At 32.5% G+C, this 72,089-nt stretch overlaps 5 protein-coding genes and 1 long non-coding RNA gene across 13 annotated transcripts in view; 3 read left to right on the top strand and 3 right to left on the bottom strand.

Annotated features, from left to right (window-relative positions):
• LOC126867404 (uncharacterized) overlaps window positions 1-10,436 on the top strand; it is a 122,796-nt gene extending 112,360 nt beyond the window's left edge. Inside the window, exons 2-8 of one of the 6 annotated variants that reach the window (XR_007690280.1) lie at window positions 1-97; window positions 383-481; window positions 747-1,448; window positions 2,095-2,250; window positions 2,540-2,661; window positions 3,073-3,159; window positions 4,787-4,837. The exon at window positions 1-97 is cut by the window's left edge and continues 1,310 nt beyond it. Coding sequence is in view for 2 of the 6 variants with exons in the window: in XM_050621828.1 (XP_050477785.1) it covers window positions 1-97; window positions 383-481; window positions 747-1,448; window positions 2,095-2,250; window positions 4,787-5,101 (1,369 nt within the window). In the remaining 4 variants the exon portion in view is untranslated. Of the gene's footprint in view, window positions 98-382; window positions 482-746; window positions 1,449-2,094; window positions 2,251-2,539; window positions 2,662-3,072; window positions 3,160-4,786 lie in introns of all 6 variants that reach the window. The other 5 variants (XR_007690279.1, XR_007690281.1, XR_007690282.1 and 2 more) reach the window with 5 other exon arrangements.
• Window positions 10,437-16,441: 6,005 nt separating this feature from the next.
• Window positions 16,442-27,148, bottom strand: LOC126868073 (uncharacterized). Its single transcript, XR_007690523.1, has 3 exons — window positions 26,516-27,148; window positions 26,096-26,207; window positions 16,442-19,303 (listed from the first exon to the last, which is right to left on the bottom strand). It is a non-coding gene; the product is annotated as an uncharacterized LOC126868073 (long non-coding RNA).
• Window positions 27,149-34,223: 7,075 nt separating this feature from the next.
• LOC126868060 (proton-coupled amino acid transporter-like protein pathetic) lies at window positions 34,224-50,205 on the top strand. 3 transcript variants are annotated; one of them, XR_007690522.1, is made up of 9 exons: window positions 34,230-35,393; window positions 40,799-40,864; window positions 41,559-41,651; window positions 41,985-42,342; window positions 44,709-44,984; window positions 45,450-45,628; window positions 46,097-46,266; window positions 47,461-47,773; window positions 47,818-50,205. XR_007690522.1 is itself a non-coding variant. In XM_050623221.1 (8 exons), the coding sequence occupies exons 1-8, from the start codon at window positions 35,320-35,322 to the stop codon at window positions 47,251-47,253; spliced, it is 1,245 nt and encodes a 414-aa protein (XP_050479178.1). In that variant the 5' UTR covers window positions 34,224-35,319; the 3' UTR covers window positions 47,254-47,400. The 3 variants fall into 3 exon arrangements, 2 of the variants coding, with proteins under 2 accessions (XP_050479178.1, XP_050479177.1); XM_050623221.1 differs by lacking the exons at window positions 47,461-47,773; window positions 47,818-50,205 and adding an exon at window positions 47,225-47,400 and having other exon boundaries at window positions 34,224-35,393; XM_050623220.1 differs by having other exon boundaries at window positions 34,229-35,393; window positions 47,461-50,205.
• LOC126867225 (sensory neuron membrane protein 2-like) lies at window positions 48,951-53,292 on the bottom strand. The gene is made up of 7 exons (XM_050621465.1): window positions 53,275-53,292; window positions 53,002-53,156; window positions 52,456-52,618; window positions 51,932-52,180; window positions 51,444-51,651; window positions 51,003-51,211; window positions 48,951-50,943 (listed from the first exon to the last, which is right to left on the bottom strand). Exons 1-7 carry the CDS (start codon window positions 53,290-53,292, stop codon window positions 50,473-50,475), a joined length of 1,473 nt encoding a protein of 490 aa, XP_050477422.1. The 3' UTR covers window positions 48,951-50,472.
• Window positions 53,293-54,323: 1,031 nt separating this feature from the next.
• On the top strand, window positions 54,324-63,640 carry LOC126868065 (endothelial zinc finger protein induced by tumor necrosis factor alpha-like). The gene is made up of 6 exons (XM_050623236.1): window positions 54,324-54,728; window positions 55,608-55,763; window positions 61,714-61,955; window positions 62,107-62,396; window positions 62,484-62,775; window positions 63,187-63,640. Exons 1-6 carry the CDS (start codon window positions 54,588-54,590, stop codon window positions 63,464-63,466), a joined length of 1,401 nt encoding a protein of 466 aa, XP_050479193.1. The 5' UTR covers window positions 54,324-54,587; the 3' UTR covers window positions 63,467-63,640.
• Window positions 63,641-64,981: 1,341 nt separating this feature from the next.
• On the bottom strand, window positions 64,982-71,814 carry LOC126868064 (procyclic form-specific polypeptide B1-alpha-like). The gene is made up of 3 exons (XM_050623235.1): window positions 71,595-71,814; window positions 70,791-71,054; window positions 64,982-70,158 (listed from the first exon to the last, which is right to left on the bottom strand). The coding sequence occupies exons 1-3, from the start codon at window positions 71,607-71,609 to the stop codon at window positions 69,727-69,729; spliced, it is 711 nt and encodes a 236-aa protein (XP_050479192.1). The 5' UTR covers window positions 71,610-71,814; the 3' UTR covers window positions 64,982-69,726.
• Window positions 71,815-72,089: the final 275 nt, after the last annotated feature.

Below are 72,089 nucleotides of genomic sequence, written 5' to 3'. Positions count from 1 at the left end.
TAAGGATGTCGACTCGAAGAAGATAGCTGCCATTCTACGAGAAAACTCACCTCTTGAGCTGCAGCGGCATTTAATTACTACTACCGTCCATAATCAGGTAAATAGCTAAGATTTATAAAATTTCTTCCTTCAAAATTTAATATTCTAGGATTTTAATATAATTTGTAAAGTAGATGCATCATGATCGATTTTGAGGTTAACTTAACCAGTGGTTGGTTATTTCCATCAAGAATTAACAACATATAAAAAATTCATTAACTTTGTGTTTGAGTGATAGGCTATGAAATATCAGATATCGTTGTATTGGGAGTAGTTCTTCAAGTATGACAAATCTTACACATATTTAAATGAAAATGTTACAAGGTAAATCGATATCTTGCAGGTCCTACAAAAAAGGTTAGATGAAGTACAAAAAAGTACAGAAACTCTTTCCGAACGATTAGACAAGGCACGGGAGGAAAACGACGACTTACGTTTCCAGGTAATTTATATAATTACATAATTTTAATTACGTTTATACGATAAATGATTAATTATGAAAATACGTAAATATTCATACGTATAGACATTAGATAAACGAATACTAAGTACATAATATATGTTCAATATAACACATTAATATATTACATAATAGTATAACACTTTAATTATACATAATCAAATATATTTTCCGAAATTCTAGATCACTCGTTTAACTATCTCTACTTGTACCCATCGAAATTTTGACATTTTAATATATATTGCAGCTGGAGGAGAGAAACATCGAATTGGAAGGTACACGAGCGCGCGTTCGCGTACTAGAAAGACTTCAGCAGCGACCACCAACGGAAATAGATCCGGAGGCGGACGGTGATCAGCCAAGGTGTGAGCAGAATGGTCTCGAGCCAGGAAGTAGCACAGAGTCGGCTCGCGATCATCATCAAGCCGTCGAGGTGAAACCGTCGCCCCGGCGACGTCCTAGCCGTATACCTTTACCCGGTGCTACGACGAAGGCAGCAGCACCCAGACCACCTAGCCACGGAAGGAACGACAGCAAGGAATCGTTGAAATCGTTAACAAGGCCGCCGCGCGATTCTAGTCGCGACAGTCATGGTGGCAAGTCTTTGTCGAAGGCTCGTGACTCAAATCGAGATTCCCTCGGGAACAAAAGCCTGACCAAGAATAGTAACAACAACAACAGCACCGGCGGTGGAAATAATAACGGAACTGGAAACAGCAAGGAGACAAACAGGGAGTCCCTGAACAGGTCCCTGCCGCGTAACAATTCCAGCCGAGACTCCTTAAACAAATCCTCCTCGCTGTCCCGCGCCCGAGACTCGCTGGAGTCTAACAACCTCGGCACGTCCTCATCCCCTGGGACGACTCCTCCTCGAAGACCGCCCGCCCCTGCACGCCGTTCCTACAGCCTGGCACGCGCGTCAACATCTGTTGATACCGAGAACGGCAAGGTACGATCCGTAAAGCAATTTTTTTGGAGCAACTGGCTGAAGTCATCGTTGTCCAACGGCCCGATGTAGTAGAGAGTCCACCAGTATCCTCTTCTCCAGGACGGCCAGTAGTCACTGTTAGGGATATCTGCTGCTTCTAATTGCGGCCCCCTTCGAACCGAGTCCGTCTCCTACGCCTCTCGGACCTTCTAATTTTCTCCCGTCTCGACACGCTGACTTGTGCTCACCATAAAACAACAAAAAGACAGCCCGGTTAACCAACGACCAAGGGTCATTCACTGTAGCTACTTATAGTCGATTGAATTTATTTGTTTCATCGGTTATACAGCTGACTCGCTAATCTTTACTATTCTCTATTCACTTCTTGCGCCATCCGTGTACCAATGTATAATCAATCTTTCTCAGTCAAACGCTGGTTCTACTACTAATCATTGCGTCACACTCACAAAACGTTCTTTAATTTCACTATCGGTCCTATCTTTCGTCGTTCTCTTCGCCGCGGTCCATGCTTTCCTCCGCGACAGCACCCGTCCTTAACGTACGTTAACTCTTATCTATCGAAATGTGGAATCGTTTCCGATCTAATCATCCTCTATGATACACTCGATCATTCCTGAAAACGTTATTGAAACTCTGACGTATACAGAGACTCTCGACCGACATTTGTCTTAATTACGACGAATCGCCCGACGATCCACAACCAAAATGTCTGATCTGGAGCGCAGGCGAGCGTGCGTTCGAGCCCGTCCCCGGCGGTCCAATACAGAAAATGGCCCCTTCTCGCGTGCCGCCGGTTTTTCTCGTAAGTTATGCTTCTTTTATTATCATTTGCTTCGATGCTTCTTCCTGGATGTGGTGAGCTATGAGCCTGTTTTTATCCTCATCTTCCTGTTTTCTCGTCTCGTCAAGTAGTACACACATTTGTAGTTGTCCTCTTTTTTTTTATTTTTCATTTGTTTATTATTTTCACTTTAGTTTTTGGCATGCGCACGCACCCGTAGTAAGCCTCCCTTCAATCTCCATCTAAATTAGTTGAATTGGTTCTCACGGTATCGGCCATATATTATATTACTTTCCTTGTTTTATTTCAGTGAAGAAAAAGTAGCAGCACTTGCGACGCGCGACCTTAACATACGTTCATACTTAAAAGACATTAGTTGCATTTCTACGTATGGGAGGATTTGAGTAATCGAATGTTATGAGATTGCATAAGGTATTATAACTTGATGATAACTCAGATTGGGAATACCCATATAATTAAACTTTAATCTGTAATCTTAGCTCTTATGTCACTTGACGTCTCAGTTTCTCACACATTTCATTTGGGGATTTATCTGATTTTCTATATTTTTAATATACTGACTCATTGAATACTTAAATACCACCCCATAGAACACATCTTCCTGCATAAAATATTGATTATGACCTGATTTCCTTTTTCTTATTGACCCCATAGTAGTATTAGTTATGTTTTGCAACAAAAAGATGCATGCAAATTGATATAACGTACTTTGTCGAATTTTGTGACTCGAATAATTGAAAACAAATTAAGGTGAAACGATTAATGTTTAATGTAAATAAAATCTACAATATCCTTATAGTAATAAATCATAAAATTCGATAGATAATTTTATCGGAAAGCGAATGTCGGGGATAATTTGGCTCTTCGATCATCCTGACGTCGATATCTCCGTCTCTCCACCACTTTGTCGTAAGATTACATTTATTGCAGTTATGAATTCAAAAAGAAACGGGCAATTTATTTCAGCACGCACGTCGAACACGATATTACCGTAAATTTTCACGCCGCGCTAGCGAAGATTCCCTCGTTTTGAATGTCCATTAATCTTTCAGTTTGTTTGCTCTTTCATTTGCTCAAGTTTGATCTTATTTGCTAGCGTTGCTTGTATGCGGATATAGCCTCGAGAGCCATGACGTGGCTCGCAGATTCGTACTTATAATGATTGATGTAAAGGAAAATGAATCGACCACACGCTTACCTGCTTGGCCTTGCGGTTCATTGTCCACCTCACGTCCAGTGCTACGTGATACTACGAATTAAATACTAATTTACAATCTCGTCGTTTTTCATTGCACTCTTTAAAGTGCGAGCGGTCTTCTCGATATTTGCAGTGACGATCGGATGTTCGATTCAATTATGCATTGGTAAGTTACTCATGCAGACAAAATTAATTCAAGAACAGTTTAGATTAGAGTAAAATATTTTTAATTCTAATACGTATTGCCTTTTCTTTTTATCAGGAGATTTTGAAAAGAAATTTTAGGAGAAAAATATTGATAAGATATAATTGCTAATAAAGATAAAAGGAATAAGATTTGTCGATAAATAATGTTTGCAGTAACAAATAAGAAATATAATGATCTATAATTATTTGATGCAACAATTCAATATTATAAGAGAAAGTAAGAATTTTCAGAGTATTCTATGCTTTATGTATTTTTCATGTTTTTTTATTTTTATACTGTTTTATGCTTTTTACACTTCCTTCAAATTGAATTTCTGCACATCGAATTTATATTTACCTTATTATGCTTTATACAGTGAGATTTTTCTATTCTATTTTTCTATTTCTTCTCCTTTTTATATTTAACGAGACAAAGTAACTGGCTTGTATTTCCTTGTTATTAGAAATTGAACAGAGCTAATCTCATAAAAAATTCAAATTTCATTTGCGCTATAATCGCGAATTAGGCATAAACTTAATTATTAAAACAGTTTCTTTAATTATTCTAATTAAATCATGTGAAATTACATATAGTCATATAGAATTTCTCAAGACTCTTTCTCAATAATAATTAGAAAGTGGTTAATCTGAAACCACTCATTATTAGTTTATGTTAAAATTACTAATAACGTATTGTAATTATTAGTTACATTTTATAGAAGCATATGGTTATACAAACTATATCAAATCTTTTCATCGAACTTTCTCAAACGTTTAATCTAACAAATATGTAGTATACCTCTGAGAGATACCTTCCGAACTTTCGATCGTCACTGCAGATATCTGTATCGGACTTCAGACATTCAGAAACATTCAAAAGTGGTTCAGAAAACTTCCGTTTATCTCGTACGCACACCGCATTCTCATATATTAGAGACACTTTCGATAGTCATCATATTAGTATGTATCATGTAAAATACCAGAGACGGTATAAGAGCACTGATCATTGTGGGATTTTGTTATGTATTTTGCCTCAGAGGAATTGAAACGCAGTGAAATACAAGCTACGTGCAAATCTTGAAAAATCGAGTTCTCGTTCGCAGGTAGAAGCAAGTGGAACAAAAATCAATAATAGGTATTGATGTTTTTCAGAGTTGCACCGAACCACCGAGTTCTTGGTGCTCAACGAACGGCAGCTTCCGGCACAGCGATTCCTCTTTGTATCCGGATTCCTTGAATCAAGAGACTTCGTCGGTGACCGGTACGACCAAAGTGGAATTTATCATTGGTTCGCCTATCAGACGTTTTCGGCAAAGTTCTGTCTGGCCCCATCGTTATTTCGATAGCATAGATTCAGCAGCTATGTTGCCAGAAAGCCTGTTATCGGACGAGTTTTCTCTTCGTCGTGGCGAAGGACTTGCTGAATGCGATTCCCTCGAGTGTTGTCTGATTTCAAATGACAGCTAAATCGGGAAGTTCGTAGTTTGTCAACTTGTCAATGAAAATACTTAAAGAATCTTGATGGTTTGGCTCATTTAATTGATAAGAAGGAAGACATTTGAAGATAAAGAAAGATATATTCTGCGCTTGAATAAGAAGCTCAATAGTTACGAGTTTAAATTAATCTGAGTATTATGTAGTTTAACGATTAAGAAAGTTCGCATTAGGCTTCAAGTGCTGAAGATTATTTCCATTATTACGAATCTGTAACATTGATTTTATCTGACATATTTCTATTTTCTATGTCTGCTATGACTAGCGATGTTTCTGAAGTATTGTTTAATTTGAATATAGAATTTTATATAATTTCTTCTCAAAGTTGCAGTTTATTATGTTTTATTACCTTTGTTTTAAGCGAAAGACAAATCTGACAAGAAAACAAATTTTTTTGCCAAGGAAATGATGTTGTAGATCATGAACTGCGAGCTTAAAGCATCAAGATTCTTTAATATACAATGAGATTGACGACCATAGACTATTTTTATAGAAGCTGATTGCTCCACTTATCATCTCATTCTATTCATTGTTCCACTTTCACTTCACATTTTCGGTACGTTTTTGTGATTTTCATATGCAGTTTATGAATCAGACTTTATTTCAGACACTATGGAATTCTATTAATAACTGACATGAAATTGATTGATTTCTAATTCGAGCATGAAAATTATATACGTTTACACAAACAGATTGAGAATCACGTATGGCATATACATCGATGTGTGTTCATTTGCAGTGTCGAATGGAAGATATATTGATATATCAAATTTTCGGTCCAAATTTTCTTATTTGTTGAAAGTGCAACATTCTAAATATGTATGTATTTTTTAATAGTCCGATGAAAAGAATCATGGCGACAGACGATAATGATTGCGAAAATTATCGTCAATTTAATTTCTTATTTTATACATGCGAGCAACTTTATGAAATCAATTTAAACAGTTGAATAGACTAATCGGAGAATGTGAGCCAAAATAATTTTATCAATCGATAATCGATCGCATAATATGAAACAATATAATTTAAAAAAATGACATTTTTTCTATGAACTTTGGTCAAATTAAACCAAAGTTACCTTTTTCACACTTTAAAGATTAATACATACATTTATACATTTTCATTGTTTATCAACTTTGAATTACATGTAACATATTATAACGAGTTGCTAATATATATAAATTAATGCGAAATGTACGACACGTTGAACGGAGGATATGGTTATTCTTGAGTACCTTTAGACAATGAGTGAAAATCTTGAAATATATTATAAATGGATTTTCACTGTATCCATGATATATTTAAAAGATATCTTCAGTTTCAAATACTGCAACATCGTTAATTATGACGCAAAAAAGAAAGAACAATTTTTATTATTGCGTTTGTTAATTGTCCAATAAGTATTCAGTTAATTCTGACATTTTTTTATTGATAGAAGGTTTGAAGTATTTTGAGAAATATAATTTGTATTTTAATAGGGTCCACTTCAAAAGATTTTTATAAATCGGTGAATTGCATTTTTTCGTATCATATACTGCACCAAGCAGTTGTGCATACTTAGGCAACCAACTTCAAGAATAAGTTTGTTCGACAAACTTTTAATTACTTGATAAACCAGTCCAGTAGAGAACAAGTTTTTTGTTATTTTCATGTAATCATTGATGGACTTTTTGAAATGTATACATCAGTGCATTTTAGATTTGTATCTTTATATCTTAAGACTGTATCCTTATCTGCTGCTACAAAATTGCTTTTGTTATTGTCGAATCATCTTTTGTATAGAATTATAAATGACGTGATGGAAATGTTTTCGATATTTATATGCTTTCTATTTACACCGAATTGATTCTATTAGTCTTTTCATGCGAGACGTTAGTTTCCTTTTTTATCAAAATTATCCTTGTAAAGTTATCAAAAAATATTCTACTTTTTCAGAATAACAGTTATAATATTTTTACTTGCTGTATTACAATTTTTGCAATATAATATGTTTAAACTTTTGATAGAGAAAATAAATAAGAACAAAGTATTCGTAAAATGAACAGTAATAGAACAATGAATCGAAGTATTTGTCGTTCGCCATTTTACTAAAAATTTTGTTTTAAATAATTTTCTCCATCATGAGTCTAAAATTACAAATTCGTTTATAAATATTCAATTCTTTTTATTGATATTGATGAAAATTTTGTATCATTTTATGAAACGTATTATATTAATTATAAAATAGAGGTAAAAATATCACTCTGTTATCTTATCGTTTCAAAGTCAAATTTGCTGATAAAATATTGTTTACTTCAATATTTGACATAATAGAAAATTATAAATTAACTATTTCTCTCGTTGTATGTAAGTAGGCATGAAAAGATTAATAATAGCCGAACACAAATGATATTACGATCACTAACACATTCCATGCTGCAAATTCGACAGTTTCATATTCCATATAGCATTTGTACCTTTCATTTAAACTTGCGTTGTGATTAATGTAATTTATTTATTGTATGCGTGTGAAATGTACAATCGCGCAGATTTTCATATACATAGAGAAGAGAATATCTTCATATGTAAAGAAGAAAATTCATAAGGAGACACCCTTTCGAAAACCGCGATGTTGATTCTTGAGTCTCTAGAAATTCTTCCTTGGAAATTCTGGAAGGGAAAAAATGAAGAAGCAGAGAAAAAAGCCTGGTCGAGTGTACGAATTGATTGTATAAAAGCTTTTCGTAGGAACACACATATCGGATGAGATAGTGTGAAAATGTATCTTTGACAATATCCTTGATCACCGCAATATAGATATTCATAAATTTTAGATCTTAACTAACTGTCAAACTTTTGCTCTAATCGAGTCGTGTAGAAATTTCTCAATGATTGTTACGATTAAGTGTTTGTTTGGGGCATTTTTCAATATTCGAAGAATTCTTATCCTTTGTTCAAATGACTTTTTTTTATTCAAAATTACTATAATTATTCAAGTTTAACAATATTTAAAAATATTCTCATATTATTTTTATTTATCTAAAGTTCTACAGAAATGGACATGTTATTTTTTTCCTAGACCGAACTGTTAATTATATTGAATATTTAAATTATATATAAGTATTAAAAATATAATTATAAAAGCAAATTAAATTATATCTAAAATTATCCAAACTATATTCAATGTTGCTATCGTATTTAGTTTTTCTCAAATTATACTAGTAATTAGATTTACTTCATACCCTTCGAACTCAAGATGAGGCGTTGCATTTATTCTGTATGTGTGTGTGTGTGTGTATGTGTGTGTGTTGAGTGTGTACTTTAGTTTCAAGAGTATTCTTGAATTGTCTTTTCTTTGAATTGTCCTTCCTTGATTCTCCGTTTTTCCAACAGTAAACGCATTCATTCCGCTCCTTTTTTCTCTCCCTGTTTTAGTATTTCTTTTACTGTTCCTTTAACTGTGTTACTTTCACCTTTTTACATTCATGCAGCATATGTTTCAGTGACTTCTTCCTTCTTCACTACATACATATTTCCTCTTTCTTCGTTTGCACATCTGAACCTGGCAGTAAGCTTTGATCTCTGCCTTCGTAGTGCTCATTTAAATATTTCATTCTTTAGTTATCTCTAATTTCCTTATAATGCGTGTTATATCTGCTTTCTACTATTCCACTATATTATCATTGTGACTGCTCTGTCCTGTTCATTTGCGCTGGGGCTTCAGCAAGGTCTTTCTCCCTTCTTTTTTCCATTTGCACTTCTTTAATACCTGTCATTTTCTGTCTGTGGTATGTGTCTGTAATTTCTTCCCAGTTCGACTTCTTATCTTCTTCCTTCGTATCTATTTCCCTTCAAGATTCTTGTATTATTTTATACTTATTTAACCGTTTGGTTTTCTCCTCGCATCTTGTTGCTCTTTTCCCTGCCTCTATCCTTACTTTATTCTATCCATTCGTTTTGGTTTCCTCGAGGACTAAACATTAGAAACTATGGAATGAAACCCAGAGCCATTATCCACCTAATATATTTCTCTCATATATTTTGTATTCATGCTTTGCTTCCTTCCTGCCTCATATTTCTGCAGCGTACATCAAAATACTTTTAATCATACTCCTAAAAATTCTCATTCTCCTTTCAATTTCCTGAAAATATGATTACATCAAAAAGAGAATTCTTTTTCTTCGAAATTTTTCGAATCTTCAAATGTCCCAGATATTCTCACTTAAAAATATACACGTGTAATAAAAACAAGAAAAGAAGAAATAAACGAATAACTGCGTGTTGAAAAAGCGAGAAAAGAGAACGTCAAAGAGAAGCATATCGTTTTTACTATAAAAAGAGGAAGCATATTCGCTGTCGTGAGGTAGACTGATAGGTCAACGGACCTAGAATTAGTCGGATCGTATGATTTGAATGTAACGACTCGGTAAGAAACACTACGTACCACACAGTTCCTTGCTTCAACCAATTTCGTTATTTATAAAAAGTAAGGGAAAAAGGGTTAGCGACCGTCAAGACATCGAGCATTCGTGCGTTTAATTACAGTGATCCTAGTTATTACAATGTACGTTAACTGTACGAAGAAAGAGAGAGAGAGAGAGAGAGAGAGAAGAAAAAATGATTAAAAGAAGAAACATGTGATTAACTTTTAGCTGAACTCACATAGGACTGACGGATTTTACTTATATTATTGTTTTAGTGCCTAACTATTTTTACGCGAATAGTAAAGGAGAGATTGTGCGAATGTGCGAGCGTGTAACAAAGAGTAAGAGAGAGAATGAAAGGGAGAATGAAAAACCAAAACCGAAGCCGTGTGACTTGCGAATGAGTTTCCGTTTTTTAGCCGCTACCTTTGTGTCGCGAAACGAAAACGCATAAATACGAATAAAGAAAGAGAAACGAAGGACGATAAATGCTCAGATATGAATTCTGCACATTCGTATATGTACAGTTGGCGGACTAATTTAGTGTGCTGACTGGAGGCTATTATTTTTATACCTTAATTGATGACTGTGAGAACGAGAGCGATTAGAGTGTCGAGCGGACTGCGCCGACCTTAGCAACTTCCTTTTTTCTCGATGATAGTACCTTCATCGTCGTTGTATTATAATTGATTATTAGACTTATTATCGGGTTCGTGCCACCGTGCTTCGGCTCACTGACTAAACGGTGGTTTTATTATCGATACCACACCCGACACAATTTATATATGTATATACGTATTACGGCATCGTGATTTATTTAAAAAAAGTTAGTTTAAATGTACAGATGAATCTGTGTAACGATATCTGCGATAATGTGATCCGATTAATAAATACGATATTACGTAGCGAATGTAGTTTTTCGTTACCTGCTCTAAAAAAGATATATCTCGCGTTATGTATATCCATTGATTTGTTTCTGATAATTTTACTTCGCGATGGTATTTTTTAACGACTTAAATAACATTGTCGTTATTTGTTTCCAAGCCCTTCGAGTAATAATCAACGCTGACAAAACACTCCTAATTTTTCAAATTTTATTTTCTTCAAAGAAATTAAATTTATAAGTGTATATTTATTTATTATCATAAACTCGAACAATGAATTTTTTATTCTCACATTAGGTAGTATTTTTAGTCCTCTATAAAGTTTCCGACAGTCGCAGAAGTTTCAACTTTGTTCGAATAGCCATCGATGTTTGCTTACAGCAAAGTAATGTTAACTATATTCAGGTTGTCAACGCATAATAATCATATCCCGTCACTCCATGTATAATTATTACATATGAATATTTATTGAGGACGCTTTAATTATTATCCTTCAAGTAATTAGGTAAGTTGTTCTAAAAATTGAACAAAATGAAAATTTCCATAATGTGTATAACGTTTCATACGCGCGTTTACATATTTTGTCTCACTTAATAATATAATTTCAATTTTATTCAGACCTACGATCTGTGATAGGTTAAAAAACATTTACCCTTAGCCAATTGTATTTTCTGCGAAGAAAACGAGCAACAATAATTTAAAAAGAAATATGTTACCTCGTTAGTCATAATTTTATTTCTAACAGTACGCAATTAACATTACTTTCGAAACGATAAAAGTATCTAACTATCTCACGTATGCCCCCTGTCCTCCTCTAAGACGTTTTGTCTTATCTAAATCCTTTGTACAGTGTACAAATTTACAAAAATAAAAGAGGATAAATTTGCTTCACACGGAAATCTAGTTAACAGTACACAGGAATTTCTCGTAAGGAAATTTTTTCCGTCTTACATCTGGTGAACGAAGGACGCGACAATTACTGTACTGTGAACGTTTTATGCATTTATAGGCAATTTAAAGCTATTGTGCGAGAAGATACAGACAGTAATTAGAAATGTTGATATTCCACGGTTAGCAAGGAAACAGACAGTAGATAATGAACTTCAGCTTTCACGTTCAAGAAGAACTATTGCGCAATATATGCTACATTATACATTTTCATATTGCGATAAAGAAGCTAGTTAGAAGATCGTGATGGGTCAAGAAACAGAAGTCAGTTATTGTCTGGCAGTGTACGAGGTCGTCGATTGAAATTCAACTGCCTTCGCGTATCATCGTTGGAAGTCCAGCAACGAAACTTCCGGATATTTCAACGAAGAAAAAAGAAGGGGAAGGACCTTGCAGAGTTCTACGGAACTCGTGATATGGCCGACAAGTGAGGTTAACCCAGACCCGCTTTGAAATGTTCTTTATTTGTCCTCCTCGTTGCTTGTCGATGACACAGGTTTGCAGAAGCGAAACGCGTGGACAATGCGAATCAGGACGAACACCAGGAAGAAGATTACGATCCTTTCGCGCATCGTCCGCCGGGACCGCTGACTTCGTAGGAATTGTTACTTCATTTACTTCTTTATTCCTTTTCTTTAAAAATTTAAAGTTCCAAATTTAATTCTGATGTTATCATTAATGGCAATATTCGCGATTTATAAGAAAAAATGGAATAAAAATATATATATATATGGTGTAGATTAGTATTTTTGATCTTTATTAGGTTTATCAGAAGTTTCTTCCATTTTGTATTGTCGCGATTGTCTTTTATTTTTTTTTAAACAAAAGTGATGTTTCATAGAATTTTTATTGAATTTGTAGATTCCTAGTAATCCAGTGGATCATAGAATCTTTCGGTTTTCAATTATTTAAATGCAGCGTAGAAGCTATAATATGCACTTCGTCTTCTTACTTGATCATTAATCTTTCACGATAGTCGTAATTTTTAATTATGCGAAACGAAACATGAGGTCAAAGACCTTTTTTCTGGTTTAAAAATTGAACTGTCAAGACATTTTAGACAAATATAAACTAATAATTGGGATTTAGTGGATCTTCTATATTATAATTGAACGTAGTATTTAAAAATATATTAATGATCGATAATATATATCATCCTATCGAATCTTTCCCAGTAAAAAGTTCAAGTTCTTTTTATTACATAACTTATCTTCAAGTATTATACAGTAGAGTAGATATTTTAACTTACTTAAAGAATAATTCTAATAAGAGAGGAAAAATTGAAGTTAGTGCTGTAGTTGAGTTTGCACAAACGAAATGGAATTATAGTCCGAGCAGAGATTGGCAAGAAAAAGTCTATTTCTTTTCCTACTAATTCCTTGCCGTTCCAAGAACGAGCTGCATATTGTAAAATGAAAAATGCGTTCACGTAATAAACAAAAACATGCATAACGGATAAATGAATTAAATCGGTGAATTGCAGAACATTACAAATCCAAAAACTGTATCCTTCAGATATTTTACGAAATAGCTTTATCCTCGATATAATAGATTTCGTAATTTAACAAAATTAGTTTTGTTGGCCCAATTAAAACACAATTGTGTTAAGTCCGAACATTCATCCGAACATTCATGCACGACTATGCTTGAAATCGTCTCATAAATTTTAGATAATCGAAATAAAATTATTTTGGACTTGTGCCGTTTTCCAATTCGTCGATTTAATTAGTTTCAAATAATTCGATTGAAATTTGAAAAACTCTTCCAGAGATTTTGCCACATTCATGCATCTGTGTAAAGGTTCGATTGGTAGCGGCGTGCTTTTCTTGCCAAATGGGTTCCGAAGAGCTGGCTACGCGATGTCAGTGATTTGCAGCATCGTTATTGGCCTATTGTGCACTCATACCGTGGTGGCACTGGTAAGTACTTAACTTGGATATAACAGGACAAGCTAGCCAAAGAGAATGAAAGTAGAGAGACTTTTGTAATGATTAACTAACCGAAACGATCACGTAAGGCGTTGTATAATCATATGAAAATGATTAAAGGTGCGATGAAGCAGGCAGAATTAGAAGTAGGGCAGAATTATTCTTATTATTTGGTTAAATGTTTTCTGGTGAAAGTTAAGTATAGAGAACATATGCAGAGCAAGTCACTTTCCCTTCAATTTAGCGTTTTTAAGTCTATTACAATCAGAATACAGGCGTTTCTTATTTTTATTGAAGAAAGCAATTACATATTATATCAAAAATTAAATAAATCATTTTCAAGTAATTTTTTATGCTAATTGATATATTCAAATATAATAATAAATACTAAACAATAGTTGAGTAAACAATTTATATTATATTACAATATGGCAATTAGAATTATTCTCATTTCAATTATTCTCGAATATGAATTGTAGGAGCCTATACGTGTGAAAATTTTTCACATAATCGACATAGAATTGGATATTTGTTAATTCAAATCTAATATACAAAATGTTTCGTTTATTGTAAACATCTTAACCTGCTGTGATTCTCGAATCTTTATGACCGGTTTTACCATTTGTCTTGATGAGCAAATTGATTTTTAATATTCCGAGAAACACACTACCATACGTTTATAACCACGCATATCAATAAAACAATTCTCCTATACTTTCCTCCAATTCAAGAAACTCGATAAGAATGAGAAACATAATTGGATCCAAAGTGATTAAAAGAATGCCGCGAAGTCAAGTATCTTAATCATCCTCATCGATATAAAATAATGTACCAAATCAGAGTTGTTTGGTTCGGAAAGAAGGACGTTACGATTCATTCATTTCTATTTCAGAATATTTTTTTATTATTCTGTTATTATAGTTGACAAATAATTAATAGATCTTAGATACGTATAATACTCGACTTTCAAATAACATAGGATGAAAAAATCACAGGAGTTATTCTATTTCTACCCAAAATATTTGTTCTAAAGGAAATATACAAATTTTTTGCAAAGTGACAAAAATATTAGGGTACGTACAAAGTGAATGAGACACAAGTATAAACAAATGCCAAAGGAAGAAACGAATCTTGGAGAAACATAGTGTCTAGTGTACCAAACCAATCTTTAAAGTAATAACTGTGGAAAACAAACGTTGTCTTCGAAGAACGAAGGTCTTCATTTATTGCAAATGATACGTCATTACCGATTATTATAACCACGGATGTAACATTTCGTTTTTTTTCATGATCAAGGCCCTGTTACGCAATAATTTACCAATAATGATATTAGTGAATCGATGAGTTTATCGGTCATACGCAGACTTATTTCTATATCTACTTACGATTTTACAATTTTGTAAATTTTCACTATGAAATAGAACAATGAAATTGCTGGTAATTTCGAAAATTTATTTCTTATGCTTTCGTTGTTCTTTCATTATCAATCTTGTTTCGATTGTAAAAGAGAATATTAGTACTAATTACTCCCATTTACTTAAAACTTACGTTCCATTAATAACATCAGTTAAATTGTGCAAGAAAATCTTGGCAATTCATTGAAATTGAACAATTGAGAAGAAAAAAAGACTATTAACGTTACAAAATTACAAGTATTGATAAAATTTATAGAAATTTGTAGATCTGTAATTATATATATTATAATACAATCGATAAATTAATAAGAAGTAGATGCAGCTTTTAAAAACTTAATCGATACGTTCTATCACTAAAGTATTCAAAAATACATTGTTTCACCTATAAAGGCACCGAAATTAGTTTTCAAAATATCAGATCCAATTACCGCCGAGTACACGTGAAAACATCACGCGAAAAGAAACAATATTTGGAAAGTGATATCGTGAAAAATTACACGGTTTCCCGTATTCAAATATTTCCCCTTGGAAAGATCGTGTCTTGTTTACAAAGCGTCGGTCGCCATGGAAATCGTTTCACGACGCGGAATCGCAACTGAAAACGAGTTCTCTGAACGCAGGTGCGATGCGCTCAGGTGTTGTGCAAACGCAATCGCATACCGATGTTGGATTTCGCGAAAACGGCGGAGGTGTCCTTCCAAACTGGTCCAGAAGAGATTCGAAAGTACGGGAAAACGTTTGGCATCGTGACCAACGTGATCGTCTGTTTCGTGCATTTTCAGGCCGCAGTGATATACATCCTTTATGTCTCCACTTCGTCTCAGCAAGTGAGGATCGAGTCGTAAGGAGCATTTCCATTTACGAAGATTGAGGTCGAGGGGTCGTTTCTTTTCATCATCGACGAATCGAATATGCTGTTTGTTTCCTACGTCTTACAATGTATTCATGGATGGATTAAAAATATTACGAGTATTTAGCTTTAGTCAAGACAACAGTCTTGGAAAAATTTTATTTCTGAAATTATGTAACCTTCGGTTTTATCAACGTCAATTATGTTAAAAATAAGAGATATAAACGTGTAGACTTTTGCGACTGAATGCAAATTTTAGCGGCTAACAAGAATAATTTAAACACTCATGAAAGTTTCTTATAGATAGATATGTTTGTCAAATGAAATCTTTCGGAATTTCATTGGAACTGTAACGAAACACGATTACCATAATTGTATTACTAATGTTTGAAATAGATTTGACATCCATATGAATGGTAGGAAATATTTATTATGATTATAAGCTTCGCAGAAGTTGCAAAATATTTAAATAATTCTGCATTACATTAATGAAGCAGAATATTTACTGGGACTGTCTTTAGTAGTAATTATGCGTATGATCTGTCGTGTTTCTAGTAAATAACTTGCAAATTCTGTATGCAGCTTCATTAGTAATTTCTGTATTTTTCATTCTCCATTTATTATCTTTGAATGTTACAGTACAAAGAAATGATCAAAATTTGAAGAATATCGGGCAGAACTCCTTGCTTCAATGAACTCAGCCTTGGTTTTTCATTGGATGTTTCCTATTTCTTTCGATTCGCCGATGCATATCGAAAGAACGACCCTGCGATCACAGTCATTTTTATTAGATTTACAGAATTATAAAATTTTTTTCGAATACATAAAAATTTTCACTTAATACTTTCAGCTATACATTTTCTTCTCGTAAATCATCCATTTGAATCCTAGCATTCAAACAGTTTAATATGTTACATGATTAAAGTTCGTAGCGATGACACAGTTTTTAATTGTGATTCTCCTTTTCAAAATTTACGGCATTGAGAAATTAGAGAAAATTAAATATTACTTTTTGTAATGTACAATTGAAATTGCAGAAGTATAGAAAACTGTTACTTCTTTTCTGATTGATACACTTCTAAGTCTGATTGATCCTCACAAGTATTAAGACACTTACCGCAAAATAAAGCAAACCTGGTAAACTATTAGCAAATTACTAAACCTCGTTTGAAACTGTTACAGAGCACTCACATATTCAATATAATACCAGACAGAATTGCACGGTAGAATCAAACGATATTTTTGTCACTTACTCTATTATTGTTTTAATCAATTATGACATTCGTGTTATTAAGTTTTTGATTATGTTTATATCAGATATTCTACTATGCTTTACATGCCGTTATTTGATCACACACTCTGTAAACGATTCCATAAATCAAATGTTTGAGTTATATATGTAATTTATCTTAAATCCTCACAGTGAAGTTTAGGTTAGAGAATTGTATAAGCACTATCATATAATTATTAAATTTTTTTTCTCTTGAGGATTTTTATAAATAGCTTTCGCAATTTTCTATTACGTATCTCAAACTGTTATCTTATACAAGTACGGAGTTCTATTGGACTAATTAGTTTCTCAATTATCTAGATCAATTATCATGTGCTGTATGAGATCATCAGGTGTCGTAATATTTATAAGCAAATAGGCGATTAGATTTTATCATAATTTTTTATCTTCGAAAATATAATGTTAATAACACCTACCATGAATCTTTGAAATAATTTTAGTCAATGACCTATTGAGATCAAAATATAGAGACTCATCTGTATGGCAATTTGCTTTAGAATTAGGTTATCATTATAATGCCTAATGTGTAATGTATAAATGAATATAATATACAGGGTGGTTGGTAACTGGTGATACAAGCGGAAAGGGGGGCGATTCTACGCGAAAAAAGAAGTCGAAAATATAGAATAAAAATTTTTCGTTTGAGACTTTGTTTTCGAGAAAATCGACTTTGAATTTTTGCTCTGTACGCGTGCACTTTATCAGGCCTCGTTATAACGAATCTCACTGTAGATTTTTAAAAAAATTAAAAAAAAAATTAAAACAAAAATTTTTTATTCTATATTTTCGACTTCTTTTTTCGCGTACCACCAGTTACCAACCACCCTGTATACAATTTCCTGTAAAAATATTGCCTTACATTCTCGACATGATTTTCACGTAGATTTAGTTTCTTTCATCTTGTATCACCAGTTGGCAGTACTCTGTGTTATTAAATTTCAAATGAAATTCATATAAAAAATTGAACTCTGCTTATATAATTTAATGACAATTGGATACACATAAGCATAAATTAAACATAAGGTAAAGCATAAATATCTGGTATTGTTATTTAGCTATTTAATTCTCAACTCGCCATTAATTTATTTAGGTTCTGAGATAACTGATTGGCGATCTTAAATTTAATATTTACCTTCGACGTTTTCACTCTATCATTATGCACAAGCTTGTAAAAATAAATGCTTTACACACACCTTAAGTCCTTTTGTGCAAATAGAGTTTTTATGTGGAAGATAACTGTGATATTTTAGTGTGATCTTTTGTTTTTCACCAGTTGTATGAACATTAACATGCCTCCTATTTCTTGTATTGTAATTATTCGCGAATCAGAAGTTCATTACGTAATGAAACATTTTAATGTAGAATCTCTTCTTCTATACCGAAAAATCTCATTAATTGATCACCTAACGCACATATCTGTAATATAACGTAGACATAAAAACATTCTGAATGCTTTAGTCATTGATCTTTATGGATTCAAGCACTAAATCATCATTGCCCTAGACCATTTATATTAGAAAAGATATATGAAAGATATGCATCTTCATTCGTTAGTCGTCTTTTAATGTAAAAGGTCCATTCATTTTTCATTGCTAAATAAAAAGAAAAATTTATACATTAAGAGCTTAAGCAATTCGTATGATATACCCGAACAATTCATCTCTCGAAGATGACCACATACTCTGAACCTATTCATCATATGTTGCATATTTTATCTGATCGATCATTCATATTATCTTACATTCGTACAACGTATATACGCGTATATACCTCAGAAAAGTACAACCTACCATCCTTTCTCCATTCGTTTAGATGTTCTTACAACGCATCCAGTGCGCGTTATTTATCATACCATTGCGATTACATTCGTACGAGTTTTACAACCACGCGAAATTCATTATAAGTTACGTTTTATACAATTGCAAAATTATTCATTACCGAAGAGATTATTAATTACTAAAAAAATTATTCATTTTCAGCTGATTGAATTTTTCTTCGACGTTAAAATGGATGATCGGATCTACATACTAGCATTGTTTCCCTTCGTCTGTCTATTGAGTTTCATTCCGAACTTGAAGTATCTGACACCATTTTCCGTGGTCGGTGCTCTGTTTATGTTAATTGGTATTTCCGTTACCCTGTACTATCTCTTCGAAGATTTGCCCGATCCTGCAAGATTAGAAGCTTTTACGCAAGCTTTGCCAGTTCCGATGTATTGCAATCTGTTCCTGTACGCTCTTCATAATGTGACCTTGTGCCTACCACTGGAGAACTCGATGAAGAATCCGGAACATTTGCCACGATTGATAACATGCAACATGTTGCTTAATACCTGCTTGTGCACGATGTTTGGCTTCCTTGGTTATAACAAGTATATGAAGAATACCTGCGACACGGTAATTAAAAATTTACCGCTGGAGGAAACGTAAGTGATTTTTCTCAATGATCCTTTCAACCTTAAAAGAAAAAAAAAAATGTCAAATATACTTTCAACTTGAAAAAAAAATGTCCTGTTTAGTATCCTGTTAAAGTATCTAAAGTACGGAAAAGTTGAAGAATATTTCAAGTAGTATTTTTATCTTTCAAGTAAAGTTATGCTATACTACGTATAGCCTGTTAAGAAATAATGTTTTAAATTGAACGAAGATAAACAAACACGCTATAAAAAAATGATAAAACTTGTTTGTTTTCGGATATTCTGAAGCGATAGATAGGATATATTAACAAACGAAAGCAGTTTCGATTATTAAAATACTGATTAGGCGAATGAGCATCGGAAAATTGACTAAGGAAGATGTAAGAGAGATTGTGAACTCAGAATAAGAATTGAGAAGGAATTGTTACACTTTTTTCCAAAATTTGGTTTCTGTTTAATAATATAGGTAATACAGAATCCAAGATATTACTAACACTATATTAACTATGAAATATTACTAAAATAACTAGATTCATCACTAACTCACGTCAATAATCAAGTTAGTCTAAGATCTTAACCTTAAGATCGTCTAATATAAGATGGTATCATAGCTTCTAGAAAGCTGATGATTGAATGATACTGATAAATTAGTATGTAATGTACATACAGTATTGATAAATTTAATCGAGATTAAATTCCACTGCATTCACTGTGTTCTGTCTTCCCTTGAGATTCGATTTTTTACCTAATGTATTGACTACACATAACCATATACATCAAGTAAATAATCAAAGGAAAGATTTTTTCGGAGAAACGTATTCCACGCGTATATTATTCGAGTATAACATTATTTCGCACATCAGTTCATATATTCTTAATATTCAATCATACTGCTAGATAAGTAAATTTTCTCGTAATATGTATTTGCTAAAGATAGTAGGCTAGGGATGGTAAGAATAAATGTAAATGAGAGAAATTTAATTTTATAAAATTATTAAATGTGAAGGAGATTTAATTTGGTAAAGTATGATATAGTTTTATAAGAAATTTTAATGTGGATAAAACAGAGATGCTGTTTACAAATAATAAACAAATTATAATTGCTACGAATGTAACTAATGGAACGAAACTTATGAATGTCTTTAATAGCAAAAACGTTTATCAAATACGCTCAAATACTACGAACAATGTCATCGAGATAAAATTTCATAACATGAAATATATTTTACCTCCAATAATATTCCAAACTGTATTTGATCTACGTACGATATGTACTTGTTCAAAGTGTTTGTACGCTACACGCGTTCAAGATACTTTTGTCAAGAGAGGAGTTATGATAATATTGATATTTTCTGTGCATAGTAAAAATAGCGTTTCTGTATATCATATGTTGTCTATTATCATTGAAAGAGTACTTTTTTTCATAGAAATACGTAAGTGACAATGAAGATACATGATTTGCAATAGAATAGGTCGTGAGCGATAACTCAAATCAATTTACTCGAATTAACGTCTCCTGCTTCCTTGTTCAATCGTTAATTTGATATTGTATGAAAGAAACAATATTGTTAAATGTGATTTACAGAAACCCAAATAATTTCAATAACGAAAAAAGAAAATATATACACATACAAGAGTATTAATCAAGAAATGTCCAAAAGTAAATAAACTTGAAATTTTATTTGCGAAAACATTCTTCATCATCATCTATCAATCGTGAAAGGCTATGTTTTTTCCCCTTTTTTTGCATAAACACGTTTTCAAGCAGACGACAAACGTAATTACGTTTCTATATTTCGTGGCTCCAACGACTCCTTTGTTGCAATGTTCCTCGTTGCCATTTCGGTGCATCGTCAGGATATTCATATTATTTTCTCGAAAAACTATCGGTGCCTTTTGCGAGTCGCATGTTTACCGAAATTTCTCCGCGAAATAATAAGTAGCCTGTGTTTGTGAATGAAACACAACATACATAATTCATACGCGTTAAGAAAGTGGCACGTAAGGACGTGTTTTGACGACGGAAGTAGCATGCAGATCGTTTTATTTGCAAATACGCGCTGCAACACGTTGCATCCTCAAACGAGTAGTGTTTGGTCATTGCAATAACCTGCGAATATATTCGTAGTCAAGTATAGGTTCGAAGAGAATCATTTAAAAACCTAACGTGTTAATTGAATCTTTCCTTAAACAATAATCTCAATAATTAGACTGTGAATTATTATTATTATGCAGAATACAACTCTTTGCGTAATATTATATCTATAAAAAAAGAACACAGTAGAACAACAACGCGTACAGAAATCTAGGTATTCTTCAAGTTTTACTAATGAGATTTCATCTTTAAATGCACCTTAAAATTATTGTCAAAATTATAAATCAACAGATTAACAGATTACATTTTAAGTCTTAAGCTACATCTATTTCGAGATTTCGTGCCAATTTAGAGTTAACGGGATAAAATATTTCAATATAAACGAAAAAAAAGAAGGAAAAATTCATTAACGTTTCAATTTCTTACAAAGTGATAACTTGGATAGTCATAAGGAAATACGAAGAGATAAACGATATCGCTTTGATTAATATATTAATCCAGGTCAAGTTATATCTACCTGAAATTATCTACTTCGTGTATCAAGCGAAAAATTCGCAGACATTAGTCGATGTAGCGAAACAAAGTAGATACGTATTTAATGTATTCTTTTTAATACAATATCATCGCATACCTTCTCTTAACTCTTTATGACATATAATACAAACGAAATAGAGCTCGATGCGTACTAAAAATTTATGCAAATTTAATACAGCTCAGCGTAAAATTATGCACAACTCTTGGCATCTCGGAGACGTCAACATTTAAAATGACATACGAAAAAATTGACGTCTCCCAGACGTCTTTGTGTGTTAAGAGGTTGATACATTGCTAACCAAATATATGTTTCCATACAAAATTTCATCGTTTACTGTTTTTGCGTTTTATCGCTAAAAATAAAGCTTATATAAGAATATAATCTGAATGAAATTTTTGATAAGAATTTATCAATTCGCAATGCGCAAATAGTTTCGTTCAATTTACAATCGAAGAGGTAGGAGTAAATGCAGAAGGCGAAGATTTCTAATTGAAGCAAAAATCGCATTTCTGTTAATTTTGACACTTTATTTTGACAACGTTTAACACTTGCATGCCATGAACTTTCAGCTTTTATCACCTATCTGGAAAGAATATATACATTTAGAGGCAGGATAAATTGTAAAAATTGTATCGGATTAGGTTTAAATTTATCTATCACGTTATAGTTTTAACTATTATGATTATACGTGTTAATGCTCTATTTTGCAACAGCCCTGAAAGTAAAAATAGATCATTTTAGCACTTTTATATAATCCATGTTTATTATATTTATACGTATCTCATTTGCAACTTTTTCGTGTTAAAAATCATTTCTTACGTACACTTACTTTATATGTGCTTACATCGTTTATGATATTTATTCCGTAATTATTAGCACGTACAGATATCTGTCTAGACAAAGCACATAATAATGTTTTATTTTGTACTATGTTTCTCGTTATTAAACATTTCGCATTCCACCTAGCCAAAACATGATTTGCGTAACATACGCGATATATCTTATCGACGTTAATAATCGCCCGTATTTAATGAAAACAAACGTGCGCGAATTCTCTGGTATGTGATCGTAATTAATCTTAAAAACGGAACATTAACTGTAAATAGGAGGGTATTAATTTCTGGGACGTATGGCATCGAGTACGTATTTCTGTCGACAACTTTGTTTTTTTTTTTTTTTTTTTTGATAGAAATTAGGATAACGAAATGGTGCGTCGTATTTGGTAAGCAGAACGTACTGATACATACTTGTTATTTGATTCATCTACGATGAATTCATGTAGAAGAATGAATTATCTGGGCTCTATGAGTGTTTAATCGAAAGTGCTTATTTGCAGTAAGTTACGGTAATTTTCCATAGTCCAGTGTAACATTGCGTTCTTGGAACAATATTGACGTCTTTTCTGTCATGCTGTTTTCTGTTCTGTGATGTTTAACGTATATAAAATAACGCATTGAATAGAAATGATGAAATGATGGAAGAAAAGGGACTAAGAGTTATCGCAATAAGATTGTGGTAATTTTACAGCATTTTGACAGTGACTAATTGTAGGATAATACCATTCGAATTCGTTGTAACTTATAATTTATCAGAAGAACTGTTAGTGGAATAGTACGAACGAGTAAGGATGCAAAATGTTGTTTCGAATGAAACAAGAATCGTGTCATTTCTTGCAAATTTTGTAATTTTTTTTTTAATTTTTCTGTTACATTAAAGAAATACATATATAAATAAAAAATTGTGTATTTATCAAGTATATGTTCTATATAATTAAATTCTAAAGTTGAGTCAAAAGTTTTCGTGATATCTAATTTCAATGATTAAATATTCAAATATTAATCACTAGACTGCGGATTTTTATGTAATTTCATATTTTTATTAACATATCTATGGCAATTAGATCTACATAAAGATTTAGTTCACCTATTAAACATTATAACATATATTTCATTTTGAATATTTTTCATATTTTTGTATATTGCATTTCCTAAATACATTTTTGCACTTCTCAATCCCAATTTTTAAACAAGATACTTAACGTTTTTCACGACACTTCAATATCAAGGTTAGGGGATTAAGCACAACTGTATAAAAATCCTCGCGACTTTCCACGAAACCTTTGCACCTCTATCAATCATTTTTCGAGACATAATATTATTCGCACACCATATTGATATATGCAATTATGATATAAGCAATTTCCAATCAGCAATTGTTAAAACACAATTATACAAGCACGACGTTTCTTCCACAAGGACAACTGCGATAACGATAGCAATAATTCATATTACTTTTCTATAGAATAATTGCAAATATAAGAAGAATGGAAATATTTTTCGGAAGCTTCGTAGCCATTTAACTCTTTAATTTTGAGACATGTTATAAAATTCGATCGACTTGTTCGTGATAAATTCGTGAAATCTTTCGGTATGTAGGCTGTATGTATGCCCCCGGGAATCTCACAATCAATACCATAATTTCCACGTGTTCCATGGCATTCCTTATCATGCAAACTTCGTTATCTATCTTCGCTTTGTTATTTGTACAGTGGCTGCAAAAAGTATATTTGTATACCTATATCACTGCATTTATTACTACGTTTACAGTCACGAATAAAAATAAGCGGATAGATAATAGAAATAGATGCCAATGAAATTTAGTTAAACAAGGCTTACATAAGAATGTAAATATTAATTTCAATTGTTTACTAATTAATCCTTGTATTATAAGAGTATAAGAGTATAATAAATATGACTTAAGTATATAACACTAGTACTAGTTCGATTAAACTTCGTTGGTACTCACTTCTACTATTTAATTTTTATTCTTCTATTTTTCATTATTTTATGTGTTATTTTTGTCCACAATTGTGTGTATATATTAATTAATTAGATACAATTATGATAAAGTTCGTATTACTCTTATGATAGTACTTTACCTCTGGTAATATTTTCATAAGTTTGCAAAAATTTGATATTATGGAAATGAAACGTAAATAATGGAAAAATAAAAAATAATTAAAAAAATACTGCATTGGAAAATAAAGATATTTGCAAATGCTTTTTGTAGCCACTGTATACACATACGTGTGCAACTACTACATTTCATCGAATACTTTCCTTATCAGTGACGACTTTTTCCTATCTGTTCGTGTTCAACGAACGTTTCATACTCGAGACAAGCGCGATGATGCGTTTTCTGCGTAAAAAGGAGTGTAATTTCGAAACGAAACTTTTTGTTATTTTCGTTCGTTTGTTTCTTTGTGTACTTTCCTTAATTTTATGAAAGACGTAGTTATCTTACTGTATATTTTGGAATAAATTTTACCTCATTTTCTGTATATTTTTGGGAGATATGTGAAATAAAATAAAATGGAAAACGTCGATTAACGCACTTTGTTCTTGATATCTAAAAAATGGAAAGCGTTAATTCACACGTTTTCAATGTGTTAATTATAAGAAAGATCATGATGATGACGTGTAATTTCAACGGTGCAACTGGTATTAAAAATGTATCGATCAATTGTGTTTTGAAAGGATGTTAAGTCTAATTTATTTGTTCGTTAACAAGATTGCTGCTTTATAATAATCATGTTGATTATCGATGATATTTGTCGCAAATAAAAATTTTATTGCGAAATTAATTGTTAATCTTCCGCTTGGTATACGGATAAAATAGAGAATGGATATAGAAGAGTAATCGATCGTTTTTTATAAGAAAGTGCTATAAACATTTCAATAAAACGAATTCAATCAAATCTTTTAATTATTTCAATTAAATGATTTGACTTGCAAACATTCATTGTTGATAAGACTTTTATTAGTTATAGTCCCGTTCATAAATTACCAGACACTTGTCAACTTCAAATATGATACTTATTGAACAAGTTTTATAATAAGATTTCGAAAACATGGCGTTCTGTCTTCTTTTATATTAAACTTTTAAATATGATCCCCGTTTACATGTCATCTGTTACAAGGTGATAATAAGCAAATATTTTAGCGTTATGATATCTGAATCGAAGATAATTTTCCTCGTATCAATCAAGCCGTATCTTTCTTAACGAATAATGTGACATTGTCTACAGCTTTATGCTAAGTATTCACTTCCAACAGTTTCTCGCGAGATTACTGTCAAATTAAGAGTCCATTCGAGAGTAATCTTTGGAATTTGTACTCTCAGGTAGGCGATAGAAAACTCACCGAGAACTTCCTGTCAGACACAGCTCTCAGAATCGTGTTCATTTGAGATTCAAAACCCATCCTGAGATGGCATTATGCAGGCGATTGTCATCCACGGGCTACGTAAACCAACCTAGCGTATAAAAATTTGCTTAATATTTACTGGACAAATCGTAAAGTTATAATAAATTATTAAAAAAGAAATTTGAAACTCGTCTAGTACCTATTCGAGTCATATGCTGATTTTCTATATATATATATATATTTTTTTTTTTTTATTTTAATATAAATTTTATTAATTGGAGTTATTTTGGGAGGTAGTACGAAAAAAATTCGAAAGCCGAAAATAATAATCACACTATTGGCCACAGTTTGCGAGATGTCTTTACATTAGCTATTGATCATTGATCTAGCTATTGATATTGGTTTCCGTTGTTTTACCTGAGAACAGGAGAGATTCGAGTGACAGCTCGCACGAGAGTTCTCTCAAGAATTCGAAACTGCTGCGAGTAATTGTCCGATAGTAATATGATTTGTATCCATACGAGGATAAATCGCAACTATCAGTCGTAAATATCAACATGTAACTAAACTTTAAATGCAATGTCCACATGAAAGAAACGCTCTCGAGAGCAACACGCGATAATTTTACTCTCAAGTCGACACTTAGCATTAGACAAACGCTTCGGTTTACTCTTTCAGATAATACACGATTTTTATATCACTTCTATCTTACTATCCTTGTACAATAAATAACAGTATTGTCGGTGTAAATTTGATGAATATTACTAAATACACATAAACATTATATTTTATTCATTCGTTAAAAAGACTCATTTATCACGATCGTTACGGTTTGTGGGAAATTTCTGTTGACTATTAACATTACTATCGCATTCCTATTTTATATTTTATTCTCTATCAACATTCTTTCAAAATGTTTTTTATTTTATTGAGACAGATACTGCTCGACTGTTCTTTATTTAATCTGTCACATTCACGAGTTATGTATACGCGATTCGAAGAAAGTATTCTTCTTACTCGCGATGGAAGAATGCACGTTATTGTAACATGAATAAACAAATTCCATTCTCGTAATATCGAGAGCTTAAAGGTACATGCACACTCGATAATACATTATCCTTATCATAATTCAATTGCGGCCCCATCAATTCAGAACGCATATTTTTAAACAGACGTGAGAATAAGATGAATAAAATATGTCTACCAATTTTTATTTTTCGCTTCCATATTTTTTGTATCGATTCCTTTATATAAAAATCAAACTCTTCTTGTTACTTCATTTTTATTTGAATTTGTATTTAAACCGAATATTTCACAGGAAATTACTTTATTTAAAAATGATTTCATTGTTATTATTTCAGACTTGCGAAATCGGTTAAAATAACCATTTCTTTGTCCGTTCTGTTCTCATTTGGATTGGTCTTTTATGTACCAATTTCAATATTGTGGCCGATGATTCGGTCGAAATTTAACAAAATGGTTCGTTATGGAGAAGCGATATTCCGTTTTTGCGGCGTAATTGCAACGAGTAAGCTAAATCAATTAATAAAATAACATATACGAATCGTGAATTTATTTCATATTAATTACTACAACTTGTTTATATTTTAATCTTGGTCTTGCTTTTCCTTTCTGCTTCTCTTTCTGTTTGCTTCATACTTATCGTTAGTACATAATTTTAATGTATTCTTTCCAGGACTGACTTATAAGACGAAATATTTTACAACTATTAGATCGCACTATTACAATTTATTTTATACTGTATATTCTTATTTTATTTTAAAATATCTATTAATAAAACGATTATTATATTATGGTAATAAAATAATATTATAGCTCCTTTGAAATTTTTGTTATCAACCTCAAAACTTTCACATATCATCAACTTTCACATTTATTTCTTACATTATAAATTCATTATCTCTAAAATTTCTCGAATCTCACAACATTATTCGACATTTTATTTGATGTTGCCAACTCTTTGTTTTTTTAAACATTCGCAGCAATACTGGCAGTTTCGATTCCAGAAATGGTCCCACTACTTAGCCTTCTCGCAGCATTAAGCATGACCACAGTTATGTTATTGATTCCTGTAGTGATAGAAACTGCAACAAAATGGGAACAGGCTACTCGATTTCTTCTCGTAAAAAACATCGGTATTACTTTGATCTGGATTCTGTTATTGGTAAGTATCGAAAGTGAATGTCATAATTCGCTCGTTCAACATACTTTACGCAATCCCTGAGCATTTACATAATTTCTGGGAGTTTTGTACAATCATCGATGTTACGTAATACGGATTCTTCATTAAACGAGTTAAAAGTTTGCGAATTAACGATGCTGATAATGCGTGTATCCAGTGATAAACATGGTGATCATAATTAGCGTACTATGCTTGACGCGAAACGTTATTCATTGATTCGTTACCATTTAATAATGTGATTTGTTGTGTTAGATTGCTTCCTTTTTACTCGTGTTAATACGATAATCCTAAAATTAATTGTAATTATACTGCCGATTTTTTTTTGCATTAATGGGAAATTTGAAACTGCACAAATTTGTAGAATATACATTACGTATAAAAATATATAAAATATACAGAATAAAGTACTGTTTATAATATTTAGTAGAAGAAACAAGTTTCAATTCACATCTTATTTTTCAGTTTACAGACATACGAAATTGCATACCATTATTTAAATAGATATAGCACTACGTTTTATTTCATAATTCTTATATACATAATGAAGTAATTATTATCGTCGTGAACAATAGTATAGTAACCAAATTATTATTATTTAATTAATTGTATTTAATATTAATCGTCATAATAAAGTAACAAACTTATGAAGTACTATATTAATTGTAACATTAATAATATCTTAATTAACTAACTAATTAATTAATCACAATATTTCTTAAAATATTTCAAAATTCATATCTACATAAAATAAATTGTCCTTCAACGGTGGAGTTCTAACAACTTTAAGATTAGTATCGTAATAAAAATTGTTAGCGTCGAAAGGACGCTTTATCAAATTACAAGCAATCATGAGAAGATATCTATAATGCCTTCTTATTTTTAACGAAAATTTTTATAAGAAAACCATTCAGGAAGATAAGGAAATTAATACAGATATCAATTTTCTAATAAAAATTGATTATCCACTCTGTCAAGTTATAGAACTTTAACAATTTGAGGGGTTCCCCTAATTAGCGGGCAAAATTAGCGGCTAGACAATTATGCAATTTCAGTGAGAAGTAGAAATGACGAACTTTGAGTTCAAACATTTATATAAACGTTATCATTTATACTTTTACGTCAATATTAAGGCCTAGTTGTTTCATACTTCATCATACGATAGTTACTTTCCTGCACTTTATGTTACTTGCTGTGCCTATTTTTCTTATGTTTTATTTCATTTCAAATGAAGATATTTTAAAGTGTACAAAATGTAGAAGTACAAAACGTGCAAAATGCAGAATGTATATTTCGCTAGTCGCGTTTCAACTGCTTACATATTTCTTTGCTGGATTACAAAACAAAATACAAAATCTAATCTATAATTTAACAGTAGATTCTTGCTTAGGTTCCCATTTGATACATAACCAATTCAATATTACTTGGAAATCGTGTGCACTCTAATTTTTTTAGTCCTATTTATTTTTCCAATTGGATTCTATTCCAGTCGAGTTTCTACAGTTCGAAGTAAAAGTTAAAATGTTTCCATTAAAACGTTTCAACGATTTAATGTTCCGTATTTTTAGTTCATTTACTTGAATTAAGTAACTTGACTGAACACTCATAGATGTAATGTGGTACTCATAGATTTTATAGATGAAAATTTACTGCACTCTACAATTTAAGTTGTTTTAAATATTTATTTTTTTCTTTTTTCCGTTCCGAAACAGAATAAAAATATTTCACTCTTTTCGAACCAAATGGAATAAATAGATTTTGGATGATAGAACATTTCTGTTTATTGACTTTTATGATTAAATGGATGAAATAATATTGGATTAAAAGATCTGTGTTTCATATCGAATAATTTTCCAACTTTTTATCTTTTATCAGATTTTTGGAACAATCGAGAGTATGTTGTCTATCATCAAAGAATATGGTGGTGTGAAAGAGAAAGGATGCTGATTATTGAAGTTAATTAGTGAAAACAGCGAATCAATTTGCTCTATTGCTTCTCTGCCAGAACTTCAAGGGATCTCAAACAGTTTTATAAGTCAATGAATTCGTATCTCATAAAAACTGCTTATATTTACATACGTATAAGTGTTTCTTACGTGATAGCTTAAACTTCCGTAAACTTATTTTCTGATATTTGTTTTTTATTAATTACTTATTTTATAGAGCTTAATATAATACCACAGAAAAAAATTAGAAATATTCAAAATGACAATATGAGAATAATACAAAGACGAGTATTCGAATAAAATCTTACGTAAAGTCTTAATTTCCTTTGTATTTTTCACTCTTATAGGAATAAATCGAAACCGATTCTCCACATAATTGCAAAGATAACATCATCAGAAAGGCGTGATGTTTAAATTCCGGAAGTATTAACTCTTACGTAAGCATGCCGCTAACGAGAAAATTCTATAAATAATTATGTATCGAGATGTAGTTTGCATGATATATGTTGTTGTAGCGCAACAGTGAGATCATAAAATCGAGTCTTTAGAAATAACTTAAGCGATCAACAATTGACGACGACCGTTTACAAACAGGAAAAACCCAGTGATGATCGAATTTTTTTTAATCAAAATGCCATTTCCTCCATTTCTTAAACTCAATGCAATTCATTATTTTATTGCCTACGAATCGCTAATCGGACATTTCAACGTCGCGCGTTACGCAGTAACCGATACGTAAGGGTTGGATCTTCTCTTTCCGCAAAATATGTGTTCATCGCTTACTTATTTTCTGCACCTCCTCTATCTCGAGAAAATGCCAAGTCAGGAAATTCGAGTGTCCATCCCCAGCAACGTGCCTAACTTTAATCATTTCAACTACCAACTAAACACGAATTTTTAAACAAATCTAAGTGCGCTCCTATTTTGTTTTTTTTTTTTTTTTTTTTTATGAAGCGTCGTTATATTTCGAAGTTCGTTTGCTGCATTAAGTTAGAGTTCGAGAGTTAGTCGATGGCGAGCGTGAACGATCGTACTGACACGAATGTGTATTGAATCAGCATGAATAATTTAATATGAAAAGCGTAGAGATTTGAATATTTATGCAGACAATTATAGGTATACAAATGGACTCCTGCTAATCGTCTTTATGTTCGTGTTCTTGTTCAAAATATGCGGACTTCTCAATTTTATCCGTTAATGCTCTCTTATCCAAAAAAGACATGATTCTCCGCTTTGAATTCTTTTATATATATTTTTTTTATACCTACAAAATACATTACAAAAATTATATTGCATATAATATATATAATAATAATATATATTATATATATTATATATATATATATATATATATATATATATATATATATATATTTAAAATTATATTACCGCTCGAAAATACCCAGAAAAATGTAATTAATATCGTTGCTTTTTATAAGATGTATTTTAATTATAGAACCACGGATAAATCAACTACAATAATTTAATTCCTTGTAACCATCACAGTTACACAGGATAACATGTTATGATCCGATTAAATTGTTTTTTGAAACTCAGTATGCTGTAATAAAACTATAGTTTGTAATCGTCAAAGCTCGTAGAAATATTTTATTGCTTGATAAATCTGTTATCTTCAGCTTTTGATTTTCGATTTATAAATCAAAATTGCAGAATCTTTTAAACTGATAAAAACATTTCTACGACTTAAAAAGTTCTTTGATATCAATACAATCACTGATTTAAATAGTAAATACGTGTATATGTAACATGTACACATAATAAATAGTAAAATATGTTATTGTTATGCTATTTCGTGGATAATATAGGATTATAATTCGTAAAGCTTGAATAATAAAAACGAGGTTTCAGTGTGATTATTTTATCTAAATGTATAAATTATGCGTCTGCTTAAAATGAATTTTATCTTTGTAATTTCATTATCTTTATTTTGTTTCAACATTCCAAGTTACGATTATAATTTCACCTGAACATATCTTAAGTGGAAGGAGAATTAATACCGTCTATATGAAATCATTATTGATTGTCGCAAACATACCTGATTGCTCCATTTTTTAACTTTAACTAACATACGAATAAGTGATAAAACAACTTATTCATTCGAAAAATGTTTTATCTATCGTATTTGTAAAAGAGACCCTATCACTGATAGAAAATATTTTCGAAAGGATTCATTGGTTGATTATAAAAAAAATGTAATTTAACTCGTAAGACAGTCGAAAAGTTCACTTTCAAGTTTCACGCTATAGAAATAAATATATTTAATTGTGAGGCAAGAATAATTATTATTAATTAAAATTTATTGTTATTTAAATTATATTAATTACTGTTAATAGCACGCATACAATAAACATTTCTTTGTTTGAAATTTTGTTTCATTTAAAGTTTTAGTTTCGAGACGGTTGAGTTTAAACATACGTATTTATTTAAGAACTTGTCGAATTATTCGCATTCCACGAATTTTCATATTCGTCTTTAGGCCTTGAACGAAAAATTCTATTCTACATCTTCTTACGTATTTTTACACATAGAATAACATCTCGTCCCATTTTACCATTCTTTGTATAATGTTATTAATCACTAATCATCATTATCTATCACTTAGTGTTAGCAATTAATTTATTTATTCTTAATGATTAAAAGTAGCCAAAATTTCTTTCATTTCTGAATGTAAATCAGTCTATTAATGTAATTACGTAAACACGATTATCGAGAGGCAAAAATCTGAAGACAAATTTCTACTAATACCAATTTATGATATTATTGCCAATCCTAGTATTTCCTCATCATTAGTTTTACGTATAGTTACTTACGAATAACCATATAAATATTTAAATACTAACGAAGTCTATCTTTCATGAGGTGCTAAATTCCTGTAACTATTTGCCTGTAACTCGTAAATTAAAGTACATTGGGAAATTATTAAGTACATTGACGTTGACAAAATATTTCAACCTTATTAAAATCGGCAAGGTGTTCCCCATTCTAAATAATTACTAGGCTGCAAATATCTGATGTTCATGTAAATCTGAATTTTTGTGAACATAGTCAAAGAAATAGAATCTAAGTAGAAGGGTTTATTTAATCCAATAAATATTGTCACAAGTGCATATATTTTTACACTTATAAATTAAATTAAATATATCAATATCCGCAGTTTAGTAATTCCCAATTTTCCTTCTTCTAAGCAATTTCAAGACTATGGATATTTATGGAAATTCATGTTTCTATAAATATAATGTACAAAGTGGAAATTACGTGGAAAATTGTATTGTTTATTAAATATTGCAAAGCTTACTGTACTTCGTATATTTTATATATCTTCGCATGTTACGTGCATTCTGTGCATTTCTCTATCTTCAAATTTCCCATAAGTTCATAAAAATCCGCAGTCTAATAATGGGCAATCTTCTTCTCGCGAACTATCACTAATTACCCCATTTCCCCCATAAACCAAATTCTTTGACATTCTCGCACGTCGAAACTGTATCAGTGCGGCGTGATTCATCCGCTTGAGCCACTTACGCAACGTTCGAAATCACGAAGTGGGTCGGCGAAGAGGTGACAGGAGGAAAAAGAGCGTCGCCAGGGAAAAGAGTTCAGGAGATCAGTGACATTAGAGAGGGTAGCTCGGTGGAGGGAATGATCGTTTCAATTGGGCGAAAAGACGAAGCTGATTTGAACGGAAGGAGATAGAAGGAAGGTGAAAGGGACGAGGCGAAATACAGACGATACGAGATCGGCTTGGTAGAGCAAGAGTCGATTCGCGTGGTTCCAGTGGCCCTCGGTACGCGCGATCGTCACGATGCTAAGGACGACTCGCTCGAACGACAACCGTCTTTTCGCGAGCACGTTCGATAGAACATATTAGGAGGACGGCCTCTATCTCCCCTCCCTCGAGTTACGACGTCAATTCTAGCGGGACACTAGCGAGTTGAATCGCGCGTCTCTGTCTCTATACACACCGGCTCGTATATATACCTGCGTAACGCCGAAAAAACCTGGCCAGTCGTGTACGACGCCTGTCACCGTTCCACGCGCGAGTTTTCCTGCGCCGCGTTTCCTCCTTGCTAATACGTTGACACTTTTTCAACGTTCGTGGACGATATCTTTCATTCTTCCTGCGAGAACCTCTCCAGCCAGATCATTGGAAAGAAGACGCTGATTAAAGAAAAATCGAGGATTTCCTGTGATTTAGCAGGAATTTTGACAAATTCAAAGGAAAAAGATTTTTAGAGAGTCTACAGTTTACTAACAGTGTTAGTAAAAGTGGAATAGTTGGAAAGATTTTTTAAACGTAAGAATCAGAAAGTAAATTAAACTACGCTCGAAGAATTGGGGAATATAGAAAAAATTGAAGGTTATGGAATTGAGAGTTCCTGCGAGACGCATAAAAGGAAACGATAGAACAGATCGTTCACTGACAGTGGCGAAGTAAGTACAACGTCAGGACAACGTCTCGACGTTAACATCAACGCGGTCGCTTGAAAAGCCGAAATTCATCAGGTTTAACGCGTTTCAATATTTTCATCGAGCTGTACCCATCAACAACGCTGTCTTCTTCGTTGAATTGACAAATTTCTGCAGTTTTCTGTATACGTTTAACGCACGTTTCCTCGCAACGGTGACAGAGCGACTGCCGTATGAATTTTATTGCCCTTAAATCATCTTAAACCTAGTATAAACAAGTAATTAACGGTGATAATAAAATATCAATCATCGAAAGACGATCGAGAAGCTGGGTTGTGGAAACAGAAGCACACTTACAGTCGAGTTTCGTGTGTGAGGATCATCTAGCGCTGTATCAATGAATCAATAAATCATACTGCACGATAGTAGTCAAGACTCATCTAAGAATCGCCGATAAATCGTTATCTCCTACGAGATTACTATTGCGTGTTGAAAGATAAATAAGATACGGGAAGGAGGCCGAAATAATTCAAGTCTTCAGGAGGATCGAATCAGTGAAAAAACGATTCGAGGAAGAAGGATCTTTTCCAAGAGGCTCGTTCGAGAATGTGAATTGCAAGTTGATCAAAGATCGAACTTTTTTATTGATGTTCTTGACAGAACAATCGGAAGGCATCAGCAATTTCTCAAGAGAATTCGGAATTAACGACCGAGAATACAGGTAAGTACACTTATGTAAAATGTGTTAGCAACGTATTTCAAGCTAAAAAGAATCGTTTAAAGCAATATGTAAGTAGCTGTTGATAATTCGCGTTATGCGACGAAATAATCTCTGAACGAGCGATTCGTTTCGCGATTATCGAGAACGTTTATTGATAATCAGTGCGTTCCGATGGGCTGGATATCTCTAAATCGAAAATCAGACTTTCGAGCGTCACAATTTCGATAAGATTTGCCCCACACGAACGATTCGTTGTGCTTCCTATTCAAATCGTTTTTGAATCTTCACCTGAGGAGATTTTATGTAGAGATTACGACGAACGTATGTTAATTAATTTTCTATCGGTAGATCTCGAGATTTTTTTAATTTGTTTGTTTAAAGAACCCAAGGTATATGAGATTGATCGAGAAAAAGATTGAATCCGTAGAGCTGAAGTACAATTATGTTTCTTTAAGTGTAATTGTTAAATGAGTTAAAAAGAGTAGGTTGTAAAGATAATATGTCTGTTCATTTACCATTTGAAAAGACAAGCGATTTTAGAGGGACATATTTAAGACTCTGGATTTATTTTTATGGATTCTGAAATGAATGCACGTTACGTAATTGCAACGTGTAGTCGTGAAATACATTTTCGCAATCGTTTGATATGGATTTTGAAGTGGCTTTGTTTATTTCCATAAGTTGGTATTCTTGTACACGTTTGAAATTTAACAAGAAAGATTAATTAAAATTGTTAAAAAAATCATTTCTACCTTTTCAATTATTTTCTAAAGTTTATATTTAATATATCTATCACAAAGATTAGAATTTAAAATGAAATTATACATGCATTAATCTTTATCTGATGCAACTATCTTTAACGTACTAGAATTTAGAAAACCTCCAAATTATTTTAATTCTATTGAATATAAATATTAATTTGTTTTTTAGTAGAACGTATAGCTGCAATCGCCTGTTGAAATCTAAGTAAAATCGCTAATTATAAACTTGTATTTTATTAGGTATCTTTAAATGATAATTTGGAGAAAATGTTACAAATTTTTATTATTCCTTAAAAAATAGAAATATATATTATTATTATCATTATTATAAAATGCTAACATACTTTTTTTTTATTAAAAATGCTAATATACTTTGCTTTAATATTACCAAGTTATTAGTTATTATATATGAGGTAAATTGCCTTAAAAACCAAAGTATCTCTTTTTCTAGAGACTATCGTTTTAGAGCATTTTTTATAGGAAATGTCTGTTTTTCGCCACAATGTGCGATAGAATATGTATCGCTGGAAGGCTCATTTTTGTGTTCATGTTAATTGCCGTAACAGAAATCTTGACGTTAACATGTTTTTCGCAATAATGTATGTAATTCAAAGTTCATCATCACGATTTTCTTAAACCACAAATCTTTTTGTTCACAATATACATGTGTGCATTTCCTGGAAACTGCGCACCACATAAAATCGGGCAATTTCAGCGCTGGATACAAACGGCATTTAAAATTATGTAAAATTGTCGATAGTAGGAACGTATTATTTGTGAATTTTTGCAAATAATACATTACATCAAATGATATCTTGAATAATTGATAGCTTAATATGAAAAATATTTTGAATAAATAATTTAAGATAAATTCTATAACAACAAATAGAAAATTAATTAATTAATATAAACTATTTTTAATGACTCACAGTCTTCTTGCAGACTTATACATATGATTATTCTAACGTAACTAACTACAACTAACATAAATGAAATCTATATCTTCCAAGAAATGGTTAAGAATATTAAAAAAAATCTACTTTCTTCAAAAATAAGAAAAAGGTTGAAAGAACATAGTTTTCAATATACGTATAAAATGGTAAAAAAATGGCCATATTGCTTGATTATAGATTCATAAATTTTCAATTTGAGATACGAGTCGCGTGCCCGCCGTGTGTACCGGAAGTCAACTATCATTGCGTTCGTGCAATAGTGTATCAGGTGGACACTGAAATGTGAATTTATCGTGGAATGTGGTTAACAGGTGGGAAAATAGGAAACGATGTGTTCCAGGATAATTGAGATCTGCGCAATTACATATATATATGCACGCGATAAGGACTTATGACGAGCAATTTTTAAATTTTATTACTACGCTGTGAGTTAACTCTTTCGCATAAGTGAACGAAATATCTTAACAGACTATGTCGTTCACGTGATACTTCGGACGAGATATCTCGGAGCCATACAATGTCGTCTATATCATCGTACTGTCGGAAAATAATGGGATTTCATAAAAATGTTCAGAAATTTATAGATAATAAAAAAGAATAAGAAAAGATAACAATATTTTCTAAATAGAAAATTGTTACCTATTAATATTTTAACGAAAGGAGACAATTTCTTTCATATCGATTTCCTTGCTTATAGATTCTCGCAAGCGCACGCTACCACTTTCTATCATAAATCTGTAAGTGAAACTGTCCGCCTATAAATTTGCAATAAATAACGGAATATTCGTATGTAACAGCGTTACTAAAATATAATGAAAGTACTTTCGTACGAAATAGAACAGCTCTAAGCACAATAATAGCGCATTATGCAACATTTTACGACAAGAGGAAATCAATTCTAATGTGACCTTTCGTAAATCACGCTCGTGCAAATTTGCACAAAGCGGCCACGACAATTCGTGCAGACATTATCCTGAGATATCGACATTTTCAGTCCAGGATTCCAGATCTCATCGGATTAACCATACTCGTCGAGCTCGATATACCTAGAGCCTAATAGTAAGCATAATTTACGTTTAAGAAGCATTGTGGATATTCGTGACTCCTTTCTGTCTCTTGCTCACATCTGAATATTTATTAGCTACATCGTGAACTGTTTTTGCATCCTTATGTTAGAAAATCCCACGTAGATTGTGTACCATGGAAGCATTCAAGGATATGTCTGAGTTGGAACGTTGTAATCGTACGTAGGATCGGTCGATTGCTTAACGAGTCTTGTCGATACCTCGATCTTGCGGGTTTAACGGATCACATCATTGTGATCACGGAAAAATAAATAGAAATAAATAGAAAAATGGATATTGTGAAATTCTCGTTACATTGTGGCATTCGTATTATCGTGGCATTAAAAAAGTGATCAGACAGATAAGAACGAAATAATTGCAAGGACTTGCGAAGTTTATGCTTCTTGTGCCTCGATTTTTCAACAACTGTCCTTCGTCGTAAAATTCTCTTTTCTTTTTCTGCTTTATTCAACCGACGATAATAATCGTTTACTAACCTTGCGCAAAGTAGGAAAAATGTTATCACAAATAATCTAAAATACGTAAATGCTGACATTAAGCTCTATTTTGTATCGAATGATCGAATTAAACCTTACGTCGTAGCATCGAATGTTATGCAACGCAATTCTGATCCATCTTATCCATTCTTATGGCATCTTAGCCATTTGCACCTGCCATTAACGCATATTAGTATGAGAAAAACGTGTATCTTTTTCTATAATACAATAACAATAAAAACCATTTTGTGAATAAATTATCTAATACAATGCGATAATAAATGTTGAATCATGTGTTATATTCACAATTCGCTTATGTTAATTGTTGTCGTTAATAAATGTAAATGTACGTTCTGCGATATTCAGATGCAAGTGTAACTATTGTGGAGCTGAGATATTGCGTCTAAAACATTTTGCAAATTTTTTTACATAATATCATGAAATTCTTTTGTATAATGTTGATTCGAAATGGATAGCATACAATTTTCTTTCATTTAACTTCTAATCTATTTTCTCTCCTTTTCTCCGATTTATTTTGTAGCTGATCGTTGTTGATAACTTAACACTGTATGCAATTTCGTGTTTGTTGACACCGGTTCCTGAAACCAAGCCGAATTCTTTTGAATTTTTACAATTTTATAATCTTATCATGTCTATAATTATAATTAACATTTGTATATATTATACGTAATCGCATTTTTCAATGCCACTTTAAATATGCATTTTGAATTTGGTATCCACTTGAAGTCGCGTTACTTGAATCAATATAATTTCAAGTCGAATAGCTTGACTTATATGAACACAATTTTGAATTTAAATCACTTGAATTCAAGTCCCTTGAATCTAAGTAATTGGACTAATCTGAACAAACTATAGTTTTCAAGTTACATGAATTTTAGTAACTTTGAAATATATTATATTATTACTATTAAAATATTAAATAAATAAATAAATTTATTGAAATGCATTATAATATACCATAATAATGAATTCTTAATAAATATAATGGTGAATCCAAATATAAAAGTGAATAGTGAATCAGTAATGCAAAGTGAAATTCATACCAATAAAATTACTTGAAACCATATGGGTTCAAGCAACAAAGCGCTATGTGATATGAACGAGGCTTAAAGCTTTTTAAGATAATCGATCAGAGAATTAACAGACATAAATTTTTTTAAGTCATGGAAATAATCTAAATGATAAGTAAGAAATGGCGATCCATATCCGTATGGAAAATTTTTATCGATAAAAGTAAGACCTTCGCCGATTGCTACATTGGTGCCGTGCTTAAGTCTAACATAAGTACCTATGTACCACCTTAAAAATCATTTTGTTTTCAAACATCATCGTTATCAATGGCAATCAAATTAAACTTGAGACATTGTCATTGAGATCGTCATCATTTTTGATGTTGACATTTGTGACGTCATATGATAGGCAATCGTATAGATTTTAATCATTGCTGGTTTGATTATCTATTTTAACGATATAAATATTGCTACCACGAAATTCAACTCACAGAGATTCTATCTTAATCACTCCTGTAGTATATGATCGATAAAATATCGAAGATTAGTAGCAAATGTATTAATTGTGATTCTAGAAAATACTTTTGGAAATCTGATGTGCTTTTTAATTAGGATAAATGCAGTAATGAGCGTAGATACATAAATATTGAAGTTAATTAATACGCAAAGTTTTAATCTATTTTATCGAAAGTATTATTTGCATAGTACTATGACGTATAATATATACAGTTAAGATTTTTAGATATTGGCACTGATATACTATGTATTATATAATGTTAAATATTTAATTTATCCTTTTGTACGGGTCATATGTGAACGCACTCCTAATCTTTTCGTGAAAGTTTTAGATAAAAATCTGCATACAGTTGAGGAAGTGTTCTTTCTCTTGTTTTATTCATGTTCGTTTTAGTTTTATAAGCATCTACAATATTCGTATACAAAAGGAGCACATATTTATACTATAGAATATAGTTTTTGGCGAATAGAATTCAAAAGTAGCAGTCTTAAGGTGCGGAGATCATTATTTTAAAAATTATGCGTGTATGTAGTAAAATGATATTGCGATATTAATCAGATAATTGTGTATATGTTGTTTTAGATTCACCATGGGGAAATGTACAAAGTCAGAACCTACAGAAAGTCCTATGCAGGAATTTAATAGCAGGTATGGATTAACTTGTGTTTTATTCGCAATTTCATTCACGTTAATTAAATGTGCAATATCAAATTAAATTTATTTGTAGGTTTTATTAATTGTATCATTCCTATCGATAGACGTAGAACCTCTTTGATAATGTCATTAGTATTAATTTTCATTAAATTCATTAATTTCATAAGTGAATTTGAATTTTTATTGATAATTCTAATCTCAATAAAATTTTCGTTATCAATCATTATTAACGTAAGGCACTGTGTATTGTGTATGTTGCTACACGTTTATTTCTATATTTATGTCAATTATTTGTTGAAACTTGATGAAACCCTATTCTCCAATGATAAATAATCATTGATTAACTAGAATTAATTATAGAATCTTCATATTTAGATATTTCTTGCGTATGGTACTTGAAAAAAGAATTTACATTTACTTTCTTCTAATATATATAACCAAATATAAATAAATATAACCAAATTGAAAAATATAGGATCTTTCAAACAGATTATAAATGAGTAATGTACTCCAATTAGGATAAAAGGTTTTATTTGATAAATTTCTACGTCGTAAAATATTATACAATTGTCCACTTTAACCTCCCATGTTCTGAATTACTTTGAAAAATATATGATAGTATCAAGAGGCACGAAACAAGATAGTATCTTCGACACATAATGTAATGACGTATTTTTTCTGTGATCAGTACGAAAATAGCTACTGTCATGATCGGAGAATACAATGAGAAGGACGAACTATACAATCCCTTTGAACACCGTGATAAGAAAAATACCAATTCGTAAGTTATCTTTTCTTCATATCAGAACATAAAATCTAGTCATACTATTGACCAGTAAATTTCAACATCGTTTACACTTCATTGTTACGATATAGGTAAATTCAATATATTTTATTTTAATTTAATTAGAGTATCTGATACTATACGAAATAGTACAAAATAACTGAAAAAGATAGTTTTATTAATTACCGTCTTGTTTGATTTCTTTTATAATGTCATTGGTTATTATTACTCTGGACCGGCAGTATACCGTTTAAGAAAAGAACTACCATTAGAAAAAGAAATCGCGAGAAATGTACAACATAATAAATATACAAATTGTTCTTGTTACAGAGACTTCGGTGCTCTAGCTCACCTATTAAAATCGTCTCTTGGCACCGGAATCCTTGCTATGCCAAATGCGGTTAAGAATGGCGGAGCGTTATTCGGTGGAATCGGTACTATAATAATCGGTATAATATGCGCGCATTGTGTCCACATACTGGTTCGTTCGTCCCACGTGCTATGCAAGAAAACGAAAACACCACAGATGACATTCGCCGAGACAGCGGAGGCTGCGTTTTTCAATGGACCAAAAACATTAAGGCCATTCGCGAACGCAAGTCGAATATTAGTAAATATTGCATTGTGTGCGACTTACTTGGGCGGTACGTGCGTCTATGTGGTATTCATATCGACCTCGATCAAACAGGTAAATCTTACACGCTGGTTTCCAACAGTTATTATAATAGCAGTCTGTTATATTGTGCAGTCGTAGAAAAAAACAATGGCAGTAGAAAACTATAAAACGAGTTTCCTTGTACTCACTTGTCATTCGTGATAGTTAAAGAAACAATAAGTACACAATACCCTGCTAACAAAGCAAATAATATACTTTGACCAAAGAGTCGTTCGATAAAAGATAGCCAGTTGTAGAAGTTCAGACAAATTTAAAACGCACAAAGACAGTAAAACACAATATTCCGCTAAAAATATTAATATGCCTCGATTATATTTCCGATATACAAATAGTTGAAGTGCTGGTGGAGCATTGATATCAATGAATTATATTTAAAAAATGCGACAGTTAAATCGAGTGTTGAAACAGCATGTCGGTGCTCGAAAGATACCGATAATTTGAATATCAGTCCGATAATGTCATTTCAGCGTTGAAACATTCGTTATCCACAATTTTAACTAACGAGTGGAAAATTCGCAACCTAACAATTTTATCTATCTACGTAAATTTGCTGCTGCGATCAATAGGATCTTCCTTTTTACTACTCATCTTTAACAAATTAATAAACGTGAAATTGTTCGTTCTTTTAATGAAAAATGTTCATATTGGAGTATTTATTTATTAGCTTCGGCTATTATCATTTTGTCGTTTATTTCCCCAATTTGAAGAAATTTAAAATAATTTATTATGTTGGTATCGGTTATTGGTAACGTATACTATAAATAATTAATTGTATCATAAAATAGTGTTATATTAATACGTTTTGTGCTGATCTCGCGAAAATATCTTTGCCATTTCCGCATTGATATATTAATATTTTAGTAATTTTTTTTGCAATGTAATTTTACATTACAATATAGGAATTTGTTTATAGGAAAGGCGATATCAACAGTTGAATACTAACATGAAAAATTTTTTCGTGAATGCTGAGTTTCTGTTCTTAATATCTGCCAATTATACATGTACAGATTCAGGAAAGTATTTGAACAGTTAAAGAAACCTTATGAATTCCCTATAAAAAGTATAAAATGCGACGTATCACGTTTCTTCCTTGCAATTTTCATATAGTTGATAGATATTTATTAAAAGTTTTCCATTCTATTTCCAAGTGGTTTGTGAATCACCGTATCGGTTACATTTATAAGCCATTAACGTGGAAGTTTACTTAAATATATGCACAATAATTCCTTGTTCAGACAACTAGTCATATTTCATTATTCATTGCCTAATAATTATTCATTGTGTTGTTTGTGAATATCTACGTATAAAAGCAATTCAAATTTTTGGTTTCAAAATATAATAGCAAAGATATTGCTATAATATATTGCTGTACTGGTTACTAAAAATTGCATTTTAGAATTCGAATTAACAAACATTATTTTTAACAACATAACATAGTAAGTACGATATTATGATTAAGTTATATATCAAATTAATAATCTACCATTCTCTCTCTATGTTTACTGTTCTATAATCTACAAGCGAATAGAATCTGTAAATAATATTCATCTCCTTAACCACATCAAAATGTAGATTGTAAAACCACTCTAATCTGCGATCGTCTCGTTTCCTTTGTCCTCGTTCATCGTTGCACGTGCATCTTTCTCTTTTTTTCCTTGATCACAATTGAAAATCTGTGCCAACGCGTAGCCTCAAGACTCGTTCTGACTCGTTTAACCTGCAGGGTCCACCTTGTTTGCTTGTCCGTGAACAAAAATTACGGTCTGAATGGATTGTAACTAACTAATCGGATGATTCAACGCTAAATAAGACAGGACATCCCATCAATTCTATTTTATCTGCAATATTTCATTTCTTTTCAGTTCAAATATCGTGATCCACTTGTAAAATGTGAAATAAAAAACGAAAAGATTAATTACGAAAGCTCTATACGATCGTATAAAATAGTGACAATAGTTTATGCGAGTTACATTTTTTCCCTCAAACGATATGGAAATTTGTTATGGTAAAATTTGGATGAACAGCGGATTTTGAATGAAATATTTCTAGGATACAATTATCATAAAACTGAGTTTCTATTGAATTTTCGTATTTTCTAAATTTTATTACTTTTATAAGCTTTACACACATTTTAATTTGAATTTTCTATTTTAAATCATTTCAATTTTTATGAATGAATTTATTAAGATCTTAGTGCCTGACAAAATAGATGCTTCCTAGAAAAAATAAGTATTCTGAGCTCCAAGAGTCTCGGGACCTCACGAAGTTTCAAATTCGATTTTGACGAATTTGAAAATTCAATTTAAAATGACTCGTTTCTAATTTTTGCTCTTTGTAATAAAAGTTTTCTTACGAAATTATTGGTGGTTCTGTTTTAGGTTGTGGACTACCACACCGGCATGGACATATCTCTTCGCATGTACATACTCACGTTGATTCCTGCGGTGTTGCTGCTGGGACAAATTCGAAATTTGAAGTATCTGGTACCATTCTCCATTATGGCCAACCTTTCCATGTTGGTCGGTTTTGCGATAACTCTGTATTACATCTTCAGTGGAACTGAATCACCACAGAACATAAAGTTGATAGCACCGGTCGAACACTTGCCTATATTTTTCGCTACTGTGTTATTCGCCATCGAGGGCATCGGAGTTGTAAGTTTGAAACAATAACTAAACTCTAGTTGTTTGTTAAAATAGTCATAGCTGTAAATCATAGCATAAATATGAGATAGTATCGTTTGGAAAAATAAGTCTTTTCTTCTTATTACTATGTACGAAGGTTTTATGAATTAATTTCTAATTATACAAAATTTTAAAGATCCCATAGTTTAAACATTATTATATAATGAATAAAATATTTCTGCAACATTCTGGATATAATAATATTATTCTTATATGATATTTGCTCTTTTTGTTTTTAATACAGTTCAAAAATCTTAATACAGATTCGAAGTCCAGGACACTTAATTAAAATATGTAGCAAAGTTTTTTATCGTGATAAGTTAATTGAAATTGAAAGCTTTCAAATTTATTCATTTCATTTATAGTGGTATGAATTTTATAAATATAGAATTTTATAGATTTCGTAATGGTATAATAAAAAGATTAATTTCTTAGGTGATGCCTGTTGAAAACAGCATGCGGAATCCGCAACATTTTCTTGGTTGCCCGAGTGTCCTGAATATAACGATGACTATAGTGGTAGCTTTATACGCTACACTGGGTGTATTCGGTTATTTGAAATACGGGGAAGCAGTTGACGCAACTATCACGCTGAACATACCAATAACAGAAATGTAAGTACGATTACGAATCAAATATTTATTAAGTTGCTTGTAATTGAATTCAAAAAGTAGATAATCTATTGTGTATACTGTATACGTATATGAAACATTACTATTTGTTATTTATCTTCAATTCAATAAAGATTTACGAATTAGAGTAAAATATTTAATTCTTAATAAAATAATCACGATTTTCTAAATTCAATTTAAAATTCACTTAATCAAATTTCTAAATAAATTTCAATTTATAAATGATTTATAACTGCTTCATGAAATATACGTAATTATTCAGGAGGAAAGAATTTATGATTGTATTCTTGGAGTTTAATATTACACATATGGATAGCTTTCGAGGTATCTACAATTCGCAGAATTTTTCATAGAGGATACTTTATCATAATTTTATACACAATATTTAAATGTTCTTAAATGCTCTTAAATGGAAATAAAATTTGTATAAGCCAATATATTGTTTTACAGCCCAGGACAGATGGTGAAACTACTTATCGCTCTAGCGGTTTTGTTTACCTACGGATTGCAATTTACCGTGCCAATCGATATAATATGGAGATTAATGAAAGAGAAATTCAGTCATAAATATGAAAGAATATCTGAAACAGCGATAAGAATGTTCATAGCTTTGTTTACAAGTAAGTTGCTTTCATTTCCAAACAATTATAATCTGAGAAGACTTGAACTAATTTCCTACAAACGGATTTTGAGGAAAATGACGGAAACGATAATAAATTCTAAGGTCAATTGTTAAGAAAGAATATTTGTAACATTAGTTTCCTCTATTTTTCAATTTATTACGATACATATGTACACGATTTTTTACTAGTTATATAGTTACAAGACGCAATATGTTCTTCCTTCTCTTACTTATTTTTACTCGTAGAACATGTCGACACTGTTTGACAGGAAGAGCCTAAGATGCAATTAAATCACAAATTGCTGTCATTTTCCATGTGGTTTTATTTCGCAACAAATTGTTCTTATTAAGCAGAGTCACGATAAAAGGATTAACGTTTTGATATTGCCGAGATAACAAGCTGTGATTACCCTTCTGGTTATTACCGGTTTACGCCACTGAGTGTGTACCAGACATGTGTGTTATTTTCCTAAGGAAGTAAGAGAGGAACGTGAATTGCAATAGAAAGACGTAGACCGGGTTAGGGGAATACTTGTTGGCTTCGTAACCGCATGACTCACTGTTAACCGTTCAATGACTCGTTCGCATTTAATTCATTGAGGATCTACCACTTTGATATTCACGTCCTTGCTGTTTACGTTGTTGATGTTTCGACTTTTCGACGCGATAACTCTGTCTCTATAATGCAAGCTGTGATTTCCCTCGGTTGTGATGTTACTTAATAAGCTTGTCAAACAACTGAATTTAAATACACTAGTTCACTGATTTCTACGTAGTATTCGCTACACGCAACTTTCTCGCAGCTTTTTTAAATTCCGATATATTTTTTTATAATACTTTATAATATAATACCTAAAATCTTCTCTATGTTCGATATTTAAATTGAATGCATAGAATTTTCATATATATGAATTTGAATCTTTTAACGAATCATTAAATTTTTTTATTTTTATTAGCTAATTTTTCTGCGACGACTATTATGTAAGAATTGCAAAATATAGAATGTTGCCTCCCTTCATAGATTATTCTTTTGGTTTGAAGAACGACAAGTGTATTTATAATAAACTTTGAAATATCAAGACGAACAAATTATACTTTTCTCTTATATATTTCAATAAATACGTATTTTAAATGTTTCAGTGTATAGACTTTTGTTTATAGAATTTTATTTAACAATTTCTTTTCCTTTCAGTTGCTGTGGCATGTCTGGTTCCAAAACTCGAACCTTTTATTTCCCTAGTCGGTTCAGTATTTTTCTCCATCCTTGGCATCGCAATCCCAGCAACCGTGGAAACAGTTTCGTGCTGGGATGGCCACTTGGGTAAGTATAACTGGAGACTTTGGAAGAACAGTGTACTTTTAATATTTTCTCTCTTAGCGTTAGTATCCGGTTCATGGATCTCCATTATAGATATAATCAAATTGTATCAATAAAGTAATGACCTAAATCTATTTATAATTGCATATGCAAAAAGGACTTAATGTAAAATTAACACGTTCGCTATGTACGTCTCGTATCCGAGTCAACATATATACCGCCGTTCATAAGTATCAGAATACTGCTCGTTCCGTACGAAAATTAATATTTGATGTAGATTATCGAAAAAACAATTACTTCGTTTTTTTCAAATTCAAAGGACCGAATTTTGTATTCACGCAAGATAATGATCCAAGACACATAATGGGGCTGACAAAAACTAACTAAAAGCTCATTGAAAAAATTTGAAATGAAATTATTATAAGTAGGAAATTCTGGCCAAAATCTGATTTTAAGAACTATTTTAAGAACTAATTTTAAGAATATATAGTATTCATAGAATCAGATAACAATAAATGTAACAGGAAAAATGATGACACGAAAGAAATTTTTGAGATAATTGTCGAGGATATTATTTTAATGTTTCACATACGAGTTCCTTACGATGTAAGATTTTTAATGAGATAGTAATTCTTAACGGTTCTAATAATTTCTTTATAACTATTTAAGTTCCAGTTTTTCGTTAATGTTCTAATACTTATGAACTGTGATATAGTCTTACGATATACAATATATGTGATACCTACTTATCAGACGTAGAATACAAGTTAAAGATCGCGAAATTTGTAAAAGAAACTTTTATAATAATTTATGTAAAAAACGTGTACGTATAAGTGTATACGATATAAAAATCGATTTTGTACAAAAATTATTTGTTAGCATAGATTATTAATAATAGAAATTCGATAAGAAGTGAATGTATTGAAATTATTAAGATTAGATCTTTTTTAAGACGCTGTCGAATATCTGTACAGTAATCGTGACATATTAGCTATCATTATTTATCATTAACGTAATTCACATTCCCATGGAGTATTTATTTTTAAGAGTATTCGTGTACATTGTGTATTTATCTCTGCGTTATACTTAAGCATTTTTGTAATTTACGGATTTCTTGTAATTTAAAGAATATTGTAAAATCGTGAAGTATTACAATTAATTTGGTGATCATAAGATTAGATCGTAATGGAAGAAAAATTGAGAAAGCATATCTAATTTTAAAGAGGATAAACAGATAGGTGTATTATATTCATTGTAAATATTCAAGCTAGAGATACAATATTTTTTAAACTATATAGTACGCTTTGAAATGAGTTTAACAATAAAGTAGGTTAGCGTTCGTGGACTTACTGTTAATGTAGTAGTGGTCGCATTTTAAAGTTGTAGTAAATTTCTAAAAAAGAAGGTAACATACAGTTATTTATTTACTTGTATAAACGAAAAAGTAATTTTCTTGCCTATGCGTATAAATTTTAACAAACAATCTAATATTTCTAATTTAAGCGAACGGATGCGACTGTTACTACATTAAATTTGTAAGAGTAAATAGTATGCAACATCGTAAATTGTAAATTTATCACTGTATAAAACATTAAATCTATATGCATTTTTTAGAAATAATCAATTATTTTTAAACACTCTAGTGCGCTGTAACTTTCTTCGTTAGCATCGTGTTTACTGTTCAAAAATATCCGAACACTTGTTCAATATTTTAATCATAAAATTCCGGGTAAATCAAACTGTAATGATTTTATTTTGTATAATCGACATGGCTGTGTATAATAGAATGTGATGATGCGATTAAATTTGCTTGTAAATGGTAACACGCAATAACAAAACTGACATTTGTAAATGTCAAACCTTTCAGAATTATTTTATTATTTGAGAAACTTTTTATTTTCAAATCAATTTTTGACTTGTAAGTAGGATTAACATGATTTTTCTAACTTGATAAAAAGCCTTTGGATGTCAATACAAATAATGATTACATACATGTAATACGTATACATGTTTAATAAACAAATGAATGTAGTATTGCTACGTTTGTTAATGGTTAAGCTGTAAAAAGAAACTAAACTAAACTAAACTAAATTTTCACAATACTTATGAACTGTAATGTGCATTTATTGAAATGCCTCAAATGCTTGTGCACGTGAGGGTCTCTGTGCGATATTATTGGATCGTGAATTTGATGATATTAGTAACGATTCTGCAAATGTTGGTTGTGTTTTGCGTTTTGTACAATTACAATACATTACAGCGACGAAAGTCAAATGAATTCCAATCATCAAAGGAATTATGTTTATATACCGAAAAATTTTTATTAGACGAAGCGTTTGATATGTGAATCCTATAATCTCTAACGTTGGCGTGTTTCCCTGTAAAATATTTATTAGACAATTAGTTCGTCTATCGATATCTGAGAAAAATTGTAATTATATTTTGTACATTTTGATGTGATCTGGACTATGATGTAATGAAAGATTGTATTCATAAATTAACATCTGTTTGTAAAAATGTATAATGTTATTCAATTTCTTTGTCAGAATTTTCCTATGACGACGAAATATCAGACTTTCTTAAGAATGAATAGTGAATAAAATATATTGAATCAAATCAGCTTCGTTGCTATGAAATTAAATTCCCTGCCTACTGATGGATAAATGTTAATTCAATATTATTTTATTGCACAATATAATGATTGAACAAATATCAAGCACAACTATGAATCCGTCGAGGAGAATTAATTTTTTGGTCTCTAAGATTCCCGAATATTATTCCATTATATTTTTACTCTTGTTTATCATACTTTCATTTTTAAAGAAAACGAACAAATACATACATAACATAATAAACTCAATTTTTAGTAAAGTTCTTTTCTTATTATCATTCGCGAAATACTCTGGTGCCAACTTTGAAATCGAAAAATCTACCACATTCGCTATTCATAATAAATGTAATATAATATAAGTATAATATCCATAATAAATTCATAATAAACGATATGTCTTGAGAATTGAACCGTATAATTTTAATCAATTGCATTTCGTAAGTGAAATCATATATGTTTAGTAAACAAGATAAAATGATAGGAACTGTCTTGAAGGATCTTACATTTCCGCACCACATAAGCGGAAAATATCCCTCGCTGACATTTGAAAGCAACTCTACTGACTGTTTTTCCAAATATAAATTTAGTTGTATCCTTTTCTGTCCAGAAAGAGGCGTTCCGGTATATGGTTCGATAATGATGTAGGTTTCATGCAGCCTTTCATCAGGGTTTAAACCACCTGCGTACTTTAACAGCTGTGGATCACCGTGTAAAAAGTGTGGCTCTGATAAGATTACCGGCAGTTTCTGTAATAATATTAAATCTTAAATTAAAGGAAGATATTTCTATTTTGTTATAATGTTACCTGACATTCCCAGACATCGATTAAGCCTTGTGGTAAACATTTTGGTATTTTATTTTCTAATAAACAATAGCACTGCGTCGTGTTTAAAAACCATGTCCTTTCCTTCATGACGAATCGTGAGCCAATTAAACCTCGTACCGAAATTTCATCTTTATAATCCGCTTCGATTGTTCTACACATACATCTTGATAACTGATACGGTATATTAACTTAAATAAAGTTATTTTTATTTAACAGTTAGCCAGTGTAATGAAGTAACAACAAATTTCAAGATAAAAGATTTGAATAATAATTATTTCTCTATTCTCAAGATTTCTTTCTTCCTGATATCAGATACAAAAAATACATGGTTTAAAAGTTTTATAAGAAATAATATTTCGTATTACATGAGAATGTGCATAAAGTTTTTAGTAATACTTTAAAAAATAATGTCGTACCTACATAAATCTGGTACAAACGTTGAAACAAAAGGCAATGGTTTTATTAATGGTGCCCAAATGATTGAGTCAGTTCCTCTTATTATATTACAATCTTCAGAGTTCCATATTGTTTGTTTTCTTTTTCCCATATAAGATGTTATATCTCCTAATCTCGTTATATCATTAACACCTCTGTTAACAGAAAATGGCCCACGAAAAGTAGCGTTCATCTACCAATTGGGAAAATTAGTATTATTTATATACGCATTTACTTAAATATTACTATGAATATTTTTCGAACACCTTAGAAACATGAAACATTTTGTTAACCGTTATGAAAATATCTGAATAATTCCTGCATTCCTTGACATTATTGTCTAAATTTGAAAGTAGAAAATGTTGGAAACTTATTATTAAAATATGTAAAGAATTTTTAATAAAAATTTTTATGACAAAGTATTAAAAATACAAAAATATGTTGCATGTTTTGTTTTTGCAAACAATTTTTACCCTCTGAAAGATACTGAGTAGATAAACATCTTGCTTGTCGGTTTTTCTCAACGCTTGTGGCAGATTACTGCCCAATGTTTTGCATATCATATCCAATTCAGGGAATTTTCTTAAATTGCACGAAACTTGAATTCCATTGAAAAGCAGATCGTTAGGATTAGCTTTTAGAAAAATGGAACTACGGTTTGGAAATAGTTTCGGTATGTTATTACCATATTTTTCCATATATTCAGGAGGTAAGCTGGAGAGCTATACAAACATGATTAATTAAAATTATACATACCATTTACAGTTAAAGGTAATTAAATAATTCAGTATGCGAAAGGATAAAGGTTTAAATAAATCGTATGGACAATATTTTACATATTAGATTACTATAGATATTCTGTGTTAATATAATAATATTAAACTATTGAATAATTACGTAATCGATTATTGTCGAACTAAGAAGTTATTTTTTTTTAACTTAAATAGAAGATGTCTAAAAATCGAGTTATAGAGCTTTCATCTTCAATTATACTTGCCATCGACATGGTACCAATGTATGCAGGATTTAACATAGTGATTTTGTCATGTTCAGATAATTTCACACTCAAGTCTTTGTTAAAACTGTACATAGACTTTGTTGTATATGTAATTTCATCCATCGCATCGTCCACATCTATAATTTGTTTCTCGAGTATTTCACTAAATGTATCATAATATACATATTAAAAAACGAATTAACAAGGATTGATAAATATTTAAAAACTTATTAGATCCAAATATTTACGGTATATATGTATTCAAATAATTAACTAAAATTAAACGATAAACACATTTTTTAAAATATTACTCATCTAAAATATTCCAAGATATAATATCTTTACGATACTATAATATTTCCTAATTAATACACTAACTAGCAAACATAGATTAGAAATATAAAACATGACGTATGACAAAATAGCGTATTCGAAACAATATGTTAACAATAAATACAATTGCATTTCTAGAAAAATATAAATTTCATTAAAATTTAATACACGAGACGTACAACGTAAGTACTTTCGTTCAATTTAATCTCTTACTCATAAGTAAATGGACCAACTTCATTGAAATATGGATTACTTCCACTCATCACTTCATCGGGATTGGTAACATTGAAGAAATGACACGTAAAAGTTAACTGTATAGGTGACTTCCATACTTTGTATATTTCTGAATCTTCACGCAGTGATAATGCCTGTAAATTGTTATTTTACATGAGTAAATTCTGTGTAACTTATACGCATTATACAAATTTCTAATTTGAGCGAATTATATCATATCTTGAAAGAGTAATGTTTGAACTTTTATTATACTGAATTCAAATGTGTCATCGTTTTAAAAGGATGATTGAAAGGTAATTTTATTATAATTTGCAACTTTTCCAACGGTGTTTATGCTATTCAATTTTCATTAAAACGAAGAACCATTTTTTGTAAAATACGAAAATTTATTTTACATAGTAAATTCAGTCTCCAAAAAAAGAAAAATAACATCATCTCGAAAGAAACATTATACAAAAATTTAAATATCTATATTTAGATTAACATATTGATATAATGTATGGTTTCATAACAATGAAGAAGTTAATATTCTAATATCACGAATATAAATATTTAAATTAATATAACAGTTGGATCTTACCTCGGTTATTTTACTAATAAGTATGTTCGAGAATAGCTCGGTTTGAGACACGTATAAACCAAAAATAATCCATATAATTGCACAGCCGTAATAACACCACATTTTATAAAAATTACTGCGAACTTTTTCTTTAAAATTATCAGTTTGTCTAATATTAGGAGACGTAATGCCAGTATTTTATTTCTGTATATGTATATTCTAATATTTATTTCAGTGTTCTCAATCTTGTGCACAAACCAAATCTCTTCGCAGAAATTAGTAGGAAAACTCTCATATATTCGGTTTTTATACTGAACTTTGCAATGCTTGCAGCTTTCGTTATTAATAAATAATACATTCGTGCAATTATGGAATATGAATTCATGTTACGAACATAAACGATTACATAAATTATTTATATATTATCTACTAAAATCTCAAATCAATATTCTTGTTTTAGATTATTTTATACTTATGATCAATGTTATTTGTACTCATTTTTTAGTAATATTATTTTTCCAATTATGTACAAATACTTTTTAATATGTCTTTATATAAAAAAAAGTATTTGTGTAAATAAAAGTATATCAGTAAAATAAATAATCACAGTTTTTTAATTTTAGTCAAATAATTTATTTAAAAACTTTTGCTGCTCTCGTTGCTGTTTCTACCTGTTTTACCATCATACGCAACCCTTTGTTGTTACCTTCTCCACCCACCAGATGGTCAAGCTTCGCGCAATGTGGGATCAGGCATTCTGCACGCTGAACAACAGTGAAACGGCAGGAAAGAAATGGTGGCGTTACTTTAATTTTGTTAGAAACTTCTAGTTTTTTAATATTTAAAATTTTAACCAACTTTCATTTCTCGATACGTTCACGAATAATAATTCTGTGCCACTTTCTCGCTAACCTTCGTTGTCTCGAAAAAGTGCGTGGAAATACACCTCACAGACATTATAACCTAACAATTGTTCAGCGTTTGTGTTTAATCGTGAATCATAAGAATGGCAATGAACGAAGATTTCAGTTTCACTGAATTGTGTAGATTATGTTCGTTGAAGAGCAATCACCAGCTTCAAATTTTCGACAAAGAAGGCGAACAGAGACAATTACTTTTTAAAATACGTTCCTGCATTCCTGCTGTAGTAAGTCATATTTCTTGTTGTATTTGTAAAATTAGTTAAGATTTACTGTCTTTATTGCTAAATTTAACTAATATTTGTCTCTTTGGTAAACATTATGTTACAACGTTATGTTAAAACGAGTGCGTATAGGATATTGGAAATAGAGAACTGTAGAAACCTGCTACAATACGTTTTATCATTGTTCTAATTAGAAGTTTATGCCGTAAAAATATTGAATGAAATAGCAAGCAAAAGTGTTCACAAAATAATACGAACTTTCATTGATTATTTTGAAAAGAAGAATCGCAAACTAATTTTTAAATGGTCTGTCATAATAATTCTGTTTTTTAGTTTACAAATACAGAAATTTTCAACAATTACAACTTAGGCTATGTATCGATTTAATGATTTTACATTTTGACATTTATAATTATTACACGATTTTTTTACATATAATAATCAATATAAGTCACTTTTTAGGTTATTGTGATATTTCTTAATTGTAATATTAATAAGGGCAATTAAGAAGTAAAAGTTGATTATTTACAAAAAAGGGAGATATATAGTAACTCCGAAAACCTTTCAACAATTTAAAATTATTATTTATTTCAAAAATGTTAATTATGACAAGTCAAACATGTTAGGTTATATATGCTTAAATTAGGTACTCATACGCTTTATAATATTTTGTTAAAGAAATATAAATATACTGTTGTAATTTTATTTTCTGAATTTCACTTCAATTACTATGTTATATATATATTTATTTATATTTATATTTCTTTAACAAAATATTATAATGCGTATGGATATCTACTTCAAACCTAACATGTTTATATACATATTGGAGATTATATTTTCTACAAACAAAATATTCAATATTCAATAATATTATCACAGATAACGAAAGAGGACGCTTTGCCCAAAAATATTTGTCAGAGATGCGTATACAAATTGGATATGTTTTACGAGTTTCGGGTGAGCTGCATGACGACCGATACTGTGTTAAAAAATTACGCGGACAGTTTGAAGCACCTCGCTGCATCGGTAAACCAGGTAAGTCTAAATGTTTAAATTAATCTGTAATTCATTTAATTAACAATTAATAATTTAAGTAATTCGTGAATGAAAAGCTACAAATAAAATTTCTCCCATTGTGTAGTGTGAGAAAAGCATGAACGGACTTTAATTCTAATTTTGTTGAAATAATTTTAATTTTACATAAATCAGATTATTTAATATATGCATAAACGAGTTAAGCTAAATATGGGTGTTAATTGTTTACATACGAAATTTTCATTTTGATTTATAATGTTAGAAGCTAAGTAAATATAAATTTAGAATATAATATTTATTATAGAAATATTATTGCAAACAAATTTAAAAATATGCAGCATAGTTATTTAAATTTTTATATAATAATTTAGATATTTTAAAAAATAAATAACAAATATAAGGTTTTTATATTACGTAGAAAATGAATAGGTAATAATCTATGTATGCTTTTATTTGTTTTACTGACATGTATTTATGTGTTTTACTGACAAAGGTTCAACAGGAATCTAAATTTATTTTATATATAAATTTATAGATGCATATAATAGTGCATGACTCAAAATAATAAACAAAAATGTTCTCAAAAATTAATTTCTCCAAAAACAAACATTCACTAATTTCTTGAAAGTTATACATTAAAACACATGTTACTGTTTCTTCAATATCTTTAATACCAAAACAATAATTATACATCCCATTATTATTTTCACATCATTCAACGACCAATGCTTATTATTATCTACGACATTAAATTATATAGTTAAAAATAACAGATTAAATTATATCTATAATATGACCCTTTTTTAATCTATAAAAAGAAAAATGTATATTCTGCTCGCATGAATGGTACGTCTGTATACTTCACTTAAACACAAGAAGTCTAGTTAAAAGTATATTTATAACGTTACCACTAAATATAGCAACAAACGAGCAACTCGTAGGAATACTTGTTTATGGAGCACCAGTTTATTTGCTCTTAATTGATTTCATGAGACACATCAGGCGCGTTTAATATCCTCGCGAGAGCACGTGGTTTACGACTGGGAGCAAGTGCCTTACAAATGGAGGAGACAGCGCGCTTAATAAAGGTAGATTAAAGGTCTGACATAAAGCTCATGGTATCTCGTGGAGGCAACGAGTAAAAGAAAAGAGGGAGAGAGAGCAAGAATTTTTTCCAGGGCAACATTGGAAAATTTATCGTTGTACGAGCCGGACACGAATAGCCAGAAGGAATCAGGCTATCCCCGTACGATGGGGGTCGTACGTATTCTAGGAAGTACCAGAGACTCTTTACAAGCTCGTAAACTCGGGTGGCAATTTCCGACATGACGCGTTAAAGTGACTTTATGCGTCGAATGGGTGGCCGACACGAGTTCCACATTTCGAGCGGCGTAAAAAGCCCTTTACGCGACACGCGCTCGCGTTCTACCACCTCTGCCCAGTGTTGTCTCTCCGTTCCACCTTCTTTCGTGCCGATTTCGCCTCTGTACTATGCTCGATAAGCGTACGAACGTGCGCGCGAGAAGAGACCGCAGCAGATGAAGAGGGTGAGAGAGGGCCATGCGAAACCGTGCAACCGACTAAAAGGAAGGAGAGGGAACGAGGGGCGTCGCTGATCGGTAGCTCGAGGTCCTTGATTCTCTCTCTGTTCCTCCTTCGCACCCCTTGCTTAGCCAACGAAGCATGATCCCAATAATTCCACCCTCACACACGCGACTCCTCGTGCAGAGAACCCAGCTGGAGGGGATAATATACAGATAAGCAGACACGGATGAACAGATAGGGCAAAAGAGAGACAGATCACGCGACCAGTCGGGATAGAGGGTTTGTAAAAGGCACGCATGTGTATGCCTGTATGTGTATACGTGTGTGCAACCGTCGCGGCGCTATTGATCGACTCTCCATGGCTAGGCTGCGTCGCGCACAGAAAGCGAAAGTCAGTTCTCCTTTTCTTCGACGTCTCGCCTAGTTCCTTCTTTCTCACTCTTTTCCGTTCACGGGTACAACGTCTCCGTTCCCTTCTCTCCTTTACCTTCGTCTTCTTTTCTACCCTTCCCCTGTCCTTCTTTCACCAGCTCCTCTCTGTCTCTATTCCACTACGCGTCTCGTCGCTCCCCAATCCAAGATTGTTCGATCCCCTTCCCTTGCTAGTTGGCCCGTTGGATCTCCTTGTCCCGGGCACAGGTGCAACGAGGAGCAGACCTATACACCTCTGAAAACCTGTTTCGAGGTCTGGAATACCCCGTCGTAAACGGCCGACGAAGTCTCGTTACCCGGTTGATCGTTGATGCGGTCAACCGAGGAGAGCTAGGGAGCAAAGAAAGCAGAGGAAGCGAACGGTACTTATATACTGCTAGGTGGCTGCTCGCGTTTATGTATCGTGTTTAGTTTAGCCTAATCGCGCATATGTACCATCCAATGATACGTCACTCCTTCTAGTCTCTCTCTGTCTCCTTATCTGCCTGTTTCTATTTGATTCTGTCCTCTCCTACTCTCTTTCAGTCGCTCGCTTAGTCAATGTCAGTGTCAAGGTCAGCGGGCCGACGCACTGCAGAGCGCCGCCGCCGACGCCGCCGTCGACTGGTGCTACGCTACTCTCTTCCGTCATTGTGTGTATCCGGCAAGCGAGTGACTCGGTAGTCTGTGTATACGACACAAGGTATACACGAAGGTCTCTTCGCGCGCATACTTGCCTCTCTAGGGCGTCCCTGCCTTTCTCTTTCTCTTTCCCTTCTTTCTTCCTCTCGTTCTCGCTCTCCGAATCTCCCCTTCTTTTTCGCTCTGTTTCTTTCTCTCTCTTTGTCTCTGTCTCTCTCTCGCGTGTTCTCGTCGTCGCGCCAGCCACGATGCATTCCGCGGGGATCTCCACTCGATATCGTTGCACCGCGCCGTCTCGTCCGCATATCGCTTCTCCCGTGCCTATTCTTCTTTCCCTTCTACCGGTTCAGTATCGCTCGGTGCTTGTTCCCGCACCTAGTCGCGCCAATTTCGCTTGCTCACCGGGACGCGCTTAGTCTCACCGATCAAATAGAACCGTTTATACCAAGTTCGCGCATACTTGGCTCCATAACCCGAGTGTCGCCGTTCCATTTCCCTCCGCCTCTTCCTCCTTGTTTTGTCTTCGTCCGATCGGTGCACCCTGTGTGGTCTTGCTCTCCACAGCACATCGCCACGGTGCATTCCGTGGAGACCTCCACTCGATATCGTTACGCCGCGCTGCATCCGTGTGTCACCGGCTATCTCATCTCTCCCTTTCTCTCCCCCTCCCCTCTTTCTCTCTTACACACACATACACATTCTGTCCCTCTTTCTCTCCGGTTTTTTCTTTAGTCGCCTTCGTTTCCCTCGTTCCCTCTGAATATAGCTCGTTCTTTCTCCAGTCGACTGGTCGTTGCTCTCTTTCCTTCTTCTTACCCTCTCTGTTCTCCTTCCCTTCCTCACTCTCTCGCTAGAGGGTTATCCCCTCTGCTTCGACCAGACGTTTTTTCGTCTCTTTGTCCTTGCATCCTCCCGCGCCGGGAATCGGCGGCTAGCTCCGCGGGACACACTCTGGTTGCCCCGTAAAACGCGAGATTCTTTCGTGGCGTCGCGAAAAGAAGGAACGCGCGTGGTCATAGAGTTTCCGTTGTTCTTCTCAACGTCATTGTCGCGTTAAAAATTCTTCGTTATCGGAGTCTAAGGCTAACGTGTTCTGGTCTCTACCAGCCACCTCCGGTCTGGACGACGAGCCTCGTGGTCGCTCAATTTTTTTCACCCAGTTCGGAAACTCCCAGCAGAACGGGCGGCATGACGACGCGCGATGGACACTGATGTGATGTGCCGTTGAGTTGCTCGCCTTGTGACGGTGTCAGTGATATCTTTCCTCGAGGACATCCGACCCAGTGAGTCGATTGGGACCGTGCGGTTTTCCTCGGCCTCTGCAGGGGAACAAAGTGTGTGTAGGTACGTGAGCCGGGAGATCAGCCCGATAGCGTTTGCTCGTCTTTTGTGGGAACCTTCGTGTCTGCCTTTCTGTAAGCTAACTTCTTTCTCCGTCTCTCTTTTTCTTTCTTTCTTTCCCTTCTTTCGTCTTCCCGGTCGTTCTTCCCTCACTCTCGTTTCCTGTCTCTCTCGTTTCGGTCATCGTTCTTTCCCGGAGGACCTTGACGGAGCAGGCTACGCGAACAGATCTTTTCGGTTCCTTCGAAAGTCCCTGTCTTTTATGTATTCGATGTCGTCTCTGGGGGATACAGGCTTCTGTGATGCTTCTCGGCGATACGACCATTCTCTCCGGCTTGTTCCGATACCTTCGTGTCGCGAACCAGCGTCACGTGGACGAAATTTTGATTTCTCGACAGCTTCTTTTATAGTATATTAGAGTTTTCCCCGGTTTTTATGCAAATTTTTGATCATCAGCAATTTACACTAAATATTCAATATTCTTGTATTCCTACGAGTGGCTTTTAGAGATTATTGCACGATTTTCACTTTTTAATCAGCTTGTTGAATATCTATAACTTCTCTTTAGAATTCCTTTTACAAAACGTTTCAATTTTTGGAGAATTTACTACGTAAATTCTCGTCGAGATCGATTTCAATAATTGCTTCGGATAATTAGTGATTTTTGAACATTATTATGCAACTTGAATTTTCTTATCAGTTCGAAAAATATTTTTGAACTTTGTCTCTAAAATTCTCCTTAAGAAATTTTTACTTTTGAAAAGCTTAATGCTTCGTTATTAAGAGAACTTCATCAATTATCACAACAATTAGTGTTTTTTTAGAGGAAATTGCATGAGCAATTTTTCCATCACTTTTTTTACTTAAAAAATATTCCTCCGAAGTTTTCATTTCTGGAAAGCGTTAATTATGTTTCACATCAGTTCACAAGGAATCGAATACGTTCCATTTAGCTGAAGAATTATTTGAAACTCAGTTTCTGGTAAATATCGATTATCGTTAATAGATATTTGGCACCGAGTGCGGCTTCGTGCATGCTCCGCTCAGCTCAGTTCCCGTGATTAATCGTTTTCCCATATCGGTTTCGAAGCTGTTACGCTTTTGTGCTCGAATTGATAGAAATGTCGCAAAATGCTGTTCATTCCTACAGATTTCCTTCAATTTTACAATCAAATAAACGCATTGTGTCGATAATTGTATTTTGCAAATATATTTTACTAATACAATGACCATTGTCCCAAACATTGTGACAAGTATCAGTTATTGAAAATCGTAATACATCTGTCCATTTTTCCCACTTACTTAGTTTCTCCATCGTTTATGATAAATTTAACCACAATCTCCTTTTTTATGATTTTACATAATCTTATATTTTATGATTGTTTTAATACGAATCAAGTTTATTAACCTAATTAATCTCGTATTTTTATACAACCAAGATATCTCTGGAAGCGTGATCCGCATGTTGCTCAACTAAGTTGATAATTCGTGATAGCAACATTTCTGAGAAAGTCCAGTTCGAAATTTGAAATAAATCGATCTCCTTGCATCAGTTCTTTTTAATCGCTTTAAGTTTTTAACAAAAAGCTTTATATATCTTATCTTGTAGCTGATATGATAGTTAAAGGTCCTTTTATCGCGTATCCACCATAACGGGATCTACAAATCGCTATAGAAATATTTAAAAAATAAAATTTTATTAATTTAAGAAGTTGCTACTGTAGGTTATACTGTTAATTGTTGAAAAAATAGTTAAATTATATAAATATGCTTGTTAAGAGCTACTAATATGCAAAATACCTGATAGTGGGCATTTTTCAAATTACCACAAAAGTAAAAATTGCTAAGGTCAGTTAATCTCTTATTATCTACGAATTAACATCTAATTTGCTCTGTTTCGATGACTAATCAAAGAAAAAATTTGATGAAAACTTAAGAAGGCGCCTGTCCTTCTCAAAAACGACTTATGCTGGTACAAAACATAATGCAACAATAAAACAATAATTAATAGGGCACTGATAAGGACAAGATGTCTAATGGTAGCCAGCAACAACAGCGATCGGCTTATGTGGAAGCGCATGCTGTGGCTCATGCTGCAGTACAGCAACACATGGCACAACAAGCTGCACAAGCGAGGCTTGCTGGCCCTGGTCCACCTGCGACACCTCAGACACCTAATCCAACCTTTACCTTACCCGACGATGGTTTGGGTTATGACGATGGTGTACGCGTACTCCGCTCTATCGGAACATGGTAAGTTTTCCTTTTATGCTAGTGTCAAATCTTACAAGAAGTGAGATTGTTATGCTATTCGTTGGAATGATTTTTTTTATAATAAGAGGCACAGTAATTATTATCTGTCAGAATATAAATGTTAAAATATTGATTGCAAAATTCGAAATAGGTCTCCGGATTATTCAGCAGCAATGCGCCCTGGAGGTGTAATGCCTCCATTTCCTGGTGCAATGGATCAGCAGTTTGGGAGTAGAGCCCCTACAGTAAATCAGCCATTAAGAACTACAAACAATATAACGTCTCGCCCGGGATTTGCGTCAAAGGCCACAAATACAGGTGAACCGGCGACAAAGGCGTTCGCTTGCACCGTTTGTGGCAAAGGTCTTGCTCGTAAGGATAAACTCGTTATTCACATGCGTATTCATACAGGGGAGAAGCCGTATTCCTGCGAAGTTTGCGGTAAGTGTGTCTAAACTGTTGCTTTGCATTGTACGATAATTTATGTACTTGTTTGAGTTTAACTGATGTTACGGCTTTTGCTTCTAGGTAAAGCATTTGCCCGCAGAGATAAACTAGTTATTCATATGAACAAGTTGAGACACAGACCGGGAGTGGCGCCACTTTCTACACCTACAGCTCCGAATTCGGATCAACAGCAGCAACAACAGCAGCAACAACAACAAGCTCAGCAACAACAGCAACAAGCACAACAACCGCAGCAGCAGCAACAATCTCGGCAGGATACTATACACAAATTGAAGGAAGAACCAGTTAGTTGGGCGTGTGAATTATGCGGTCGAGCATTAGCCACAAGAGATGAATGGATGCAGCATGCTCGGTAATTTTTGTTTATGTTTACATCTGTAGTAGTAAACATAAATATTTAAAATTTTATTCTAGAACAATATTTTCACTGGAAAGAATATAAGAGAAATAATATTTATTAATAGAAGATACTTTTATTAAATACAATATTCATTAGCGTATAAGAAATTTTGAAAAATTTTTGTACGCAATTATTATAATAGCTTCAATATAGAAATTCATGGAATATATAAGTAATATAATTATATTATTTAGCAATATTTAATTCTCGATATGTTGGGAAAAATGTTATAAATAATTGAAAAGAAAATAGAAAGAACATATGTCTAACTGTTCGTAATGAACGTATTTATCTCAAAATACATACATCATCATTAATTGTTTGATAATTTATTGTTGTGTAATTGAACATCTTCTGTTACAGTTCTCACTTGGAAGCATCGGCTCCGCCACAACATGCAGCACCATATTTCCCGGGATCTACAGCTCCTCCGCAAGCGTACGCATCTGAGAGGCATTTCTGTCTTATGTGCCGTACAGATTTTACAGATAAGGCTGAATTTATGTTCCACGTACGTTCCCATTTCGAACCTCACGCGCAGCAAACGCCATCTCAGCATTCGAGTGGTAAACAAGGAAGCGATCCTGCAACGGCCGAATTGATCGCCCGTGGACTGGTCGATCCTTCGGGATTATGCAGCTAGAATTATCCTTCCTGTCATTATGCGCCATCGATTCGTGTCTTACCATAGTACAAGTTCTCTACTCCATTTTGACCAGAACTTCTGCATAGGATGTCATGCGTATTGTGATTGTAATGAATATGTACTGATTTATAACCAGAGATACACAGTAGTATATTTCTCTATAAATATTAACGGATAACACAGTTAAATATTAAATATTAACACAGTTTATCGTTTGTTTCACGCTACAAAGGAAACTAAATACAGCTTTTAAAAATTGTTGTACGAATCCTTTGAATATCGCATAATTCGTTCGTCCGATAGTTGATCACAAGTCAATAAACATAAAGTGCACTGCTTTCAGGAAATAACAGAGAACAATATTTTTTTGCATTGCACATATCACCGAAATTAAAGATTTCGAATTAACATAGGAGTACTACTGTGTATCCCGAATATTATATATAATAAATTGGGACATACATTATATTCGTCAGGTATTTAGGTATTGACGCGATACTGATTTATATGGTAAGAGATTATACTATTGCGCCAATATTTAAGTATGATTACTTAATAGTATACGTTCCTACATAGCTAGCTTTCCGCTATCTTTAGCCATTAGCAATATCTGCCATGTAATGTACAGGTTTGTTCTCAATGCTATTATAGTTCTTTTTACACATTTTACGATCAACGACCTGTTTCGTATGTTTCACAATTTGAAGATTTTATTGTTTCGAAGTAATTATGTTTTTTAAATTATACGTTTCGGCGCTTTAAAACGGTGCGTATGTGGTGTTGCGTGTAATTGCTTTTGCGGGAATATTACTTGATTAAGAAATTCTTTTTAAATAGAAATTTTTTGTCTAGTTTAAAAATCATTTATTTGACTATCTGTTAAGGTTATATTCTAATTATATGATTATTTTTGTTCTTTTTTAAATGAAATTCATTGATCTTCCAAAGGCGATGTACTATTAGCCACATTATCGATTTATAATACCAAACGTGTAGTTTTTATTGTTGTGTAGCGTAAGTGTTGATACACAAATATTTTACCGGATACGACAAAACATACCCAGATGTTTTATATTCTATAATCTATTCTAGATCAAGCAGATTTCTTTTACTGTTTGCTTAAAAACTTGTTTATTGTTACGATTATCCTTGGTACCTGAAGTATGAATATGTACTTAACCAGGGAAGGGTTTATATTACATATACGACAGATTTTCGCTTTATTACAGTTAATGAGAACATGAAAAAACAAAAGTGTACCTATAAGTACGTGTACTTATAAGCTTGAGTATCTAATGCCTTTTAATCTTTCAACATTCTTTTATTACACTTTATCGATTTCCAATTCAATTTTAATCAATGAAAACCTCGTACGCTTTTTTTTTATTACTCAATGTAAAAATTAGCAGCAATATCGTTTCACAATATTAGTTCATCGAGTGCCCGCGAGAGACATGCATTGTGAACAAACTGTCTCTTCCAATAACTTCATAGGATTCGCTTCTACAGCGCTTTCTTCCTCTCGTCTTTAGAATAAAACATTATATAGTCAGCGAGACCATAATGTTGCTAAAACTGCCGTGCCTCCTGCCTCACGTACGACTCATTTCCGGCTTATTTTCGATCCAAATTACTTCCAGGATAACGGTGCCTAAAATGGTATACTTCAAAAAGAAAGAAAAAGAAAAAAGCTATACCTACCGTTAGGTATATATTTTGTATAATTCTAACTAGTGCAATATAGTGTTAATCGTATCGACAATAGTTGCGATTGTTACGAAGAAAAGGAAGGACGAAGACGAAAAATGAAGACAAAATGTGAATGAAAAGACAGAAAAGGAGGTTCTGCGAGTAATTTTGATAGAAAACGTTCGCTGACACTCGCGCGATAAATATGCGTAAACAATAACCGTTTATAGCGGCTTAATTAGTAACGATGTAAAGGAAATGGAGAAAAATAAGACAAAAATGCCGGCCTTTCTTCTAATGCAGTTAACGAGAAACATCTTTTACATAGTTTGTATGAATTTAGAATAGTTGGAGTTAGGTCGTTGAAAATTTGATACAAAGCTGAACGATTCGTGTAAGCGGATTTCCATTTTTCCCACGTCCGTCTATTGTGTCTGATGTCACAATGAATCAGTGATAGAAAATTGAAGAATTAAAATGAGGTGATTAAAGGGATTAAATGGAGCGATTAAACGGAGTGTAACAACGACCGACACGAAGGTGCAAATATGAAAACTAATTTACGGTCTTGATTTTTACGAACGAAGAGTACCAGAAACCAGCATGACATAGTTCGAAAAATTATGCCTGCCATTTGCACGCCGTCGACGAAAATGTAAATTTGTAGAGATTGCAATAATATGTCTATCGAGGATCTAACGCGATCCAGCGTTTCTTCTAGAGTTTTTCTTTTTCTTATTTCGAGGAGAATTGCATGCGGAAATGAAACGTTTATGCGATGTAAAGCGTAATGATTTATAATCGTGGTACTTTGTACGGTCGAGAGTGGAATATTATATTTAATAGACGTATAGTGCCTTTTCTCTGGGATTTATCCGATTTCGTTTTGATCATTTGAAATTGAAACGTGTTAAGGAGGCACATTGGCATATGAATTTCTAAATAAGTATAAGTTTAATATAGATAAGATGAGAGTTGTTCTTCTCGTTCTTTTATGTTTTTTTCTATTTTCTCTTTTATTACTATTATTTTCTGTTTGTTTCTGTTGTGAGGAGTGAATGATTGATGCCACTGCCTCTAGCAGCTGTTTTTAGATTACTTTTATACTGTTGATGTCACGCGCAGCTAATCAGAGTCAGTATATTACTGCCATAATCATGAAACGAAATGTATAACCAATATACCTTTATAAATAAAAGACAACTGAAAAAGTAAAACATTGCCTTTCACATTACTGAAATATATTCGAATGATTCTGAATTAATATTGGAGAAACGCGTAATGTAATACATGGCATACTAGTTTTCCTATCTCGTTTGTTTTGTATAGCATAAGAATTTTAAAAACATTATTCATATTATAAATATTATTCAACAATATTTTTTGCGTTTCATTAAATTAATCAAGCTTCAGAAATTGATATTTGTTATAAATAAGCTATTTGATAACTAGATTGGGTATATTTATGTATTTATGGGAAATTTAAATCTCCAAAAATTTACAAGACGCGCATGATATACAAACATTTTCGAAGTAAGTCACTTATTATGATATTCAGTGAGTAAGACAAATTTCTTATACAAGTTGTCTCCATAAAAATACCTACGAATTTGAATAAAAATTCAGTATACGAGCAACTAATTTCTCTACGTTGAAACATACTAAAAGCTTAAAAGCTTGTCATAATTCTATCTATCAACTTATGACAGTAGAATGGAAAAAGAAAAAAATGGATGAAGTGACCAAATGTAACACGGATGCAGGGCATTCAAGTGGCTCGACAAGTATGTAACCGGTGCTCGCATGCTGCATCCAGCGTGAACTGCACCCGTTTGGCCATAAATTAACTCCGTGATCGACTTTCTTAAAGGACATCGACGTGACGCGAAACGTTACGGTATGCGTTTCTTTGGGTCCACTACTAAGGATATCGAGTTCCTGCTTCGATACGGCCGGTTTGCCTTGCCGCACCCGTATTGCCAATACTGATAAACGGACGCCCTGTTCAACTACATTTTTATTTTCGTTCCAACTGCACGGGTATTATTCGCGAGCCAGCATAATAAGATAATTGTCCCTTTGTCTAAGTTTTCTTTGTCTTTGCCTAACTTTCCTTCCGTTTCGAGCTGGGCGTAGTTGACATGACGTGCCAGTTGCATTCGATGACGGATAGGTGAGAGCAAAAGTATGGCGTTTCAGGAGATGACTATTAAGAGACGAATATTGTACAAATTTCACGAGGTAAATTTGAACGGTTAGGGTCTAAATATGTTTTTTGGAATAAGTATTTCTAATTTCTGTTTCTATTTGTATATGTACTTAGGTACGTTTCATTCTAAATGCACACTGTTTTATGTGCTTATACTTATTTTGCTTGTGAGATTTCATTTACGTGATACGCTACTATAATATTTCGATTGAATTTTAAATTACTAGTTATTATTTAATAATATTTATCCGACATTTGATTCTCTTAATTGTTCATTTGTTCAACTACTGCCGTCTTTTATTAGAATTTCACACATTATTTCAGTATATTTTATTTATTACAATATTTTAATTATAACGAGCTGGAGATAATACCAGAGACGAAAAATGTAGTAATACAAGAACAATAAAAATAAGACATTATAACGAGGAAATGAGATCATGAGAACATTTTTATATCAGTTTATTAGATGTAGAAATTAGTTCGATCACTTCTATCCTATCTTAGTCTTCTATTCCAATTACAGAAATAGATATAATACAATATAGTAGGATATGAAGCATAATTGAAATTATTGTAACCTACTGAAACCTGTTTCAAGAGGCGATGCCTTACACGTTCAACCTATATTTACAATAAGGTATGAATCACACCTAAAAGATCACGTATCCTCCCTCATGGATCGTGGGATCCCTCGTAGATCGTTGCAATAGCATGGGATACGTCAAAGGTTGTTCAATGAAAGTAACGTGACCCCAAAGTGCGCGGGATAGTGCTCGCATTTGTAAAGGGAATTGCTATGCGAAACGCAGGGCGTCGTCCAATCGAAGCGATTAAGAAAATTCGATGCAATGGAGTTTGTAAAATGCTGAATAGTTTACACGACGCCGCTGCTAATTTCACGCGAACTGTCCGATCTGTCGGAAATTCCTATCGACATTTCTTATTTAATGCTTCTCCTTTCTCTCCATTTAAATTCATTCCAACACTTCAGTGAGAAATTTTAATTGGTACTCTTCGCCTTACGCTGCTGAAACGCTACTCAAACTTATCGTCTACATTTTCCCTCTAAAGTATAGAATTTATAATTTCTTCGCTTTTTTAGGAGTTCTTCTAGGAGCCATAATGAAATGACACATCGATACACGAAGCATACTTTCTCCATTTCATGGTACACTTTGCGAATGTTATGAGGAAAATGCTTCCTTGTAATTGGAAATTTTTATTCTGGCTAATAGAATATTTGCGGATATAAATTATCGAACTAAAAGAAACTTTAAGTGAAAGAAGTCGATAGAACTTTCCAACTAATCTAATCTATTCTATCGCGAATATTTGCCTGACACTATACCCATAATTAGCGATAACGTAAGTGAACGAAGGAATCCTCCCTAATTGGCAAAATAAATATTGTATTCGTTTCCTCAAGAATTTATATAGATTGTATGCAGTGTTTCAGAGGAAGTTCAACTTGTTTCACGCGAGGTACCTTGCAGTAAGATCATGGACAAGGCTCTGGCTACCTACAATCTCCTAATTATGAATGCATGCTCTCACATTTAATTTATCGTTTGTTAATTTCCGCCTATGATATTTACGGATAGTAGATTTCTTAGAATTTTTCGAAAATTTTGTGATACGCTTGGTTTAATAGATTTTAGATAGGCTATCATTGAAAAACATTATGTTAACTATTAAACTACGATATACAAAATAAAACGTGGAAATTCTTGAAAATGTAGCTCTCTAAATTCAGAATAAATGATAATATGAGCAAATTAGCAAATATTCTAAGGTTAGTTCTACTCTAATAAATTACAAAAAGTACACAATATATTACACAATACACAGCGAAAATCTATATTATAATACACAGAAATCTCTTGCGTCATATAATTTCTATAATAGGATTCCAGAGACTTATTCACAAATTAATAGAATTATTCTAATTATTCTTTCCATTTTTCCTTTCCTCTTTAAGTATAATTTACACGATATTCAATTTTATCCTAATTTATAAGTACATTCTATTTCTGAACCCAGTAAGTTTTAAATATTAACCATACACCTCGAAGAAAATCGACAAAATGATAGATGCATACAAACTAACACATAATAATCAATTAATCAATTCTCTCTCGAGTTTAAAATAGATCGTTAAGAAAAAAGACGATTTTCTTTAAAATTTTAATATGAACGAATTTCGTCAGATGAAAGTTCTTTATCTTTCTAAATTTACCTTATAAAATGACAACCTGCGCCCTCTCGTACATTATTCCATTCTTCCATATTATTGGCCAAATTTTACGAGTGACAAATTACAAATTAGAAGTTACTCCCATTCCTAGTTACCTTTTTCTTAACTTTTATTAAACGTGTAGGAGTAGCCATCCGGAGTCCTATTGAAGTTCAACTTTCCAGGTGGGTAAAACCTTCGAGGTGGTGGCGTCGTTATAGCGTTGTACTGTGGTAATGGTCTAGCCGGAGGTTGATACTGTGGCGGTGGGTTGTAGGAAGGGATGGATTGAATTTCAGGTGGTGGTTGAGGTCTAGGTTGGTATTGTGGTTGAGATTGATACACTGGTTGAGGTGGAAGGTGAGGTTGAGGTTGAGGTTGGGGCTGAGGCGCTGGTTGTGCTTCATAAACTGGTTGACTCTGACGTTGATACGATTGCAAGGATGGGTTGTATCGCGGTGGTTGATAATCGGGTGGGTTGTATTGCGGTAGAGGTACGTACTCTGGTTGAGGTGGAACTTGTGGGGGTGGAACGGGAATGCCGTCGCCTGTGGCCTGTTCAAATAAAAGAGGAAAAGTGAATCGGAATAATATTTAAATGTTAAATAGTAAATATCAAAGCAACTATTGTAACGTTTACTATTTACTATTTAATATCATAAACGAATCATTTTGCTAGTAACGAGGGAGTTTTGTTATATGAGTGTGATATTCAAATAGCTATTAATAATGTAGCTTATCGTGAGAAAAGTTATTCAAATTGTGTACTATTGTTAGAAGGTGTTTTGTCTTAATTGTGCTTCAATAAATTATCGTATCTTTGTAAACAAGTGTGTAGGAGTAACTAAATGTTCCTAAATATACGGAGGGTGAACGATGAATTGCAGTAGCGGAATTGCGATGATTTACGAAAAATATAGAAAGGGACAACTTTATTATTAATAACCATCAATCAATTAAAAAATTTCTTATACAATATTTACTTACAAATTTCTATCTCACCGAACGAGATATAAAACTAAGCTATAATAATTTTAGTTTTTCTAACTTCAAAATTTATATAAATTTCCATATTACTGTAATAGCTTAGCTCTTGTCAATATTGATATTTTATTTTTCATATGTAATAAAAGAAACATATGTTAAATGGAAAAAGAACTAGGATTTTCTGCCACATTCTAACGTACCTGAAAGCCATTTTTCCCAGCCGTATATGTCACTGTGCGTCTTTGACCCGTAGGATCGACGTAGGAGTAAGACCCACGGCGATTCCCGTAAACGTCGCTTTCCTCTTTGAATTCCACACCATCTTCTTGTGAATAAGCGGCGCCAAAGGTTCCATCTCCAGCTAGATATCTTGCGTCACTCAAAATTGCTGCCTGTTGAGGTGACTGGTATTGTCTATTCGTCGATTGACACGAGACCGATGCAACCGTGCAGAATAGTAACGCCTGGAAATTTAAGTTCATGACTTTAGAAACGACAAAGTAGAGAAGAACGAGATATGTAATTGTTGTCACAATGAATTATACAGTTCAATTAATTTGTATTCGATATCTTATTTTATTTTTTAAGTTATACTAAACACATTATATTTGCTACATGGTAGCAAGATGTCTAATATCAGTTAGTCAGCAATATTTGAAGATAGGAAATAATTATAGAAGCTTAAATAATAGATTTGAAATATTTATTAAAACAAAATGTTCATATGGAAATCATTTAATACAGTGTTCTGTCGAATAAATAAGCATCTCCTAAACAAAATTACTTATTCTTTGTATTTCCTTCGAATTAACGCTCGATGAGATATAAATGAACTGCTACAAAAGCGGGGCGAGTTAAAAAAGTAACAACGATGAAACGAGTGGCATATTTGTTACGTGGTATTACAAGTATACCACAGATGCAACGAAAAAGTAATCGATTTTGTTGGATTTTGACAATGCGTGGCGAAAAGTTTCGAAGTAACATTGAAAAGGAGTACTTACGAATATCGCATACATATTGGAGAAATAACGACAACGGGGCGACGAGAAGTACAACAGTGCTCGAAGGACCGTCGAGAGGGGCGTTTTATACGGCAGATTGGATCACGTTGACCTGAAGAGTCCTTGATGGCCGCCCGCGCGCCTCAGCTACAGAATAATGCAGATTGCACTCTGATCTTCTACCACGCCTTTCCACCGCCACTCGGCTTTCCTCTTTCTAACTCGCTCTGACATTTCTTGAATCAGCATTTTCACTGTTACACTATAATATTCGATGTACAATAAATAATTATGGTTATAGATCGTAAATTTGAGTGAGAATTGAATTGAGAATCTTGTTGCAGAAAAGTCGGATGTCCTGCGGATGTCCATTAAAATTATAATTATTTTAATGTAACTTTATTGTAATGTAAATTAGTTTAATGTAACTTTAAGTGCAACAATGTTTAAAGAGCAAGAAATTTTGAACACTGCTTCCGTTGTATTGAATAATGT

Source organism: Bombus huntii, chromosome 7 (genome assembly GCF_024542735.1).
Source record: "Bombus huntii isolate Logan2020A chromosome 7, iyBomHunt1.1, whole genome shotgun sequence".
Lineage (NCBI taxonomy): Eukaryota > Metazoa > Arthropoda > Insecta > Hymenoptera > Apidae > Bombus > Bombus huntii.
Note: the sequence above shows the minus strand (reverse complement) of the source record. Positions and strands in the feature narration are given on the sequence as shown.

What these genes read in the sequence shown, in the direction of transcription:
- LOC126868060 (XM_050623220.1), top strand. Translation starts at nt 35,320, where the DNA reads ATGTTCTTGACAGAACAATCGGAAGGCATCAGCAATTTCTCAAGAGAA. An exon ending in CCATCGAGGGCATCGGAGTT is followed by an intron (nt 44,985 to 45,449) that starts GTAAGTTTGAAA and finishes TTAATTTCTTAG; the next exon opens with GTGATGCCTGTTGAAAACAG. An exon ending in GTTCATAGCTTTGTTTACAA is followed by an intron (nt 46,267 to 47,460) that starts GTAAGTTGCTTT and finishes TTTTCCTTTCAG; the next exon opens with TTGCTGTGGCATGTCTGGTT.
- LOC126867225 (XM_050621465.1), bottom strand. An exon ending in AACGTTTGTACCAGATTTAT is followed by an intron (nt 51,212 to 51,443) that starts GTAGGTACGACA and finishes ACTTTATTTAAG; the next exon opens with TTAATATACCGTATCAGTTA. An exon ending in TCGATGTCTGGGAATGTCAG is followed by an intron (nt 50,944 to 51,002) that starts GTAACATTATAA and finishes ATATTATTACAG; the next exon opens with AAACTGCCGGTAATCTTATC.
- LOC126868065 (XM_050623236.1), top strand. Translation starts at nt 54,588, where the DNA reads ATGGCAATGAACGAAGATTTCAGTTTCACTGAATTGTGTAGATTATGT. An exon ending in GTTCCTGCATTCCTGCTGTA is followed by an intron (nt 54,729 to 55,607) that starts GTAAGTCATATT and finishes ATATTATCACAG; the next exon opens with ATAACGAAAGAGGACGCTTT. An exon ending in GAATGGATGCAGCATGCTCG is followed by an intron (nt 62,776 to 63,186) that starts GTAATTTTTGTT and finishes CTTCTGTTACAG; the next exon opens with TTCTCACTTGGAAGCATCGG.
- LOC126868064 (XM_050623235.1), bottom strand. An exon ending in CTGGGAAAAATGGCTTTCAG is followed by an intron (nt 70,159 to 70,790) that starts GTACGTTAGAAT and finishes TTATTTGAACAG; the next exon opens with GCCACAGGCGACGGCATTCC.